Genomic DNA, 62,761 nt, shown 5'->3' with positions numbered 1-62,761 from the left:
CCAGCGCTGCACCCAGGGGTGCTGGTGTGCTCCTAGGCCAAGCACCCGGCTGGTGGCACTGCACGGGGAGAAGCCTCCTTCGTGCCTGCGGCGTCTGATGCTTTGAAAGGGCAGGAGTAGCCTCCAAGGAGCAAAACGTTAATGAGGGAAGCATCCGCTGGCTGCCCAGCAAGGAGGGATGGTGCCCAGGAGCGTTGGGTAGCGGCAGCCCGCGGTGCTCAGCGGTGTCCTGGGTGCCTGGTGGGCTCCCTGCAATTTGGGGAGCTGGATGCGACCCTGGGGCCAGCAGGCTGCATTAACGCCTCCCTTTTAATCAAGGTAATGCTCCCTTGCGCCTCGGCCCAGGCGGTGTCGGGGGGAAGATTAATCGCCGAGCTGCGGTGCTCCAAAACCTGAGCGCAGCGACAGGCTCTGCTCAGACAGCCCCGCCGCCCGCCTGCCCTCAGCACTCCATTTTCCCTGGGGATGCAGCAACCAAAGGGAATTCAAACGGCAGCGCTGAAAATCCCAACTTTTCCATGGGATTTCAGTGCAGGGCTTAGGAGGGTTCGAGCTGCAAGGGTGCAGCAGGGAGAGCTGGTGGGGGCTGCGTCCCTTTGTGGGGTTTTGCTGTGCCGCAGCCACCTCCTGCCCCAGTTCTGCTGGCTCAGCCCTGGGCGGGAGGTTGGTGATGAGGGCTCCACCAAGCCCCAAACCTCGGCTGCTCCATGGAGCCCGCCCTGGCTGCTGCAGGAGCATTTCAGAAGGAGCCAAGAGCAATAATGGGTCTAAAGGTTTTTTTTTATCCAGGGGATCCCATCCTGCACGCAACAACCTCCCATCCCCTAAAGCGCGAAGAAACCCAAAGCCTGCGCCATCAGGGAAGCAGCATCGGCTACCCAGGGGGGATGCAATTAGCTTAATTGCTGAGAGTACTTGTGGGAAGATGGTGAGCTCTGCCCGGCTGGGACTAATGAGAGCAGAAGCACCCTGCTCCCCAGCCTGGTGGGCTGGTGGCTTATAAATAGGGGGAACGGGGTGGGTGGGAGGGATGTTGGGGAGGGCTGTGGAGGGCAGAGCTGGCCTGTGGCTCCTTATGGGGGTGAGTTGTGCCCCTCGGGGGCTGGGGGGGGGGGTCCCAACGTGGTGCTGCGGAGGAGGCGGCGTGGGACAGTCTGTCACCGCAGCGGGGCTGGGCTGGCTCCCAGGCACGCCGGCTCCATCTGCTCCTGCAGCAGAGCCCTCCTGTTCGGCCTCCGAGTCCAGCAAAGGTAGCTCGTACCCCTTGCTCGGGGCTGGCTCTGTGCGAAGCCACGTGCTCAACAGAAAACAAACCGCTCTCCCTGGGGAGAAATCCTCCTATGCTATTGAGACACCTGATATAGGGACAAAATCCCAGGATCCCAATAAAAGGTATGGGATGGACGCTTTTGGAAAGCAGCTCTGATGAGCTCTGAGAAGGCAGGGTTTGTGGGGAGGAAAGGGTTTGTCTGTGGGGCCAGGTGGGCAGGGACCTGCACCGTGCTGCCTGCGCTGTGCTGGGTTAATTAACAGCACCCGTCCCTGAGCCTTCTGCTTCACTCCAGACGTGTCAGCCCTGAAACTTTAATGCCCCTACACTGCTGCTTCAATTATTAACCGCCGTGGTAATGGAGAAGCCAGGCTGGGCTCGGGCTCCGTGCATGGCTCCGGGGGCACGCAGGAGGCAGCAGCATAGCTCTGAGCATCGTAGGGCTGCTTGCTGCAGCTCAGACATTGCTTGGCCCCCAGCCTGCTTTGGTTGCCTCCTCGGTGCTTTGGGGAATTTCCTCCAGCTTGTTCCTGCTCTGCAGGGACCGAGCAGTGTCCCGGTATCTCTTGCTCTCTGCCCGTGCTGTGTTTTCCTTGTTAAATTTGCTAGAAGGGATTGATGTTCTCAAGGGGCTGATGGAGATGTCTGAACCCTCCGAATTAACGTTTGCGATGTTGTCTGCAATCCAGGCAACATCTGTGGCTTTTCCAGGGTCCTGTCCCTATGGTACAAACGGTGCCCAATGGGGCCAGCAGAGAAGTGTGTGCTGGGTGCAGGGATGGGGCTTGTGCCCTGCCACCAGTAGTGCCCAGTCGTGCCGGGGAAGAGCCTCCCTCTAGCTATAAAATGTTTGCCAAAAATGTAAAACTCCTGTGCTAACAGGCTAATGAATTAATTACAGCTCATTAGCAGAATTACAATCCCATTAGTACCTCTGGAAGATGATTGGGAGGGGGAAGCTGATCCTGGGAGGATGTGGGCTGCTGAGCAGCAACGTTTGCACTGGGGAACCTGGGGTGCTTTGGGGCTGGCTTGCAGAAATGGGGTCATGCTCTGGCAGCCCCTCTTGGGAACCCCTAAATGATGGCCCTTAGCATCAATTTCCACATATGCTTTCCTGGAAGCAGCCTTCCCAGAACAGAAGCACTGACGTTTCCCAGCACACTGGGGTGTCAAACCACATTTCATCCTGCCTTTGCCTAGGCCCCTTCTTGGAGCAGGTTCACAAAAATCCCCGTAGGTGTGGATGGACAAGGGGAGCGGGCTGAGTCCATGCAGGACAGGTCCTGGTGTCCTTGCTCTTTGCTCTCTCTGGGAGCAGAGGCTGCCTTCTACCCCACTTCTCCCCTCAATCTTATTAGCACTTCCTTTATTCTCTGTTCTCATTGCTGTCACTCAGTTCTTTGATCCTTTTAATTTATTATTTTTATTTCAAAGGATTTTTTTAAAAGGCTCTGCCGGCAAGGTGAGGTGAGCGTGGACCAGGCTGATTAAATATAGCAGGGAGATGTGCTGATCAAAGCATGCCAGCCTCGGGGTGCATCGCCTGTCCTCCGCACCCTCAGGCCCTTTCCCACCTCCTCCTTCCCCTGCACCCATCCCCGATGGGAACTGGGGGAGTGCTGGGGCCTGCCACCCGCCCAGATAAATGGCTCAAGACCTTAAGCCCCGGCTGGAACAAACACCAAGTTTTCCTTAATTTCTGTTCCCCTAGCCTGATGCTTAGGATCCGGGTGCTTCTGTAATGCAGCAACACACCTCATGAATAAAGATTAAGTTGATTAAAAAGGAAAACCCAGAGCATGGCAGAATAAAAGTGATTTGCAGAGATTAGATGCTCTGGCACATCAGGAGTTCCCTGAAGGGCTGAGCTAACATGTTCAAGCGTTTAAGCCCTCTTCCCTGTTTTGTAACTAATGGCTTTGGGTCAGGATGACTAACTCTCCGAAGTGATAACCATCCCCGCGAGACAGAGGTGAGCTTTCGTGTGCCGAACAGCCAGCCTGGTCCAGGAGGCCTGCGTGCCCTGCCGAAACCTGCTCTGTGCTCTCTGCAGGTCCTGGTGCTCCCCATCGCAGCAGCCAGGTGTAGAGGTGGGGGTACAAGCCTTGCACCCCAGCAGGCACAGCCTCTTCCATCCTCCTGCGTCCTGCAACCCAGGGCATCCCTTGCTCTCAGGTGCCCAAAGAGTAGATTTCCATGAATCGGCCTAGGGGGAGAAAGATCAATGTTTTTCTTCCTGTTTGCAAATGTGAGGCTGGAAATGAGGCTCCTCCAAACGCTGCTCCAGCCGTCAGACCTTGCAAAAAAGCAAAGGTACATCCTTCCCTAACAACTGGAGAAAAAGGAGGAAAAAAAATCCAAACGTTATTTTTCTATCCCCAGGGATCTTCTTCCCAGGAGAACCCCAAGGCTGCTGGCTCTTTGTTGCACCCCTGGGGTGATTGCTCCAGCCAGTGCTGGGAAAAGGGCACGGAGCATTATTTAACGAAGCAGTGGGGAGAGGAATGTGTGTGCAAAACCTAGAAAATCCCTTGGCTGGGATTTACAGGGGTAGATACGAGGGCAGAAAGCAGCCTGCTTCGTTTTCAGTGACGCAACCTCTGTCTTCATCAGAATTTATTATATGCTATCTGGTCGGCAGAAACATCTCTTTTCTGGGTAAGGACCGTGTCTTGTTAAGCCCTGTTTGAACGATCAAGACCATCCCTGTACCCGAGAGATTATAAAATAATTGGCCTTTTAATTCTGGCCTGACAACGCGGTGCTCTCTGTGCCGCAGTTTTTCCTCCGGTTTCGTTCCTCTCTAGAGATGCCGTCACCGAGCCAGCCGGGGGAAGCCAGCCCCGAGGCCGTGCGTGTCCACGTGGGGACCTCTGCGTGTCCCAAAACATGGGGACAGCCACCCTGGGGTGGGCGTGCCGGGAGCAGAGCATCCTCGGCGCTGTCGGAAGGAGGCAGCTGCAGAGCAGGAAGCCGGCGGTGGCGGGGGGGAAGGCAGCAAATTGAGCTAATTTTAAGATTTCCATGATAGATTTCCGAATTGGATTACGCGGCTCGGTTGCTGGCGATGGCAGGGTCTGGAGCCGATGATTCGAGGCCCTCTCTTCCCTCCTGCCTGTCCCTGCGTGACCCAGGAGCTTCGACTCCCGCTGTAGTATTGTTCTGTGCGAGCCAAATTCCATCACGGGTAATTACGGTCCCGTATCTTCAAATTCCCTGGGGGGCAGCGATGCAATTCGCCGTTCCCTTCTCCGCCGAGGCGGGCTCCGGTGCTGCAGCCCGGAGGTGGCCGCATTGCAGGCGCCCGAGCCCCGGCGATGCTCGCGCCGCTTTGCTCAGCATTGCAACATAAAACAAGTGCTTTGCTCCGAGTTCCTGGCTGGTGACGGGAGTGGGGAGGTCTGACGGGTGTGCTCAGACCCAGCACGCTGTCTGTGTGTATCAGGGTGGCTGTGCTTGGGTGCTGGGGGATGCAGCTGTTTTGGGAAGGTGGCAAAAGCTGTGAATCCGACCAGAAATGCAGCTGGCAGAGCAGCGGCTCCCCCCGCTCCTCCCTGCAGTTACAACCATTCATCCTGAGCGGTTGTAGCCAGTGCTGTATTTTGGCAGAAATTACCAGCCCGTCAATCCAGGCAGCTATTTCTTTTCCTTCCGCAGCTTCGGCGGGGAATAAGTACGAAGCAATACAAATATTGAAAGGCTGCACGTGGGGGATTAGTGACTGGGCAATGAAAATATTTGACCTACATCTTGATGAGCACCGGCAAGGTCAGATGGGGCTGTGTTTCTTCCCCAACTTCTGCCCAGAGGAATTTTAGTGTCATGGTTATTTCTTTTTGAATGTGCTGCTTGTTTCCTATGGAGGGGGAAAGGAAAGGCTCAGGGACAGGAGCTGTGGGGCTGTGTGAGGGCTGAGACCCCATCAGTAGTTTTTGGGGTGCTGGGACGCTCAGGTAGACGATCTCATCTGCAGCACAAACACCCCTGAATATTTGCAGGACTCTTTCTGCAAACACAGAAGGGAACAAGCAACTCCTTTTGTTCTGAGCAGAGATTGTACGTGCTGAGAATCCTCGTCTGAACAAACGAACGGGTTTTTCTTCCAACAAACATCACTGATCTTTTTTTTTTTTTTTTTCCCCTCTCCTTTTCACGTGTAGTTCGCTCTGTTCTACAAACAATGTTCTTTTAAGCTCGGGCAGAAAACTGTCTTCAGAGCATGATGCAATGGCAGAGAGCAGCGATGTCTGCTTGGCAATGAGATTAAGCGGAAGTCATTTATAAAGGTCTTCTCATCCCAAAGCGGGGGGGGTGGTAGAACAAAACCGAAAAAAAAAAACCCACCCACAACCCAGAGCACTGTTTGGTTTGGATGGCCAGGCATGCAGCTGGGGTTACAGGGACAGCAGTCCAAGAGCTCATGGACACCCCAGCCCCAGATCTGCTCGCACAAAGCCTCCTTGGTTTCCAGCAGCAGCAGCGAGTGCCTTTTGGTGCTGGAGAATAATTTCATATTCGCTCCCCTGGGCCACAAGGTGCTGGTGGTTTCCCCCAAAATCTGCTCCTGTAGTTCGTAGCCCCCCATGGCCTAAAAGGACATTTGTAGCAAACTGGGCTTTAGTTTGTGCTGTGGCTGGGTCTTGGAGCTCTGGCTGTGGTTCCTGCTCTCGGACAAGTGTCTCTCTTGGGCAGGGCTGCCAAAATATCAGTCTGAAGGGAAACCTGATTTTGGGGGCATTTGGAGCTGCTGCCTCCTGAGGCAGAGTGAGGGAGGCTGTTGGCATCCTCTAGGTAAGTGCAGAGGCAGCTGCAGCCCCTGTTCTCAGGCATCCATGTGCCCTGCATCCATGATTTTGATGATCTTGAAGGCCTTTTCCACCCTAAATGATTTTATAATTGTGTAAAATCCACCCAGCTGGGCAGGCAGGGGGCTGCTGGCAGCTCCAGCACCCCAAAGGCCCTTTCCCTGCCACCAGGCTCCAGGCTCCCTGTCTCAGGGAGCTGAAGCCCAGGCCTTCCTCATTCTTCCCAGTGCTCAAACTGGAGCCCAAGAGCCTGGTGCGAGTCTCTCCTGAGCGGAGATCACAGCTCCTGACAAAGACCTGACCCTAAAGTTTCACCCGTCAGATCCAGGAGCACGAGTGTTTGCCAGGACTCGAGTAGCAGGTTTACCCAAAGGGAATGAAGCTGTACTTTGGCAGAGGAGTTGTTTGGAAAGGGAAGCCAGCAGGCTCCCCAAAACCCCAGGCTCTGTCATCCGGAATGGATGGAAAGTCACCTGCCCACCTCCTCACCCCCACCACTTCTGCTGCTTTCCAGTGGGACAATGCTTCCCAAAAGGCCGCTGTGAGGAATCACAGGTCACTGCTGCAGACTCACCTTCATGAAGTTCATCATCGCTCTGCATTTTTGCTGTCTGCTTGGGTCCTGCTGGGCTGCCGTTGCCTCCCCAGGCTTGCTCCAGGTGGGTTTTGATAGCTCACTTTTGTCGAGTTTCATTGGCCTTGGAGTCCAACAGCAAGCATCTCTTGCGGAGACAGAAATGTCTTCAGGGCTACCAGCTTGCCAGCCAGCAGGGAGCGGGGAATTACTGAGTTTGGGTAAATTTTGCATTACAGAGAAAACAAATTCTACAGGTTCTTCCCAGGGTAATGCACTACTTCGAAAAACCCAGCAGACACAACAGCCTGGCTCAAAAGAAAAAGCACAATTTCCCATTCAGCATTTTCCTGCACCCACTCCCTGATTTTCTTTAGAAAATGAACTTCTGGTTAAACCTATTCAATCTCACAAAGCATTTCAGTTTTGACAGGAGTGCATATTTTGGAGGAACGTAGTTCCATCAGAGTTTCTCCAGCCAGCTCTAATCCCAAATGCCTTGCTGTGACTAAACCTCATTTCTATGTTAAGTACCTTAGCTTGCCTGTAAGGGCCAGGTAAAAACTCAATCAGTCAAGTAGCCTCCCTGCAGCTGTCTTGTTAAGTGTTGGGTTTTTAAAATGTTTTTTTTTCCTCTTTTCTTTAATGGAGCAGAGGTGGAAGATCCCCAGGGAGAGGCACAGTTTGCTCCCTGACAAACAAACCCATGATTTTGCACTGGCAGCTCCCTTACCGTGGCGGAGAGAGGGGTGCACTGTAGGAAACTGCCACTTCTTGGCAAGGATGCTTGGGACACCTGGGTCCCTGGGGGTCAGGCTCTAGGAGACCCTTTGCTGCTTTCTCTTTCATTATCCAACATCCAGAATGGAGGAAAAGAGAGGGAAAAAGTCCAGTTTTGGTGAAGCACCTCTGCTGAGAAGTGTGGAGTGCTGGCTGCAGTCCTTGGAGAGGAACATGCATACTTTGCTCCTCTTGTGTGTGCATCAATATACCTGCTGGCAGCCAAATTACCAGCCCAGCAGGGCTGCATTTAAGGCACAGGCTGCTGTAGCAGAGGCACAGCTTTTCTCTTCTCCTAGGGAGCTTGATTGTACTTCTCCAAGCACTGCACCTCCTCTTTGAGCGCCTTGCTTTTCACCCTTGCTGTCCCCGTGAATGTGCCACCCATGCAGTGCAGGAGGGTATGGCCTGATCCTTCCAGGAGGGATGGATGCCCTGGGAAAAGGGCAATAACCTTCCTCCATCCCTTTATGAACGTCCTGTCCTTTGTTTGTGGGGCTGCTCTGCCCCTACGACCATGACTGCAGCTTGGAGTTGGTGTTTGCTGGCAGCTGCAGGCACTCAGCACCGGTGCTGTGGGTCTGGTGCTGTTCCCAAACTCATGTGGTGTTGGGAAAATGTGTGTGATTGTGCAAAATGGGGGAGTGAATCAAATGAGGAGATCATGATGTTTCACTTTGGCTTTGGAAATAAAGTATTTTGTTTCGAGAACAGCCAGAATGCCCCCTGTGGAGAGTTTTTATTTTTTAATAAAACTGGGAGCTAACCTGCAGCGCAGAGTGGGATCCAAAACTTCTCAGGTGGGGAGAGCTGAGTGCTGGCAGAGGTCTCACGACCCTGTGTGATGTCTCCATCACAGCCAGTGCCTAAGGTCCTGCCAGAAAGCTGTGCTTGGGCTTGCTCCGGAGAGGTGCTGGGCTCTGCAGGCTCTATCTCCAGCTGCTCACCCAGCTATCAAATCCTGGAGGGCAAATAACCAGGAGGTGGAAGTGACTTGTCATTGTGACCCCCCTCTCCTGTCCTCTCTAGCCGCTTGGGATGGATGGCATTTCTCCATACACTGGGGTTTCTCCTGCAGCCTCCTCCAGCAAAGCAGAGGAGATGGGTCCCCAAGAGGTCCTACGGCCACGTAGCAGGTCCCTGCTGGGGACAGGGTGTTGCTGCCTGGCTCCTTGTGCCTCCATGCAGGAGGACATCGCTGTGGCTGAGCTGGCTCTGACCCCGGGTCAGAGATGGTTATATAAAATACTTACTGTGTGCCCCAAGACCGCGTTGGGCGGAAGCCAACGTACTGATTAGGTGACGTCTGCTTGGGACGGGGCGGATTTTGTCCTCGCAGCAGCTGGTGGTCCCCGAGCTGCTGCCCGGAGGCTGTTTACATAAGGAACCGGCTGCAGAGAGCGTTTGGGGGTTATTTTTGGGGGGGGGTTGTTTTTTGGCTGCCTCGCCCCTGGGGTGCCCATCTCCTTGTGATGAGCATCCATAGGTCACCAAAGCTCGCTCTTTCTCCCTCTGTTAAAATAATCTGCCCCATGGGCAAGTGAAAGGAAGCTGAGCACTGGTGGTGGAGCATGGAGAGCAGCAAGGGGATGGGTAGCTTCATCCCGCTGCTCCGAGCAGCTCCTTTGGGAGCATCCCGTGGCACAGAGGCAAAGCCGTGCTTACCCCTGCTTGTCCAGGGCATGAGCCAGCACCGGGCTTATGCACGAGGTCTGGGAAATCACAGCTGCTGCCCCAAATCCTCCCCCCCCAAACACGGCAGGTCACGATAGCAGCAGATGAGCTTCTTGCCTCCTGCTTCGTCCTATATTTGCTGGGCAGGATCCCAGCGGGACACAGTCCCAGGGCAGATCTCGGGGTGGTGGCGTGCTGAGGGTGGATGGTTTTCCCAAACTGGCTCTTTTGCTGCTCCCCAGCTGCGGGCAGGGTCTCCTTGATCGTTTGTCCCACCAACGTGGCCTTGGCCTTTTCGCAGGGACCCTGCTGGAATGAGCTCTGGTGGGTGAGATGAGGCTGAGTACAAGGGAAAATTTCCTGGTGCTGAGACGTGTTGGAGCATCCCGAGGGCAGCAGTGCGATCCCAGCTGCACTCTCCCCATGGCAGCCGTGGGGATGTAGAGGGGGGGACCCTGGTGCCTGGGTCTGCAGGGAGCCTGAGCCCGTGGCACGGGGCCAGCCCCCGGGGGGGACGCCAGCGCTTGCATGCGGTGACGATGCTGCTAACGTCGGCGTTGCAGCTGGGGACAAATCCAGCTGGACGGAGCAATCCTTTATTAGCAAAATCTGCAGAGTTTCACTGGCTGCAAGCAACCCCGTTTGTTGGCTGGCAGGAAGGCCAACGTCTTGTTCCCTGCGCTGGGCGTTTTCAGGGAGGAATGGCTCGTCTGCCCTGTGGCTCCTCATGGGGCAGCGCACTAATGACAGCCCCTGGTGGACTGTTCCTTGGGCAGGATGTGGCCCTTGGCTCTGCCGTGCCAACCCAGAGCAGAAGGCCCAGCTCCATGGCCCTGTTCAGGGCCACATCCTGCACTGGGAGCAGCTCCGAGCGCCGCAGGGCTGCCTATGGAGGATCAGGGCATGTTAATAGCGTGGTAACGGCTGTGTTTAATTCGGGTAGGTGACTCCTCTCGTGCACCCAGGCTGCCTGAGCAGAGCCAGCACCCGTACGGATGAGGACGGTGTTGGAAGGCTGCTTTGGGCCATCAGACTGCCAGCCAGAGCCCCAAAATGGCCTTCCTAGGAGCAGCACCTCACTTTGGGGACATCCCACAGCCCCACGGTGCGCTGGCACGGGGTGAGTTGGAGGAGTCTCAGCCTGGCTCTGGGATGGATCCGGCATCCAGGGGCCTTGGGTCCCCTTCAGCTTGTGTTTGGGAGCCTCCCGGCTGCTGCCCTGTGACCCAGTGCCATGGGTAGGACGGGTGACTTAGCATGTTTCTCGAGCCCTGCTGCCCCCCCCCCCCCAAGCCTCTTCCTCCAGGAGCCCTGACACTAATGCAGTGCAAGCGCGGGATTTATGGGCGGCAGCCCTCCAACCCGCCCATCCGTCTTGATTAAATTAGCCCTAATGGCTCTGTGCTGACTCGCTCGCCTCCCCGCGCAGCCGTGGTGCTGGCGCTCCCGGGCGGTGGGATGGGGCTCCCGGGGGAGAGGGGGCTGCAGGGACCCCCCCCAGAGCACGCTGCATCCCTCCCCTCTCTACCCCTCGCTTTAATAGCTCCAAAGCACGTGGCCAAAGCTGGGCTGGCTGTGGGATCAGGCCAGATCCTGACCCCTGGCCTCATCTCTGGCACCTCTCGTGGTGCTGGGTGCTTGTCGTCCTCCGAGCTGGCCCTGAGGGCTGCAGACCCCCCTGAGCATGCCCTGGGGTTTGGGTTTTCCAGCCAGGGATTTCAAAACGTTGGTAAAAAGTCAGTGTTGTGGGGCTGGTGCAAGCAATAGGGTGAGGCTGGGGCAAGACGGCGCGGAGAAGGGGAAGGAGGCAGCATGGCAAGGTCTGACCTTGCCTCGGAGACGTTCTGGAGCTTGGGGGTGTTGGAGAGAGGCAAAAATGGTGCTGGGAAGCACGGTGCTCCATCGGACACGTCTGGGGAGAGATGGGAGATGGGCAGCGGGGGCGAGGAGAGTCACTGCCCAAGGGAGGAAGGGAGCAGCGATCCCAAACCACGGGGGGGAGATGAAGAAGAGGGTGAGGAATGCACGGGAGGATGTGAGGAAGGGAGGTGGGGAGGCAGCCTCTTAACGTGCTGGGGGGCTGTGTGGGTGTTACGTGACCTGCGGGTGTGCCACCAGTTTTTAGGCTGTGGGATGGCTCAGCTGAGTGGTGCTGAGCATCGCTGCTGAGGCTGGAGATCTGCCGGCTGTCGTTTTTAATGAAGCCTGCAAAGCTCCCCCCAGGAGCAGGAGGCAGCCCTGGGATCTCGTGGGTGCCGGAGAGCAGAGGCAAACACAGCAAATATTACAGCCGGGGGCTGGTTTGTGTCTCCTGCTGGCTGGGAGCCAGCCTGGGTTGGGAGCCCACCGTGGGGGAAGAGGCTGCCGGAGCAGGACTTTGCTTCGACCCTCTCCAAAAAGGCCTCGCTTTTATAAGGACAGGGTGACCTGGAGACACCCAAAGCCTCCCAAAGAGCTTAAAATAATGCTCACCACCAAGAAATAAACTTGGACTCCAACCAACCTTAGAAAAAAAAATAAAAATCCCTGCCCGCAATAAAAAGAAGTGGCTTTGCTTCCCCGCCCTCCCCCTGCCCCCTGCTTCTCTTCCCGCAGACCCTGCCCCTAAAAGAGCCGAAACGGGAGCGAAGCCTGCGGGGTGGCCGTGCCCAGCATCGATTTTTCGTGGAAGGAGCCCAGAAAGGGCGGTGATGGAGCACGGGGCCGCGAGCCCCCGGCCGCAGCAGCCGGCACCGGGGAGCTGAGCTGGAGCTGGGGGGAGCATCGCCGCCGGCCGGGGCTCTGCTCAGCCAGGAAAATCAAAGGGAGGAGGAAAATCGAGGTGGAGGAGAGGAAGCGAGGAAGAAGAAGGGCCGAAGGGCTCGGGCGAAGCAGCCATTAGGAAAGTGCTGATGCAGAGGTTCACTTGTGTCTACGGGCAGAGTTGGAGGAGTTGCTGTTCACGGACAAAGGCGGTAGGAGGGAGTGGAGCTTTGTAGAAGCTGGAGCCTGTCTCGCTGGGTGTCTGCGTTTCATTCCCTGTCAAACGGCTGGGGAAAAGCAGGGAAGCGCCGAGCTGCAGCGCTCGCTCAGGATCAGATAGCAAGGAAACCAATAGCAGAGGGAAAAAAAAAAAAAAAAAAAAGAAAAAAGAAACAACAAACCACCGAGCAAGCAAGCAACCCACCCTCCACGCTGAGACTGAAGCAGGCAGGTCCCTGCCAACTACACAGCACGCATCCAGCAGCGAAGAAGTCTTCCCTCCCCGGGCAGGAGCGGAGTTGAGCCCGAAGGATATTTGATGACACTTTTGCAGCGATGGGGCCCCCAGCATCTTCCAGAGCCCATTTGAGGGTGAAGCCTCTGAAAGCGCAGAGGGAGTTTGAAGCTAAATTCACCTGAGTCTGGATCTCTTGGCCGCTGGGATTTATCTATTTTTTTTTTTTTCTCCAGGGAAACCAAACAAAAAAAACGTGTTTTGTTGTTTTTTTTTTTTTTTGGTTTTGTTTTTTTAAGCTCCCTCTTTTTTTTTTTTTTCTTTTGGAAGAAGATCTTAATTTTTTTTTTTTTTCGTGTGGTTGCAATGGAAGGGTTGGGTCTGTGCCTACGAAGCAGCAGCCGAATGCTGGTCCTAGGAGAAACCGGAGCGGATGCGGGGTCCCTCGCCAGCTAACTCCGCAGGACCCGGGGCCGGGGGGCTCGATGCAGTGAGAGGTAAGTGCCTGCTCCCAGGGCGGCAGCGCCACGGCTCCCCCGCTCCTGTAGCTCTGCCTGATCCCAAGTCGGAGGCAAAAACAGCAGTCTCATAGTGAGTCAATCACTTCCACCTATTGCAGCCCTAACGTAGGAATAATACGGGGAAGTTTCACGGCAGCAGCTTCGCTGGTGAAGTTCCTACCCTCGCCCCCCTCCCCGTGTGTGGCCGTGCCCTAAATGCCAGGGTGGGTTCGACTTTGCCAAAAAAAAAAAAAACACGACCAAACCAATGCCTCGGGCCCCCTCCCTGCCCGGCGGGCGAGGATTCCTGCTGCCTTTCGGGGAGCGCTGGTGCCGTGCTCGCCTTGTCAGCCAAAACTTTTGCACGACGTTTTTTTTCGGAGATGCCCGTGCGGGGTTGTGCCCCCGAGCACGCACATGCCCATGCGCGATGCCCGCTCCCGTGAGCCTGGAGAGGGGCGAGCCAGGAGCTGGGGGTGCTTAAAAGCAAACTGCAAAGCGCAGGGAAAAAGCGAAGCGAGCCGCCGCCGACAGCAGCAGCAGCAGCAGCAGCAGCATAATTGCATCACTGTAATAGTATCGGCGCTGAGCGCGAGCCAGGCGAGTAAAATCGTCCAGAAAATGAGCTGTGCTAAAGTGCCTCCAGTTAGCAGCACCTGCACGCCTTCTCTGGGTGCATGAGGCTGTTTGTATTTTTAGCAGGCTCTCTTAATTATAGAGCAAAGCGTGTTAGAGAGAAAATGGTGTGTGCTTAGCAGGATTCATCCCCGGACGGTTTTGCGGTGAATGTGAGCACAACATCACCAAATCGGGGTGGTTCTCCCCCGTACCCTTGTGGTTCTGAGCCACCTGTTTTGCGGCGGTGTCGGCGGACGAGGTCTGGATTTTTGTATTCCTGTTCTTAGAAAGCGTGCCGATGACTTCGTTTGCTAGCGCTGTTCACCTCTGGTGTCGGGAAAGCTCTGGCAGAAATGGCCCGGGCCAGGAATTTTGGGGATGGCTTTTTCCCAGGGGGTTGAGCTGTCCATGGGCATAGGGCCTGTGGCAAGCACTTAGCAGCATTTTGCTCTCAGAAAGTGACCGTGTCGCTGTCCCATGGCCCCCCTGCACCCCAAATCGGAGCAGCCCCAATCGGCAGCATCTGGGGGATCTTGCTGGGGTGGCCCAATGGGGACAGGGAACTTGTGTGCCTCTGGCAGGCACCGAAGGACGGGGATGTTTTACAGCTTGCTGCAAAAAAAAACAGCAACAACTCATTTTGCTCCTGTAGAGCTCCTTCCCCTCATCCCTCTCTCTGTGCTTGGAAAACTTTCCGTGTCCTTTTGTTCTGAACAGCAGGTGAAATTCCCTTTGTGTGAGCACAAAGCCACGAAGCCAGAAAACAATGAAAACAAGGTTAAAAAAATAAAAATAAAAATCCCTGTCGGCTCCTTCCAGGCCTGGAATAACACTGAGCATTCCCATACGCGCCGAAGGAGCTCTGTAAAACACCGGCTGTGCTCGGGCGGGCACCTTAAAGGCCGCTTTACCTCTTGCCTCTGATTTACGACACGCTTTAAAATCCCTCGTTGTCTCTGCTGGGTCTTTACCTGAAAGAGCTGCTTCACCTATGAATTTAAGGTGGATTTTTTCAGAGCCCTGAGGTGACCCCAGCGGGATGGCGGCGGTCCCCAGGCGGTGGCACGGCGCGGGCGCGCTCGGCGATGCTCGGGGCACGGCCGCAGCTCGACGTGAGCTCCCTCCTGGGGGGCAGCGGGGGGGGGGACCCGGCCCCTCTGCAGAGAAACTTCTCAGGAGCTCTCCAGGCAATGGCACCGTGAGCTTAAAACCGGCGTTTTCTTCCCGGTGGGAGTCGGGATTTGGGGTCTAAACGTGCTTGAGCAGCGGGGGAGCCTCAGCCAAGCTCTGCCGGGTAGGAAATAGGATGGGGAAGGTGCTCCGTGAGGATGCTGCCTCTAGAAGGGCCAGGAGGGCTGTCACCGAGGGGGGAGACGGGTCTGGCCCCCTCCCCGCTGTGCTGGGGTGCATGGCACGCAGACACCTTATGTAAGCACCATCCTGCTCCAGCACCGCCGGTGCTGTGCGGCCTCGGGCACCTCCCGTAGCCCCGCTGCTGGTGCTGCCAAGCCTCCTTTTTTGGTGGGGGGGGGGTCCCGTTGGGTGTGGGTGCTGCTGCGTCACCGTGAGGGTAGCAAAAAGTCCCCAGAATTGGTCGGGGGTGGGGTGGGAGCAAGGGCACCAGCAGCAATGGGCATGGGGCTCTGCTGTGATTTCTGCAGGGTTGGTGTGTGCAGCTTTGCCTGGCAGGGGCACAGGGGCTGCAGCCCATTTCTAGTCTCTTCTGCGCCTCTCGGCTTGCGCCCAGCCCATTTTGGGTTCAACACCCAATGGCCATGGCCAGGGCGAGGGCTGGCACTGATGGGGAAGGGAGAAAACGGCCCGGTTTGTGCCTATTCCCTGTGCTGCCGACCCGCTGCGGGAGCTGGGGTTTGTCCCCCGAGCGTGGGGACACCAGCTGGCAAAGGACCTGTGTCCCTGTCCTGGATCACGAGCCCGTCCATCCATCCGCCCCGCGGGCACGCAGCATGCAAACGCGTCCTGCTGCCTGCTGAGAGCACGGGGAGCTGGCCTCGGCCCCGCTGCAGCATCTCAGCTGGGGTGGGAGGGAGAAGGGTGGGATTTGGGGGCTGTAGGGCGCTCGGGGGTCCTGGTGCTGCCCCCACAGCTCTGGCTGGCCGTGTGCCTGTCACCTCGTGGGGACGTGACCCTCTGTCACCGTTCCTCTCGTGCTCCCGGCCCCATCCCCGGTTCCCAGCTCCCTCCCTCGCTCCCAGCTTGCAGCGAGGCAGGGCTGCCGGTGGGCGACGGTTTTTTTTGCAGAGCTCTTTCAGATTCCCCCGTTGGACTTTTGAAGCATCTGGTATCACTATCTCGGCGTCATTATGAATTAATTAACATTAATTCCCTGTTCTGGTATCTCCTATTGCCAGGAGCCTTAGCCTGGGATTATTTTTTTTCCCTCCCCCCAAATGGAAACGGCCAGGTCCAGGCTATGCCTGGTGGAAAGCTGGGGGAAGACACGCGGCTGGGGGACCATGGGGTCCCTTGTCCCTGTCCCCTTCCTTCAGGGCAGGTGGCTTTGGGGCAGGGGAAGGATTTCCTCGTTAGCTCTGGAAAGGCCTGATCCTGCCTCCCTAGCTTGTGCTGGGGGCACCAGGGATGCTGCTCCCTGGGATGCTAATGCCAAGGGTCCTGTCCCCAGGGATGCTGTCCCCAGGGAGGCTATCTGGGGGGTGCTGTCCCCAGGGGTGCTGTCCCCAGGGGCGCAGACTCCAGGTATTCTGTCCCTATGGATGCTGACCCAGGGATGTTAATGCCGAGGAGGCTGACCCCGGGAGGCTGACCCTCTGCAGTTTCAGGGACGGGGACGTACCCATAGCGGGTGGAAGCAGGCTGGGAGTGAGGCCGGGATCCTGTGCCCCCCCAGCTGGTGTTCATCCTGCTCCCTGAGTCACCTGGAGGGTGACAGCACCCAGGAGCCCCAGCCTGGCCACCGGGCTCTGTTCCCATGCTTTCAGCTGCGAGGTCATGGCCAAGGAACACGGGGGGGGGCTCAGTGGGGTGTGGGCGCAGCGCCCACCACCTCCCACCCCACAGCACCACCACCCTTGTGCCCCCCACACATCCCCCTACTGCTGCCCCCTGCCACCACCTTCCACAGGGCCACGGCGACCCCAGGGCCACCCCGAGCCCCCCGCACCCCTCGCAGCACAGGCTGAGGGGCTGGGGATCCCCACGGTGCTCCGCGAGCCTCGGGGACCGAGGTGGGGTGGGGGGGGACACCCCCAGGTGGGCCGGGGGACAGCCCCGGTGTCCTATATCCCCAGAGCCAGCTCGGGCTTACATAACGGCCGTGCTGCAGTCTGCTCTGCTCAGCCGCCACTGCCACCGGCAGAGCTGCGGCGCCGAGCCCATGTCCCCATGTCCCCGTGTCCCCGTGTCCCCGGGGGTTTGCATTTTGGGGACAAGGAGGGGATGCTCCGGGGGCAGATGAGCCCTGGAGGGTGGGCGGCAGCTGGCGGGGGGGTGGTTGGCAGGGCTGCTTTGGGTAGTTTCCTTCCGCCACCCTGGGAACCGAAATCCCTCTGGGGTGGCAGCACCCTGGGGATGGAGGGGATGGGGAGGGGGGCAGAGGAGAGGGTCCTGCCCCGGTCTTAGGTGCAGGGTGTCCGGGTGGGGAGGGTGCACAGGGACCCCACCGACATCTGCGCTCACTTCTCTGCCCTTCTCAGAGAGAAATCCCCCGCTGTGCAAACGGGGAAACTGAGGCAGGGTGCGAGCACAGCCGGGCAGAGCGATGGGACTCCCATGGCAAGGAGGAGCAGGAAGCGGGGTCCTCCTCCGGGTGGGGACACGGGACATCGCCAGCCCCTTGTGCTGGCACCGTGCTGGGCAGCATCTGTGCAGCGAGGTGCAGCTCTGGAGCTTGCCACACGTGCTGTGACCCAGTGGCGTGGGGACAGGAGGCTGGGCAGGGATCACACGCTGGCCACGGCACCCTTCCTGCCCCCAGCTGGCGTCCCCGGGGCCACACGGGGCTCAGGGCACCCGGAGGAAAGGCCTCGGTGCCAGGTCGGGCTGAGCCGTGGTCTGGCCGGGGGCCAGCGCATCATTGGGACTGATGGCAGAGAAATGCACACCTGGGAGCTGCCCTGGGGACAGGAGCCGCAGGTGGCCCCGGTGCTCGTGGTGGCACTCACCCAGTGTCCCCCTCCAGCTCTGTTCCAGCACAACCTGTGGGAGGCAGGAGCAGGATTTGGGCACGCAGGAGGCGTGCAGGGCCTCCCCAGCTCTGTCCTGATGGTGCGGGGTCACCCAGCGCTGCGGGGTCCCTGTCCCACCCCCATGGTTGGGCAGGATGCCACCTCCCATGGCTGACACCCTTGGGGACACCCGGCAGGGCAGCGCAGGGCGTCCCTCTGGGCTGGAAAACCCGAATGTGGCACCAATGCAAAAAATGTGGTGTCACCCAGCAGTGTGCCCCAAGCACCCCGGTGGCCCCTGAGGCCACTGGGGATGCCCCTTGGTGACCGAGCCTGCGTGGTGACCGTCCCCTGCCCCCTTCCCATGCTGAGGCTCAGCCCGTGCCAGCATTTTTTGGGCGGGAGGTGCCCAGGCACCCTCCGGAGCCACCCACCCACCCCGCTGTCCCCTCCCGGCCGCATGGCACAGGGACCCCGCGCCCCGAAGCAGGGGGAACAAGGGCTTCTGTGATCGAATCCCTCCCGCCTGGGCCGGGAAAATCATGGCTTTGTCCTCGCTGCAAAAGGCTCAAAGGCCTTTGGTTCCCTTTTAGGACACGTCTGGAAGTGAGCCACTGAAAGAAATGCCAGGAAAAATAAGCCTTTGGTAGCAGCTACTCTTTTCGTGCCAGTTTTGGCCTTCCCAAATGGAGGTCTCTCATCCTGGGGGGGGCCCCAAAGGGCCCCCCTGGTGCTCAGCGTGCCGGGCTGAGAACGCCCTCCAACTCATCACACCCGGGGGCCAGCTAATCTCCATCTGACAGCGAGTCATCCTTCCCACCGCGCTGCAGGCTGTAATGACAACGTGCTTAAAGGGGCTGATGAATTAAGTGCATCTTATAAATGCATCAAATTCCCGTATAATTACAGCGCGATGGATTATGTGTGGTGCTGAAGGGGAAGCAATTCAGCGAGGCGAAGGAATTACAGTTCAGCGAGGAGAGGCCCCGAAGCGGAGTTGCGCGCAGCTCCGCTCTCGTGGTGCTGTACGGCCAGGGCTGGCGTGGAGCTGCCGTGGAGCGGTGCTGAGCGAGTGCTGGCACCGAGGGCTTGTCCCAGCTGCTGCTAAAGGGTTAAGGGAGGCAGGCTGGCCCCAGCGGGCTCTGGAGGGGGCTGGAGGGGATCATGCTGGGCTGGGCTCAGTCCCCTCTTCTCCTCTTCTCCCCAGGAGGAGAAGACCCTGCTGCCCGCGGGCTGGCAAGGGTCAGCAAGGGCCTGGGGGCTTTGTCTGCTTCTTGTCGTGACACCCTGCTGCTCTGTGCACACACACGGGTGCTCCTGTGTGGTACAGGAGTCAGCAGCTAGTGCTTGGGCACCTGAAAGGTGAGAGACTGATTCTCCTTTCCTTTCCTTTCCTTTCCTTTCCTTCCTTTCCTTTCCTTTCCTTTCCTTTCCTTTCCTTTCCCTTCCCTTCCTTTTCCTTTCCTTTCCTTTCCTTTCCATTCCTTTCCTTTCCTTTCCTTTCCTTTCCTTTCCTTTCCTTTCCTTTCCTTTCCTTTCCTTTCCTTTCCTTTCCTTTCCTTTCCTTTTCCTTTCCTTTTCCTTTCCTTTCCTTTCCTTTTCTCCTTTCCTTTCCTCTTTCCTTTCCTTTCCTTTCCTTTCCTTTCCTTTCCTTTCCTTTCCTTTCCTTTCCTTTCCTTTCCTTTCCTTTCCTTTCCTTTCCTTTCCTTTCCTTTCCTTTCCACACCCCAATTGCCAGAGATTTTCCTCCCCAGGGTGCCCTTTGCAGGGCAGCACCCCCACCCCAGGGGACAGAAAGCACAGGGAGCCACCACCGTGTCACCGACACCCCAAAATACAGAGGCGCAGACCCATAAGAAGCTGAAATGACTTCAGAGGTGACAACCCCTTCATGGGACACGGGGGCACAGATGGGGATTAAGGGGAACCAGGGACCGCTGGTGCCCCACAGAGGGTCATCCACGAGCCCCAAAAACCTATCGCTCCCCAAAACCTCCTGTCCCCAGAGGGTCCCATCCTCTGGATGGCTCATGCATGGGGGGGCACGAGCCCCGTGCCCCCTGCCCCCTTCTCCCCCTCGCTGCGGCTGGAGCAAAGGCTTTTGTGCAACGAGCTGTCGTCTTTCTCCTCGTTAATTGCATGGAGCGGTGCCACCACCGGACAAGCAGGCAGTGTTGTCCCGGGCTCTAATAAGGGCCGGGAGAAAGCCAGGCGCTGGACGCGGCGCGGCGGCATGCATGCGGGAAGGAGAGGGGACGTGTCGGGGCAGGGGGGGGTGCTCCACGCACCCACGTTGAGGCACCCGTGCGTGGACACCCTTCACAACCCCCCCTAAAACCCCGCGAGCATCGCTGACCATCCCACCACCACCCTCCTCCTCCTCCTCGCCGGCAGGGCCGTGGGACTCCTGCCTTCGCTCTTGCAATTGCGCCTCTTCGCTAATTAGCACAATCTGGCAAGGCGCACCGCTCTCCCAGTCATTAATTATTATTAATTATTTGTTATGCAAATAAAGTTGAAGAGCGCGGCGCTGGAGGCAGCACAAATGAAAACAGCCCCGGCTCTGGTTTATGTAACCGCTGCTGGGTGGGCACCGCGAGGCCCCCCCCCCGGGATTTGGGGACACGTCGGTGGCATCGGCGGCGATGGGCGCTGCTGGGCCGGTGCTGGAGGGGATGGCAGGGGTGCCTTGTGCAGGCTGCAACGGGGAAATTGGTGATTTTTGGGGGTCTGGGGGCGAGGGGAGATGGGGCACCCAAAGGTCGAGGGTGAAATGTGTCAGCTGAGACGGGTGCTGCAGGCGGAGGGGGACAAGGTGACGGCTGGGGTGGGCTTTGTGGCACCCAAAGGGTCCTGTCCCAGCCCTGCGGTCTGTCCTTGAGGACACTGTTTGGGGAAAAAAAACGGATGTTTTTAGCAAATTGTGTCCTGTCCCAGCTGGGGGGTGGCCGCGCTGCCTGGCCACCTGAGCCCCAGGGTGTCATTTTGGGGCTGCCACTGCCACATCCCAGTGTCACAGAGCGACACCGCGGGTGGCCTCGGGGCACTGTGCCGCAGGGACACGGGCTGGCGGTGACGGGGCCCCCACCCAACGCCTGCCTGAGCAATTGCAAAGGGAACCAAGAAAAATTGGAAATTAAAGAGAGGAAAGAATTAATAAGGATCCTGGCTCAACCACAATGGCTTTGTTTCAGGAGAGCTGATACCACACGCTCTCTAATGCCAGTCCTCAGAGGCCTTCGGAAAGAAGTGGGGTTTGGGCGATGCTCAGGAGCGTTTTTGGTGGATGTGAGTGCGTTTTAGAGCTCTGCTTGGTTTCTGCCCCAGCCGGTGCCATCCCCTGCACCCGGCTCTGCAGGTTCCAGCCAGGCTCTGCCGCGCCACAGCGCATCAGACACCGCCGTAACGCAGCAGCCCAGCGGAGCGGAGATTTTGGGGGGATAAATGCATTTCTGCACAGCCATTCCCCTCCCGCTGGGCGCTGCTTTGGCAATAGGGCCGTGCCTGAAATGCTGGGGGCTGCTCTGTCTCTGTTTAGTTAGGAGATGACCATATAGTGGCTGTAAAGTACCCCGACACGCTGAGCCCGACCTACGTGCTTATAAAACTGATAGAAAGCTGTCTTGTGCCATACATGCAGTGTCCGTGTGGGTTGCCTTTATGTCCCTCCCCAGCCCCCCATGTTGTTTGCTTTTTCACACTTACTAGATCCCCAGGAATCACCCCATAAGCCTTGTTGATAGAAATTCTGTATTTCCTCCATCCTGGGCTGCTTGTCCTGGATATTTCCTTAGGGGGGGATTCAAAGCAGGGCAGGGAGAGGCTTTGCCCAAGCTCTGCTCTGCACCGTGACCAACATCCCAGCAGTGCTGGGGGCTTGCAGAGGTTCCCTGCCTGCCGTGGCAGCTGTCCTGGCACTCGTGCGTGCTCCAGCACAGCTCCGCACGGCCGCATCCTGCGCCCGGCCCGGCGGCCGCGCGGGGCTGGAGCCAGCTGCTTGTTTCTAATAAAACACATCTCCTGCCGTGAGCCATGCTCATCCTCGCCTGCTCCAGATGATGGTGGTGAGGCTGCTGCCGCGGGACACCTCGCCGGGCAGACCTCCTGCCGGAGGCAGAAAGCGGCTGAAGGTGAAAGGACCAAGCTGCAGCTCTGCGCACGCTGAGCATCACCAGAGCAATGGGACTGCAAAGGGTGCCCAGGGCCCCGTGGCTGTGCCTCACCAGGGCTGCCGAAACACCTCGTGCTCCGGTGAAACGAGGATGCTCTTTGCCTCGAGCCAAAAGCTCGTGCCCGTGAGCGGGGCCGGGGGCTAGGACGCGGCAGCGGAGCACAGCAGGAAGGAAGCGCTCGGCGAGGACACAGCCAGCACTGCATGCACGTACTTACATATGTGCTATTTTCAGCTTGACGGGGAGCAGGCCAAGTTCTCCAACAGATTGAGTTTGGATCTGAAATCCTCCTCTCCTCCTCCCCCCTGCCCAGCACCCACTGCTTGCAGGCACGGGGAGTCCAAGTGCGTGCCGGGCACCCCGCTACGGGCCATTTGCTCATTGTTCCTGCCAGGAGCTCTCCTAGTGCTGCTGCTGCCCAAGCCCCACGTTGCAGCAAGAATGATGGATCTGACTCTGTTGGGAGCAGCAGCTCCTGCTTGCCCCCTTCCCACCTCGGGCTGGTCCAGGCGGCAGCACCAGCATCCCCCCAGACATGTCCCTGCTCCAACAGGGACATGCGTCTCCACTTGTCTTTGCCTTTGCACATTCGTGCACGCTGCCACCTGCTTGCTCCTTGCCTTTTCCCAAGCAGAAAACATCCCTCCTTCCTCCTCTCCCCAAATCCCCCCTTCTGCCACCCCCTCTCTCCCCTGGTACTGCGACCCCTCCAGAAGTGCAGCTGTTTTCGCAGCCGTGTCCTTGCCCTGCTTGAAATGCAGGAAGAAATCCATGTGCAACTTACTGTCTCGGCACCCTGTAATCATTTTGTCAGCCGAAAAGCACTTTTGTCAAACCCCCACAGGCAAACCGGGAGGGGACGGGCTGGGGAGAGGCACCTGACACCAGCCTGTGCTTCTCTTCCCCATTTTTAATCCTGGGTTTTGCTTTACGGGTGGGACAAGAACTGGGTTTTCCTCTCCTTTCCCTTCCTGGGTGCTTCGGCAACTGTCCGGGTGGAGGCAAAAGAATAAGGCAAACGTGGCAGAATAGCAGCGAGGCTGGAGAAAATGCGTCGCCGTCGGCTGGGTTCGCTTGACAAAGTGCAATTACACAACGGGAGGAGAAAGCTGTCCGGCTCAGCGGAGACTTTGGGGAGTTTCCAGCAGGGACTAATGGAGCCCCAGGCTCAGCCACCTGGAATGGCCCCAAAGTGTCCCCATCCCCTGTTGGATGCTGTGGGGCATGAAACGTCCCCTCTCCGTCCCCCCCGTGAGCTGTTCTGGGGGCTCTTTTCAGCAGCAGGTCCATGGGATCCTTCTGCTCCATCCCAAAAACACACAAACCAGACGGCAGCAGGGGCCTGGGGATGGTGTGCTTTAAGGGCTTCTCCGGGGGCTGCATCCTGCCCCCGGCCCCAAGCGCCCGGAGAACATACCTGCCATCAGCAGCCAGGCTCTCTGCGCTTATTTTATTTTATTTTATTTTATTTTGGCTGGTGCTTGCCTGAGCATCTGCAGGGGCTGCCCTTGCCAGCCTGCATCATGTGAGCCCCATGGGGAGCTTGCAGAGAGCCGCTCCTTTCTCCCCAACCTTTCCGCTAACGAGGAAGCGAGCGCCTGGGCTGGCTGCGGCGCTGGGAGCTCAGAGCTGCCCGCACCGTGGTTGCATCCTGCTCACGTCCTTCCCCTGCCCTTAGTGGTGCTGAGGGGGGCAAGGAGGCAGGGCAGGGCGCTGTGTCCTGCGGGGAGCAAGGTGCTGCCTGGAAATCTTGTGCCCGGGTGGGGAGCTTCGGCTGGAAGATCGATCAGCCATAACGCAAAGCAGTCGTTGACTAACAAACCAGCAATCGATAGCTCAGGGTGGCCAGCACACAGCACCTGCCCCAGTGTTTGCATTTCACCGCCTTGTTTTCCTCTGGCTTTAGCATTTTTTCGGGTTACAGCCCCACCACACTCCGAGGCAGGATTTGTTACGGGCTCGAGCACCGCTGCTCACATAAAGCAGGGCTCGGATGCAGAAAGACACCCAGAAGCCCACTTGCAAATCCTGCTCGCCTAATTAGGGTACCAGGAAAGACTCATCCATCCTTGCGTGTCCAGCTTGTCCTCATCTGCCCACGTGAAATTTGGGCCATCAACCACTCACAGGCAGCGTCGCAGCACGGCGCTCCCGTCCGGAGACAGGTCTTTAAATCATCTGCAAGCACCGGGGAAATTGCAGACAGCTCGAGAGGAGAAAATGAAAAGGCGAAACATCGTTCCTGGAGTTTTCGCCCTGAATTATTTGCTCAGCTTTAATAATAAGTTACACACAAGCAAAGCTGAGGCGGCTCTCGCTGACTTGCTGGAGGAAAACCTGCCAAGGGGATGCTGCGGAGCAGCACCCAGCTCCGCTAGAGAGCCTTTGGGGATGGGGACCGATGTGCTCCGGGGAGGATGGGCTGGGGTGAGAGGAGGAAATAAATCCTCTTCAACGTGTTTTGGTTGCTCAGCTGCGGTAACCTGAAACGGGGAGGATGCAGGAGCTGGGGTTGAAGCTTTTCATTCATTTTTCTGGAGGTGGAGGGGAAAAAGCGGCTGCGGGGCCGGTCCCACTCGCTCTGCTCTCTGCTGGCCCCGGTGCTTGGGGCAGCAGCAGGGAAAGCTCTGGGCTGCCTCTCCTGCGCTATTCCAGGCTGGTTTGACTAAATCAAGCTTGTTTAGGATGAATCACTCCAGCACTGCCGGTTGTGACCTGCTGGCCACTCTGCTTGCTGAGCGTCTGCAATTCCCCGTTTATTGGGAAAAATGAGAAGTTGCTTTTTCTGCCTTTTTCTCCAGGACTGCAGATTGCAAATAATGATAGCCTTAAACACGGGCTATTTCACAGCCTGCTGGTACTTTGGGTTGGGATCGCTGTGTGTTTGGGGCCGGTGACACCATGAGCCAGGCCAGCCCTGCGTTGGCACGGTCCATCGGGCGCATTAATTTAACTCTTCCCGTTCCCTTTGCCTTTTTAACGAAGCGGAGTGGCTGAGGTTTTGCCGTGCACCACACGTTACATGCTGCCCACCCTGCCCAGGGCTCTGGGTCTGTGCTGCTCACAGGAAGGCGATGGCTGGGCTGGATTCTGCTTACTTGCACTGTGAAGGATCCCATTTTTTTCATGTCCTGGTGTCTGTTTGCTGTTTTTCCTCCCGGTTCCTTGCCACGGGGTTATTTATGGCTTTTGCTCCCTGTCCTCCTCTCCCTCCAGCCTCCCCAGGAGCCTCCTCCCTGTGCTTTGGGGAGGCAGGTAGCTCGCTCCCAGCAAAGGAGGCTGTCAGCACTTTGCCCGAGGGTGTTCGAACCTCCCCGGCACAGGTAGAAAACTTCCTGAAGGAACAGCTTGCCGTGGATATATTGCTGAGCTGGACGAATTGGTTGGTTTTGGGGGAGCAACAGTGACAGCACCGTGATGATCTGCCCCGCTTGCTTCCAGATGCTTGAGCAACTCAAAAATGATTCACGAGGAGAACCTAAACTGCTGATTCTTTATTCTCTGGACTGGATTGGGACCTGATTTTGGAGTTTCTGGCAGTAGCCAAGTATCATTTTCCACCAGCTCCTTCCCCAGATGACTGATGAGAGCCCCCGAGGGTCTGGGCGCATGGTGCATGAAGCCAGGGAGGTGTCCGGGAGCCTGGAGCACGGCTTTGCATCTGCTTGGCTGCTGGCAGGACTGAGCAACCTTTCCCCCAAAACTGGAAGCGTGTTTTTAAAGAAAGAAAGTAAAAACAACAACAAAAGTCAGTAGCTGCGATGCCATCTGTGTCTGCAGCATCGCACGGCGGGGGGAGCAGCCCGAGCAGGCTGCCGTGCTCACAGCCCTCCGAGCACCTAGGCGGAGTGCTAAAATGGGTGCCACGAGCCTTCCTCCCCCCTTCCTCATCCTCGGGGAGGAACGTCCTGCTTCTCCTGGGAACGGTGTATCTTCTGGGCATCTCTTTCTTTGGAAGCTTTGATTTCTTTTCCAACTGTGGCTCTCCAGCCCTAGCAGCATGTCTTGGATATTTTTCTCCCCGCGGTCCCCCTCCCGCTGGTCCCGGTGGGGAGAGGCTGGTCGGAAATCTGTCCCGCAGCCCTGGCCGGAGGGGACGGAGGGCTGGGGGCAGCAGGTTGCCAGTTCATTTGTTTTCCTTGGTGGGGTTTCAAAAAGCGATGGGCCGATGGGTTTTGAGTCTCAGGGGGGCAATTTCCCTGGCAGCATCCAAGTTGTGTCACCTCTCCGCTTGGCTCTGTGACGACAGTGTTGATTTGAATTCTTCCAACTTAAGACTGATTTAAATGATGGTGAAGTTGGGGGGTGGCATGTGGGAGTAGAGCACTGAGCGCTATTCTTTTTCGGTTGTCATATGCCTCCATAAAGACTTCTGCCTTGGGGATTTGCATAGATCCGTGGTCCAGATTGCGCTGCAAAACCCACCGGTGGTCGGCAAAGCTATGGCAACGGCTCTGCGGTGGCTCCTGAATCGTGCCGAGCCGCGAAGTTGGAGGGTGTTTGCAAGTCTCGTGCCATGGCTGTTTCTCTTTTGTCGGAGGTTTGGGGGGCAGCCGGGAGCCCGCTCCCCGGTTTTGGCCCACAGCATCCCCTGCACCCCTCGCTCTGCATCCCTGTCCCCTTGGAGAAAGCCTGGCGCTTGAGGCCGCTCGGCTGTGACAGAGAGGCGGTGAGGTCAGGGAGAAGCCAATTCTCCCAGCTTTTGTGAAAAATCAGTGTTTGGGTGATGACCTCATGGAGAGGAGGCTGCAGAGCGAGCCGCTCTGCTAGCAGCGAAACCGCAGGAGGCAGCGGGGGGAGATCTTGCAAATGTCCCAGCCACGAGCAAAGCTTAATTCGGTGGTTGTAATTGCTGAGGACACGCACATCTGTAGGAAAGCAGGCTCCCTTCCTTGCAGTGCTCCCAGAAGGGCTTGTTTGTTTAATTTTATCTCGCAGAGAAAATTATAAAAGGAAAAAAAAAAAAAAAAAAAAAAACAACCAACCAGCCACCCTGTGGTTTTGCTCAGCTGCAGCACGAAACGCCCCAGCGGATCCTGGAGAGCGGCGGGGACCGAGGCCCTCGCCTGACGCAGGTATTTCTGTCGGGGAACGGGGTGCCCGGTGTGCCAGCAGCACGGGGTGCACCCGGTGCGGGATGTCCCCGCTCCTGCTGGGACCCGCTGCCCGCCCGCAGGGTGCTGGGTGCCGAGGAGCTGCCCGTGGCCGTCCTCAAACCTGCAGAAATCCCGACGTCACACTCGTCCCCCCGCTCTGAAGGCACCGTGGGGCATCCCCTGTCCCCCTGTGCTGCTCCAAACCCACTGCCCGGAGCACTGCAGCTGTGTAAGAGGGACATCTGCACCCTGTGGGGGTCTGGAGCAGGATGGGGGTCTCACCAGCCTGATGGGTGCCAGCAATGTGCTTTCTGGTGGAGAGTGAGTGGGCAAGGTGGCATTTTGGGGCAGAACGTGGAGATATTTCTGATGGTTGGTGCTTTGCAAGCTGTCATTTAAACCCTGCCACGGTCCTGGCTGGGCAGTGCTGGCGTGGCTGGGTAACGTGGGAACGCCTGTGCTCTGGTTTCAACTCATTTTCTTTGCTGTCATTAGCTTGAATTTTCAAGGGAGCTTGCGCTCGGCATCAGATGATGACATCCTTTAATTTAGCAAATGCAAAAATGGGACCTTTTCCAACTGGCATGATTAGAAGAGTCCTGCTCCTCTCCCACCCACGGTGCACGGTGCCGGCTGCGCAGCGCCCCGCTCCCCTTGCCGGCGCTGGGGCTGAGACCTGCCCCACTCATCACACCCATGTGCCACCCGTCCTCACCGCCCCTGCCCGCTCTCCTGGCTGATAAACAGCACAGGGGGGGGCTGGATATGGGATGGGAGCTCACCGGGGGGGTGAGAGGGCCGGGTCCCCCACCACTACCTCCCGGCACCCTCCACAATCCCATCCCCAGCCCTAACGCCCCTTTGCCCTGCCAAGGGCCTTCTCCGCCAGCGGGTTTGCGTAGAACGGTGCGTGTCCCCCCTAAGCTGCTTAATGAGGGTTAAGAGGCTAACGAGCTTATTACCAGCAATTATTTTCATAGCCCTGCAGGTGTCCCTGAGAACAGCAGGGCCCCACGGCCGCAGCATCCTGCTGCCATCGCCGCCAGCCGGCCCGGGGTGCTGCGAGCTTTTCGGAGCTCAGCCGGCCGCCGGAGATGAAGCGGTGGAAATATGACCTTTTAATACATTTTTTTTTTTTTTTTTAACAAAAGTCCAGGCCGTAGCTTTGATAGGAGGGTGGAAGCGGGGTGCAGCCCCGTGGAAACCTCCCCCGCCCCGGTCCCTCTTGCTGTGCCTTCGGAGCAGCTCTGCAGCATCCCTGCGCTCGGGCGGTCGCCTGGAGACAGCGCGGCGGGTTGCCACAGCGACGGAGCCTTTGCTCAGCATCCCTCCGACTCCGCCGGCTTGGCCCAAGTTGGGCGAGAGAAAAACACCCCGGGGAGGGGACCCCGCCAGCAGCGGGGCTGGGGAAACTGAGGCACGGCCGGTGGAGGCAGCGAGGTGACCGAGGACGTTTTGGAAGCTGCCAGGGGCTGAAATGAGGGAAGAAACGGTGGAAAAGGGGATGGTGGAGGGCTGGGGGTACCCACAGGTGTTGGGGGGGGGGGGGTAGAACCTTTTTGGGACACATGCTGGTGCAGCATCTCTGCCTGAGTCCTCCAAGCAGCAGCATTCAAGTCACCGTGGCAATGTCAGCTGTGCTCGGGCTGTCACCAGCCCCGATACCCAACGTGTTCTGGGATGGGACGGACGGGGTGTGTGCACCCCAGCAGCTGTGCACACGCAGGATTTGGCCAACCTGATCCCAGCTGAAAATCTGGGTTCCCCCACTCCAAACCAACCAGAATGCCATGAGCACTGGGGGACCAGTGGGGTCACAGTGGCGGCACAACTCTGGGGACCTCCTGCGGCGAGGGAGAGGAGGATGAAGGCTTTTGGGGCAACACCAGTCCCAGTACCCATGCCAGAGGTCCCCCCACCCCACCAAGCCTCTAATTATAAACGACAGAAGTGGAGGGCGAGTTGGGGTTACGTAACTTCGGCGTTTGGAAAATTCTTTCTGCTCCCTTATCGGCTTTATAAATACCTCCAGCTCGGCCCGGCCAGGCTGGGGGGAGGTGGTGACACGGGCTGCAGCCAGTCCCAGGCCGTGCCTCAGTTTCCCCTTCCCTATGGACAAGAGCATCCCTGCTCCACCCTGCTGCTCTGCTAGCAGAGGGCTCCTTGTTGTCGGTGTGAGCACTGGGGGGGAGCGTTTTTTTCTCACCCCCAGCAGCAAAGCAGGCTGATTTTTCTTCCATCCCTGGGGAAAGGCTTGAAGATGCTTTTTGGGCCATGCCCATCATCAGACCGCAGGCTCAGAGAACCAAGGTCCTGCCTGCGGCCACCACCTGCCTTGCCCCTGTCTGGTGCCACATCCCCCGGATCTGAATTTGTTGCACCCTCCAGGCTGCTCCTTCACATCCCCCAACCCCTTGGGCTGGGTCCACGCTATGCATTAACCGGTATTGGCTCAGCACCCCCATGTCCTGCCCCCCCCCAACCCCCTGGCACGGCCCAACCAGGGCAGGCTGAGCCCCGAATATCACTGGCACCCACCGCGGGAGTTCGGGGCCCCGCGCTCACGTGCGCCTGCATTTAGGCTGCTCACAAAGTTACCTCCCCGGGGGCTGTTGGAGGGCGGCTGGGGCCGCGTCGATACGAGCCCATGCACGCAGCACAGGGCAGTGTTGTGTAACTGCACGTGGCTGCTCGCCGGGGGCACCTCTCCCCATCCCACCGGGCTGCCCCCTGCCCCAGCGCCAGGCTCCTGCCCTCCGTGCCCACCCGATGCCACTGTGGCCACCCCGCCGTGCTGGGGTGCTGTGCGACATCCAGGTCTGCATCTCCAAAAGGTGTTGGGAAGCATGACCAGGGCCTCAGGGTTAGGTAGCCAGGAGCGTGCTGTTGTCTTTGCCCCACAGATCTTCCCGTTCTGGTTTTTGGTTGCTGGGGGAATGATGCCTTGCGTCTCACAGAGCCGTGCATGCACGCACAGTGGTGTGTGGGCTCACAACACCGAGCTTTGCACTTGCCCTGTTTGTTGTGGGGTCGCCCAGGAGCACACATGGAAGTTGTTTTTATAGGGCTGGCCAAAAAGAAAGTATTCCTGGCTTCTACTTCAGCGCTTTTCTGATCCTGCAGAGTGCACCTGTGCGAGCCACCCGAATACTGACCTGGGCTGTGCAAACGGGCAGAGGAGCAAAGCAGCTGGGTGTGCGCCGAGCCTCGCTGGCTTAAAAATGACATTTTAAATGCCCCAGTCTCTCTGCTCGCCCTGTCTGCAGCTGCAGGCCCCTTAACCAAGCGATGCACGGGAGCGCCCGAGGCTGGGGCACAGAAATAATGAGAATGGAGTTATTTTAGGGACTTCTACATCTGCCTTTGTAGCGATCCCCGTTTGAGCAGGGCTTCCCAAACGAGGCGGGTGCCTGAGCTTGCGTGGTCCCAGCCTGGCAGATGCCAAAATTGGGCAGGGATTTGATGTCTTGCTGCCGGGCCCCTGGGGCTGGTACCCACAGGCAGGGAACGAGGGGGATTAATGGAGCTGCTGATCCCTGATGGTGCGGGGGGCCGGGGAGCAGCGAGCCCCCCTGGCATTACACAACTCCTGCACTAAATCTTCCCTGCATCAGATAAAGATGTTGTCTTGTGCCCCAGATACGCTGTCCAGTTGGATATTGGGGTTTTGGGGTTGTTTCTGCAGTCTGGGGGTGCTTGGCTGCCCAGTGATGGAACAGTGGGCTGGGGAGTCCAGAAACCCAGCGCTCCCCAGCCCAGCATCTTGCCAGGTATCCCCAGGAAGGAAACTCCTCCGATGGGGAATGGCACCCTTATAGGGAGCCCTGGGAGGATGTGAAGGGCAGGGAAACTCTTGGAGTGGGCAGAGCCCTGAGCCGGGGGAAGGATGGGAGCAGCAAAGCTGTGCAAAGGCCCCTTTCGTCTTGGAGATGCCAGGCAATACTGTGCATGCTTATCAGCCCCAACAGAAAAGGAAGGTGGCTTTTCTTCTTCCCCTGGGAAAGGCTTGAAGATGTCTTTTGGATCATGGCTGACATTAAATTGCAAGTTCAAAGAACCAAAGTCCTGCCTTGGGCCACCGCTTGCCTTGCCCCTGCCTGGTGTCCGATCCCCCGTGTTCGAATTTGTTGCATCCTCCAGGCTGCTCCTTCGCCTCCTGAAAACCTCTGCAATCCCTTTCAAGCTGCTCCTCTTCCATTCCCCTGAGACCAGCCATATCCTGAGCACGTTCCCGCTGAAGTATCTCAGCCTTTCCACCGCCAAAGGCTCTCCCTTCTCCACGACCGCCGCTTCGCTCCCTACCATTAGCAATCGCACCGAGGGCGAGCGTCCCCCCTCGCTGCCGCTGGCTCCCCACGGCCGCAGCCAAGGTGCCAGATCCTGGACATGTAGGGAAAAGGAGTGGCTGAAATCTGAGCCTGCAGCAATTAGCCGGGAGCGAGGCGAAGTCCCCGCCGGCCGCAGCGTCGGGCTCAGCATCTGCCTCGTCCCCGGCTCGGCCACTCGCGCTGCCTCCAATGTGGGGTAAGTAGGGCTCAGAGGGCGGCTCTGCCCGAGCGTGGCTTGTCTGTCCCCTGTCCCCATCCTCCTGGGCTCGAGGACTGTGGTTTGGGCTCTGCTGACAACGCGATGCCAAGGGGAAGTGGAAACGCAGCTGCTTCTGGGGTGGAAGTTGCAGTTCTGTCCTGGCATGGCGAAGGAGCTGGGAAATGATTTGGGAGAGTGAGGATGGACTGTGCTTCTAACCAAGAGCTGAGGAATTGCTGGAGCTTGGCTGGAGCGTGAATGGTTGGGTTTGTAAAGCTCAAAAAAACCAGGATGCTTACACGAGAGTGGCGGTGCCTGCTCCGTGGTGGTTCATGGTGCAGCCTTGCTCGCGTCCTCTGCCCCCTTGCTGGAGGGACCCGAATGTCCCCAGCTGTCTCTCGCGTTCATCCTGCTCTTCTCCAGCATGGAAAGGTGCAGATTTCCCAACGGGAAGCTGGTGCTGAGCAGCTCAGCATTGCTCCCTTTGGGGTGATAGCAGCTCCACCTGCTCCAGCTGGCAGCCCCATTGCGCCCAGCCTGGCACCGTGGCAGCTTCCCATGGCACCTTCCCGTGTCACCTTCCCCGGTGCTCCCTGCTCAGGATAAACATTTCCTGGGCGCCGGCTCTGCCCACACATGAGATTTCCCTTGAGCTGGAGACACGGCTCCTGGGGAGGTTTACGTTGGGTGAGAGCATGGGAAAACCCACTTTGGGCTTCCCCTTAATGGGATTTGGGAACGAGACCTCGATGGGAGCCTGGGCTGGGTGAGCCAGGTCCAGGAGGAGGCAGGGTGGGTGAAGGTGGTGGGAGGTGCAGGTCAGTCCTGCTGCAATCTGGGGCTGAAGGGGCTCCAGATCAGTCCCCCTCTGCCTCTAACCCCAAGGTACAGGCAGCATCACTCCGTGTGATGGCTTTTAAAATAGTTCGTGCCCATGGTAACCCGGGTTGATAGTGCCAGAGGCTCCTGCGCCACCCTGGGATGCTGCAGAGCACTGGCCGGGCTCTTCCCGCGGTGCAGGAGCCACCAGCACTGCAGCCTATCTCCTGCTCGGTGATAAAATCCGCTGGAAGACATTTGCCCTTTTGGTCCTGCTTTTCCCTGTCTTCCCACGGTGCTTTTTAGCAGCCGAGCCATCCCCCCCCTGAGCCGGGGCAGGGCCGGGGTCACTGCCGTCCCCCTGAGCCCCTTGGCATGGGCTGGATGGGAACACGCCAACCCCTGACGGAACCCACGTCACCGTCGTGTCCCCAGGCAGTGACAGGAACGTGGCCGGATGATTTCATCTCCGCCACCATCTGCCCCCAGTCCCAGCGCCCTTGGTTTGGGGCAGGGGCTGGCTCACACGGGGCCGTGGCAAGGAGCCGGGCACGTATCGGGGTTTGGGGACAGGGGCACGCGCTGGGCACGTGGGAGGGACTGGGGCCACGTGGCGGAGGGGAGCGGATGGGGCGGGCGCAGGGACACCCCAAGGTCACCCATCCGAAAACACCCTCTGGTGTCCAGGGATGGGGCTTTTTGGGAAGCTGGAACCCGGCGTGCTTGGGGACCTGCACATCCCTCCAGGCCCCCGAGCACCCCGGCATGGCTTGGCTGGATGCTAACGCATTTCAAAGCCCCAGGCTTCTTCCATCCATGAATCCCTCCAAAGGGGCTCCTATCTTCCCCCCAAAACCCTACTGAACCCGTAACCAGCTGCCTTCCTCCGCCACCACCATCCCAGCCCCGGGGGCTCTGGGGACACCCCTAGAGTGCTACCACTGCAGGACATGGGGACAGGGAACAGGACACATGGCCCCGCCTGGCTCCTCGCTGCCTGGATCAGATGTCTGACACGGCTGAGCCCATTTTGCAGGACAAATCCTACGGGATATGGGAGCGGAGTGGGACGGGGGGCTCGGCGGTCATGAGCAGGCTGGGAAACCTCCCCTCCCCCTGGCTAAATCCCTTCCCCAGCACAGGACAGTAGGTTACGGGACTCGAGCAGAGGTTGGATTTAAGGAGATTACAACTTCTCCCCCAGGATAATCTAGAAATTCAATTAAAACTCTCTGTCTCTCTCCCGGGCTGCAGCAGGGCCACGGGGCACCCTGCACCCCGCAGCCATGGCCGGGGAGCGCTGGGGAGACCCCCCCGGGCTCGAGCCAGGTAAGGGCTGACCCTCACCCCATGGCGTGGTCGTGCCCCCCTGCCCATGGCTCTGCCCCTCCCTGGGGGATTTGCTGTGGGGATTAACCCCAGGGTTTGGGGGCTGAGGGCTGTGGGACCCCAGGGATTTGGGTGCAGGTTCTGCAGGATTAAGGGCTGGCTGGCTGCATCCCATGGGGTTTTGGGTGTCCCTTAGTGCTGACTGACCCTGCCAAAGCCTTCGGGCCCCCCCTTGCCCTCATCCTCACCCCCCCGCCGTGTCCCTCCCCGTCCAGCTGTGCGGATGTGAGCAGACAGACAAACAGCCGGAATATCCCAGGTGATGGGATTCCAGACCCAGCGGGGTGGCTGCAAGCTGAGGGGGGACCACGGGTGCTGTGGTGCTTCCTGACCCCCCTGTGCTGCAGTGGGGCAGAGGGAACATCCCTAGGAACAACAGGGGGGGCAAAGGGGTGGAAGTGCACCCCCAGGGCCCCACACTATAGGTATCGGTGCTGCCAGCACTGGGGCCAAGGTGGCTGAATGGGGATGCTTGGTGCCCCCATCACATGGTGGAGGTGGGGAGACCTTCCCCAGGGTCCCCACTAACCCAGAGCACATTTAGCAGGACTTTGAGGGTGCTTAATTGCAAACCCGTCCCCTGCAGAGGCCACCCGGCTCCTGCACTCTGCGTGTCCCCTTTTCTCCTCCGTGCCTGCGGTGGCATCGCGCACAGACCAGGCTGGTCGGGGATGAGCTAGAGCCTCTCTGCTCTGAATCCACCTGTCCCCGTGCCTCAGTTTCCCTCCTGTGTGCACCACCGATGCTCACAGACAGCGACGTCTCGGCTGCTCACTGTCACTAGTGGGGTGTGCGGGAGCCGTGTGGCGAGGTGCCTGCCCGTGGTGCTTTTTCACCCGCGTGTCCCTGCTAAAATCAAGCAGTTTTTTTCTCATTATGAATGCACTGTCGTGGGAGACCCGCCCGTCCTCCCTGACAGCGGGGAGGAAGTGGAGGGCCATTTATCTTCCGGATTTTGTCAGGGCCTGGCCTGCCTCGTGCCGGCCCTTAATTGACTGGAAGTGCGCAGAGACGGGGCGGCGACGGCGGCGTGAATGCTTCAGGCAAAATAATTCTGCTGCTCCCCCCCCCCAGACCCTGTGGGAGAGCCCCCCAGCTCTGTCACCCCCCTCCCCAGTTTTGTGGGTGCCGATTTCTGCCCGGGGCTGGGTCCCTCTCCATCGGGACGGGGTTTGGGCACAGCCCCCCTGCCGGAGCTGCGCTCCCCGCTCAGCGCTGACATTGCCGTCCCGCTGCCGGGGCATGAAGGGCATCGCTGCGGGAGATAGGGACCTTATCTCCTGCTGCAGGGCTGCCCGGCGTGACCTCCTCGTGCCGTCCCCTCTCAGATTGTCACCTCTCCTGTGCCAAGGGGACCCGCGTGCCCCGGCTCCTCTCCTCGGGGGTAAGGTGTGATGCTAAATCACGTCGGTGTGCCCAGCCGCCTGTAACTAACGCCCTCCCCTGCGCTTGACGAGCTCTTCCCGGCGCGTTTGCTGTTCCGAATATTGTCGTAACATTTAAGCCCCTTTAAAAAAAATAAATAAAATTAGCAGAGCAGTCAGCAGATTGCTTGAGACGCTCGGGTTCTCAGTGGGAAGCTGCTCTGCGGCTGCTGCAGTTTAGGGGCAGGCGTCGTTGCCTCTGAAGGCAGCCACGAGCTGGCCTCGGCCGGGGCGTCGCGGTGCTTGGACCCCCGCGGGAGCTGGGGGCTGCCCCTTTCTTGCTGTCACTGCTGTGGCCCTGTTTGGGTTCCTCTGCGCTAATGCTGTTAAGCTGTGTAATGAGCAGCACGTGCCGGGGATGGCGATGGGGTTGGTGGGCACCGGTTGTGTTAAGTTTTTGTGGTTGGTCTGGAGCTGGGATGCTCCAAGTCTGGATTTCGGTGCGGTCGCACCAGCCCTCTCCCGGCCCGAGCCTCCCGTGGCGGCAGCGTGGGACTCCAGCGCTCAAATTAAAACCAAACTCAGCTTTCAGCGAATTTAAGAAACTGTGTTTCAAAACAAAGCTGTGCTAAATAAAGTGCGAGCTGCAGGCGGGCGCGTGCTCCGGCACAGCCCCACCGCGCTCCTTTATTCAGCTGCGGTCTCCCAGGGCTGCCGCTGCTGTCCCCGGCTGGAGCTGCTCCCAACAGCGGGTTTTGTGCCTCCCAGGGGTCTGATCTCCATCCACACTGAATGTGGGTCCTGGGGGGAGAAGGGGGTAGGAGCAGGGCCCCAAAACAGACAGATGTAATGGCATCGCCTGCAGCAGGGGGATCCCCATCACCTCGGTGGGGTGAAACCCTGCGGACCTGGTGGGGTGGAGGAGAGGGAAGGAAGGGAGGAAGGGTGGGGAGAGAGAGAAAGGGAGAAAGAAAGGGAGAAAGGGAGAAAGAAAGGGAGAAAGGGAGAAAGAGAGAGAGAAAGAGAGGGAGAAAGAGAGGAGAAGGAAGGAGGGAAGGAAGGAAGGAAGGATGATGAAAAAGGAAAGAAAAAAGAAAGAAAAGAAAAAAGAGAAAAGGAAAGAAAAGAGCAAACGGGAAAGTAAGAAAAAGAGAAATAAATAGAGAACTAGAAAGAAAGAAAGAAAAAGGAAAAGTGAGGACAGGAAGGAAGGCTGAAGGGAAGGAACAGCAAGAGGAAGCGAGAAAGGGGAAAGGCGGAAGGCTGAGGGGTGGTGGCAGTGACGGGGAGCCCCAGGGTCCCCTGAGCGTCACTGGGGCGAGGGCAGTGCCACTGCCCCTGCAGCCACCTGGGCACATCTCCCTCCCAGCACCACTAATCCAGCCTCAGCTAATCCTCCCACAGGTCACTGGGAGCTCACTGCGTTTCGTCCACTTCTCAAAATGCATCTAGAATTAATTAAAAAACAGCAACAGTGAATTCGTCCCATGGCAAAAGCATGTGGTGTGTTCCTTTGGGTGCTCCTATGGGGCTGCGGGGCAGGCCAGAGGGCGTGATGGAGGGACAGGCAGCTTATTGTGTCTCCAAATGCTCATCTTTCATTAAAAAGGAGGAGAGAAAGCCTGAACGGATGTAGGCAGTGTGGTGGGGAGGAGGACACGGACTGGGTGACCAGGCTGGGTTTGGCTGGCTGAGCCTGCAGCCAGCCCAAAACATCAGCTCTGTGAGCAACCTGCTGGGTCCCTTAGGCTTACAGTGAGCACGAGGTGGTAAATATTAACTGTCGGTAGTAATTTTTAGTAGTAACCTCACTAGTAACTGTCAGTGCCTATTTTGCTCTTCCCTTGGCTGTAAGGAAGGAGAGCATCTCCAGCAGCAGTCATGCTGAGTGCCCCCAGAAGCAATTTCTCGGTGTGCTGACACCCCAAAGAGTGACTGCGGTGCTTGAAAAATCAGCTTTGGGGATAAAAATGCTTGCGTCTGGATAGCAGCAGGTGGAAATACGGGATTTGGTGCATAAGATGGTGGCACATGTAGGTCTTCTTCCAGTACCTGGGAGGTTTGGGCAGTTTCTTAGTGCTCCTGCTTGCAGTGCAGGGCTTCTGCAGGGATCCCCAAGTCCCAGGCTGGATTTGGGGAGAATTTATGTAAAAGGAAATCTGGCAGATTGCTGCGAGTGGGGATGTTGCAGCCTGAGGCAGGCAGTGCCTGGCAATGCTCCCCAGTGCTGGCGACGATGCTGGGCCGGCCGCCCAGCCTGGGCTGCGTGCAATGGAAAGGGTGTGCTTGTCCCTGCGTGTCCCCAGGGCTCGCGCTGATTGCAGGGATCGAGCACATCGATCGGCACAGCGGGTACAGAGCAGGGTGTGCAGCCATGGGCCGGGCACCTCTGGGCTGGGGGGGACAGGGGCGTCGGGGTGTACCGCTGCCAGCAAGGTGGCTTCATCCCCTGAGAGACATCCCACATTGCTAAAAAAAAAGGGTGAGCTGTGGCAGAGGGGTTAGGGATCGCAATCTGTTCGGGGTGCTTGGGATGTACTCTTTCCATAATCCCTTCTGCAGCCTGGTGTGCTGGGGAGGGGGCAGCAGGATGTGGCTGGGTGCCCCCATCATGGGATGAGTTGGGCCAAACAGATGGGATCAAAACAGCCCCCCCCTTCCCCAGCAGCACTTGTCCCTTCCTAAGACTTGGCCACCGTAACCCACCCGTGACCGTAGATGGCTCCGTGTCCCAGTGGACCTGTTGGGAACGTTGCTCCTCAGGACATCTGCCCAGAGTGAGTGCCTTCCCGGGGTCGTCTCCAACCAGCTGCACGTTGGCCGTGTCCTCTCCCACCCCCGGGCAAGGGAAGGGAGGCTAAATCCACATCTCCCTGTGGTTTCCCTCGACCCCAAAAGAGTTGGTGCTCAGGAGGTCGGGTGACCGCTGCTGGGCAGCCGTCCATCTGGCACGGGTAATGTGAACTGCTGGAGCTGCTTTCAAGCGTACCTTTATTAATATCTCTCCATGAGGAAGGAGAGCAGCCTGGCCTCTCTGCTCTCTCCTCCAGCAACCTGACCCTGCTCCAACAGGAGAGCTCATGAGGAATGTGAAGCTGAGACGTCTTAAGAGACTCCAGTGCAATCCAAGGTTTCTCATCCGCTGGTTTCTTTGGGGTTCCCAGAAATGCCGAGTCTCCCCAGCAAGGTTTGCAGCATGAAAGAACAAATTTTAAGACCTCTTCCTTCCTCCTGTGTGGTTTTTTGGGAACAGCCTTGCCACAGAGGCAAGAGAAAGGGGATCAGGGAGGTCTTGCAGCCAGCACTCTAGGGGTGCCCTCCAGTCCGTTTGCCCAGGGAGGTAACGGCCGTGTCTTTGTTTTCTCATTGCAGAGCCTCTCACGGGATCCGCGTGGTGACGTGGCCGCCAAGACGTGGAAGCTTGGGACTCTCTTCCACCACAACAGAATTTGGGGGGTGGGCAGGGGTGGGCCAGGGGGACGCCAGGAGTCGTGAGACCCTTCATCTTCACTGTGGGCTTGGCTCAGGGATGACTGCAGGCAGAGTCAACCCCTACAGCATTGTGTCCTCCGAGGAAGACGGGCTGAGGTTGACCACCATGCCAGGAATCAACGGCTTTGGCAATGGGAAAATCCACACCAGGAGGAAATGTAGGAACAGGTTTGTAAAGAAGAACGGTCAGTGCAATGTGGAGTTCACCAACATGGATGACAAGCCGCAGAGGTACATCGCAGATATGTTCACCACCTGCGTTGACATCCGTTGGAGGTATATGCTCTTGCTCTTCTCCCTGGCGTTTCTGGTGTCCTGGTTATTGTTTGGGCTGATTTTCTGGCTAATTGCACTCATTCATGGAGATTTAGAAAACCCAGGTGGAGACGATACCTTCAAGCCTTGCGTTCTGCAGGTCAATGGCTTTGTGGCTGCTTTTCTGTTCTCCATTGAGACCCAAACGACTATTGGTTACGGCTTCCGCTGCGTGACAGAGGAGTGCCCGCTTGCTGTCTTCATGGTGGTTGTTCAGTCCATCGTGGGGTGTATAATAGACTCTTTCATGATTGGTGCAATAATGGCAAAGATGGCCAGGCCCAAAAAACGGGCCCAGACATTACTTTTCAGCCATAACGCGGTAGTGGCAATGAGAGATGGGAAACTCTGCCTGATGTGGAGAGTTGGGAACCTCCGGAAAAGCCACATAGTAGAAGCCCACGTACGAGCTCAGTTAATTAAGCCCAGAATCACAGAAGAAGGGGAGTACATACCACTTGACCAAATAGACATCGACGTGGGGTTTGATAAAGGCTTGGACCGTATCTTCTTGGTGTCCCCCATCACCATTCTCCATGAGATCAATGAAGACAGCCCGCTGTTCGGGATCAGCCGCCAGGACTTAGAGACGGATGACTTTGAGATCGTCGTCATCCTCGAAGGCATGGTGGAAGCCACTGCGATGACGACGCAAGCTCGGAGCTCCTACCTGGCTAGCGAGATCCTGTGGGGCCACCGCTTCGAGCCCGTCTTGTTCGAGGAGAAAAACCAGTACAAAGTAGACTATTCCCACTTCCACAAAACCTACGAGGTCCCGTCCACCCCCCGCTGCAGCGCCAAGGACTTGGTGGAGAACAAATTCCTCCTGCCGAGCACCAACTCCTTCTGCTACGAGAACGAGCTGGCCTTCATGAGCCGCGACGAGGATGAGGAGGACGATGACAGCAGGGGTTTGGATGACCTGAGCCCGGACAACAGGCACGAGTTCGACCGGCTTCAAGCGACGATAGCGTTGGATCAGAGGTCGTACCGGAGGGAGTCGGAAATATGACTCTTGGTCCTCTCTCTGACTTTTCCAAGGGTATTTTTTTCCTCCTCTAATCTCTTCCCCTACAACCCGCTCAAATTATGCAGAACAATGCAAGTGCCATAGGAATGCTTGAGAAATTAGTATTGTTCCTAGTTTTCAGTTTCATCGCAATAACCACTGAGCGGTCTGCAGGAGGAGACGGGGCAGGCACGGGCACTCCCCGCACCCTGGGGACGTGGAGGGGCCCCGGGCGTGTGCGTGCCCCGCACCAGCTGCAGGGCTGGGCTCTCCCCGCGGGGAAAGCGCGAGCGTTTTCTTGGAGCCGAGATCCAAAAAGAGGAAATATCAGGAAACAAATCTTTCTCTCTTTCTTTTCCTTTTCCTTTTTTTTTTTTTTTTTTTTAAACTGAGCAGCAACAACAAAAAAATTGCTCCTTCCAGCAGGCAGTATGATTCAGTTGCACAAGATCAACACTTGAAATAACATGCAATGTTAACGTACTTCTTTTTAATTTGGGGAAAAAAGGGAGGGGAGGGAGGTGAGAGGGTTTTTAATTTTTTCAACATAACATTTGGGAGACTGTTTACCAAAATAATAATGACAATAACAATAATAATAATAATAATAATAAACCTGAAAGGAGTGATTCGGTATTTTTTAAAAGTGAGCAAGGGAATGAATAAGTCACCAAGGTCCTTTGAGGGGTGACTTGCTGGGCAGATGCAAGAGCTTGAAGCCAAGACGGCATCCGATTTTCGGGTGTGTTTTTTTTCCACTGGCATGGCTTCATAGGCAGAAAATAGACGTAAGTGGCTGCAGGTCCGTGGCAGCAAAAGCGAGTAGCATAATTACTGGCAAAGTAGCTAATAGGGAAAAGCCAGACTGCTATAGAAAGAATCTTTGTAAACACAATAATTAGCCAATTTCTGGAAATATTGATCTTCAGGGTGGAAATTGGGTCTGGGGCATCAGCTGCTGAAGTGCTGTGTCTCTGGTGGGGAATTCATAACTTTCACCATAACTAGGATGAAATAATGAAAAGCACAAAGGGCAGACTAGAAAGCTCTCAAATTCAGGTATTTCCCCACTTCACAAAAAAAATTTATATTCTCCTTAGAAAACTCATTTGAAATGTGGAAATCCAGGTGAAATTTGCCTTGCTGGGTTGCATTTCTTCTAGCCCAGAAGCAGGATGAGAACTCTGCCCTGTCCGGGCACAGCAGTGCCTGTGCTGCCTCTGCTGGGCTGGGATTTATGAATTCCCCATTCACTGGAGAGTCCTGGTTCGGAGCCAGACGCTTTCCCAAAACCTAGAGATGTCAGTCAGGAAACCCACCGTGTCCTGCGCATCACCCTGTCCCCACGCCCCAGCCTCGAGGTGGATCGTGCCTTAGAGATGCAAACTCATCCCGCGCCCATCCTGCCCCGACCCCATCGCTCTGCCCCGCGGCTGCACCCCCATCCCACGGTCTGCTGCGTTTTGGGCTGCTCTTGACTGCTCGCTGGTTTGGTTTGCCATTTGCTATGCCACGAGGCGAACCACGCCGTGCATGGGAAGCCTCTGCTCCCTTTGCACAGAGGGAGGTTGGGCAGCTGCAGCCTTCTGCTCCCTATGTCCCAGTGCTGGTGCTCATCGGTGCTCCCCGTGCTGCAGGAAAGGCTGGGGCACCCGCCGGCATCCTGCACCCAACTCGGGTGGGTGCAGAAGGGCTGGGAGCAGGGTCCTCAGCAGCGTTTAGGCTCCATGGGCTTGTGGCTCTTTTCTCCCCCCAGCCCACAACGGGGAAGCCGTGTCCAGGGGTTGTAACTCGGCGACAGATGTCCAAATATCAGCAGCGCAGGCAGGGTCTGTCCTCTGCCACCATCTCCAGCTTTTTGTCAAAGAGGAGCCGCTGCCCCCTGCCCACCCCTGCCGCACAGCCTCTCTCCATCCAGATGGGGTCGGGGGCTTGGTCCCCACAACATTCCCTCCCCTCTCTGCTCCCACCTCCTATCCCACAGCTTCACCCCCGCAGCCCCACACTGCCCACCCAGGGGCTGGGGTATTTTTGGCTTCCCCTAACAAACATCCGCGGGGAAAAACCATCCCCTCCTCGGGCACCACTGGGAAATAGCCCGCCGGTTTGGCGCCGAGTACCCCAAATGGGCTGACCCCAAATCTGGGGACGTGCCATCAGGTGCTGGCAACAACGTTTGTGTTTCCAAGGCAGCGACCGTGGGCACCATCCCATTGCTGGTCCCTTTGCCCCTGGGGGGGATGGTTTTCGCCACCCGCTTTTTGCCCCACAGCATCTGGGGGGGGGGGGGGGGGGATGGGCAGGGCAACGGGGGGGGCAGAGAGATTTTGTGTGCGCACTACTTATTTATTTTTTTAAGAAAAATGCTTTTAAGTGGTTTTAGGTTCTTTTGAATAAATAATAACTGTGTAAAAAGGTGCACATCTTGCTGCTGTAGGATTCTCAGAGGGTTAATTTCTTTATAAATATATATATATCTCACAGTAAATATTTGTACAAAAATGAAAGAGAAATAGAGATGTCTTTAAGTAAATTATTGCTTTTAAAGAAACTTATATGATTGTACAGTGTTACCTGGGAGAATAGAATAATATATACAGATGTATTTTTAAACTATCGCATACGGGGCCATGGGGGGGCTGGGAAGAGCCCAGAGAGGCCATTTTGGGACCCTCCCCAGCTCCCGTTCACGTGCCCCCTCCCCAAACCCCGCTAGTGAGGCTCTAGCTCTGGCGAGTCGTCGTATCTGCACTGTATAGTCCTCGTCCCGGCCATGGGCGTGCTGGCACATAGTGTATAAATATTATTTTTGCCTACCCATGAGTGCTCGGAGCTCTTGGGCGTTTTACTGCCATCAGGGAGCACGGTGAAGGCTGCCCAGGAGGCTTCCTTCTGGCGGCTCCTTGGTGGTTTTATCACACGCATCGTCAAAGAGCGGGGGGGGGGGGGGGGGGGGGAAGCAAAAAGAAGCCCCAAAGTGGTGGATGTTCCTGGGAGGGGGCTGAAAATGCACGGGGATGCTCTCAGGGTGCAGGTTTTGGTGTCTGTGTGGAGCAGGGACAGAGCAGGACCTGCGAGGTGGGTGCTCAGAGCCAACCTTGGGGGGCTCGTCCCCCAAAACCGCCCCCAGCCCAGGCTGCTCCTTCCACGGAGCCCCCGTTGGCGTTAGGCTCGATCCTTGCAGGACAACGGCGGCGACCCCGCTAATCCTCTTGGCCAGCATCCCGCACAGCTCGCCCCTCGCCTCCGAAGAGCACCCGCTGCCTCCAGAAGATGCTTGCCCCGAGCCTCCCCCCGCGGCCCCGCGCCATGGCACGAGGAGTCCCCGCTCCCGGGGGTCCCCGGGGCCTGGAGCCGTCGGGACGAGCCTTAGCTTCTCATCACCGAATTTAGTGCACTTAGTCTTTAGGGCTGGGACAATCACTTTAGCGCTTAACCTTTCGCGACGCGGTGCCTGCTTGACCTTCAAACCTTTTGTAGGAAATGAATTCAGAGCCACCTTTTCTATCTTTAATAAGGCAGAACAAATACGTTTATTTTTAAACCCTCCTGCTCTTTCCTTTCCTCTTGTGCTGACAACCAAAAGAGCCCCCCCACCCCCACCCCCCACCCCGTCCTTCTCCATTTCTTGCACGCCGAAACGCAGCGCTGCTCCAGCGCGCGGCCGGATCCTGCTCTGCCCCCAGCCCCAATTCAGGGATGCTGCCACAGGGGGTTGGCGCAGGGCCGGATCCGGACGCCCGCCAGCTGTGCACATCTGTCCCGCTGTCCCCTCCCGGGTGGGCGCCGCCTCCGCCACCTCGGAAAAAGCCCCATCTTTTCCTCCCCCCACCCCAAAAACGCACTTCGGGGCTCCCCCAGGCTCAGCCCCACGTGGTTTGGGGACCGAGGCAGGCCACCGGTTCGCACGGGCAGGTTGGCAACTGGGAGCACTGATTTCCCAGGGGGTAAAAGGCAGAGCCCGTTCGCTGGGGCTGTGGTGACGTGCAGCGGTAGCGAAGCTGATGGATGCAATGGAAGTCTCTGTACCTTCTCCACCTCCGGTGTTTCTCTGTCTCATTGCACATATATTTGAGATATATGTGACAATGTATATATATATTTGTAAAATGTATTTCAAATGACAAAACTGGCCAATTTTATGTTATTTTAAATATATTATATATATTATATATAAGTCTCCAAAAGATATAAATAGACTAGAGAAAATAATATAAATATGTAATAAATGTATTTTGATCTATTTAAAATATCTCGCGTCATGCTGTATATTTTAAAGATCGCAGGGAATTGTCTGGCTGTAGCATACCTGAAGTGGGATTTATAGGCTGCCAGTTGTCACATATATATTTTATATGTGCAGCAAACTTTGAGCAAGCCTTAGGGTTGGTGGGACAGTGCTGCCCAGGAGCTGGCTAGGACAAAAATGGGTGGGTTTTAGGAGTTTTCAAGTAAATTCCTGTCCTGCTGTTTCTAGGTAGGAGCAGAAATCCCAAGTTGAATCTCAGCCCTTCCCAAGGAGAGCTGATGCCTGGGAACGTGATGGGATTGTGGGGTGTGCAGGGCACCAGCCTACCGGGACGGAAAGGATGCTGAGGACGCATCAGCGAGATGCACCAGCGAGCTCGTGCAACCCCAAATCAGCTGCTGAGGTAGCGCAGGGACCGGATCGGAGCGGCTCAGCCATGCAGGGAGCCCGGAGATGGGAAAACCATGGCTGGCGGCCGGGCAGAAAGAGCCCAGTCATCCGAGGCTGGCCCAACAAATCTTCCCTGAGCAGCCTTGGCCGCCCTTGAGCTGCACGAGAATCTGCTTCCTAAGGGCACTGCCTCCTCCAGGGACGCTGTGCCGTGTCCAAGTGCCAGCTTAAATGTCTTTAGCGGTACGTCACGGGCGAAGGAAGGCAGAGGGAGCATGAGGGACATAGTGTGCGGGGAGGTTAATTGCCTGGTGGACGGGGAGCCTCCTGGATTAGCCATCCTGGAACTCCCTCCTCGCTTTGCTTCTGCAGGGAATGGTGCTTGTGTACCGAGGTCATCACGGAGGAGTTATTCATCATAATTTCTCCAGCTGGTCACTAAATGAGGCTGGGCAACCGATGACCGACAGCTTCCAGCTGCCGATGCTGGGCTGGGTCCGGCCAGCTCCATCCCTTCCCCCACTGGGAGATTTCTGGTTATAAAAATAAAAAATAAAAAATTATCTCTGCCAGCCACTCGCTCTAATCACCAAAGGTAGGGCCTGGGCTAAGCATGATTTAATAGCGCAGCCTGTTTAATTTATCAGGGGGGAGACTGAGAGGTGACTTGATTACAACATTTGTCATGGGGAGAAAACACTGGTACAAAGAGGTAACTTAATCTACCAGGGAAAGGCATAATAACAACCTCTTCCTGGAAGCCCAAGCCAGACAGATCTATCTTAGAAATAAGGAGCGATCTTTTAATAATGATTAGCTATTAGAACAAGCTACCGATCTCTGTCTCTTAATGCCTTTAAATCTGCACCAGATGCTTTTCTGGAAGCTTTGCTCTTGCTGAGGAGCAGAGCAGGGCTAGTTGGGAAAGGTAATGGGCTGTTACAGACACACAGGAGGTGAGACGGAAACCTCCCTGCTCTCCTCGAAAACACGGGCTGGATCTTGGGGGGCAAAAGTGCCCCGGGGAGGGCAATGGGGGGTCCTGCAGGCTGGTCCTGGGGATGAGCCCCAGCCTTGCCAAGCTCCTGTGCCTCTGCTCCCAGGGTTTGCTCTCCCCTGTTTCAGCGGCTCCTCACGCACTACAAAAGCCATTGCTTCGTTTGTGGAAGCATTTAATGATTCGGGAGCCAGCAGCTCCCTGGGGACGGTTCGCACTGCCTCGATAATTCCTCCCTCGGTGGCTGCTTGTAGCAGAAATCCCTGGGGAGCCAAGCTGATGCTGGCACCGCAGGAAATTGGCTACCGGGATGCTTGGTCCTTGCTTTACTTCTACTCCGACCACCCTCATCTTCAGGGCAGGCATGGGCAGGGTGTTTTTTGGCAGGGATGCTAGCGAATACCCCAGGGATCGCTGATGGGCTGCAGAAGGGAGGCTGTGCAGCTGCCAGAGGCATTGGGGCTGTTTCTTAGATGACAACCTCTGCTTTCAATAATCAAGATGTCTTTAATTGCTAAAACCCTCTCTTCTCTCACCAATGTAGCAGCCCAAGCTGACCGCCCTCCTGCCTCTTTCCCTTTGGCTTCAGAGGACCAGGGCAACTCCCCAGATTCCTTCAGATCCCCAGGGCAGATTCCTGGTGTTTTCATCCCCTTGGATGGGCTCGGCTCAAATATTCCTCCACTGAAAGCTGGGTGCGACGATCCCTTGGCCAGGCAGGGAGCAGGCAGGAGGGTCTGTGAGCCTCTGCTAGCTCTGGATTCCCACCAGGATGGGGCTGGTGAGGGGCTGTGTGCTGTGTGTTGTGTGTTGTGTGCTGTGTGCTGCAGCAGGGCTGGGTCGAGCACGATCGCCCCCACGGCTGCGGCTCCTTCTCCCAGGCAGGGATCAGTCGGATGGGCCCTGCCATCCAGCATCGGCATTACTGTGGGTGTCCGGCTCCTTTGGGTTGGATCAGTGCCAGGCAGAAGCTCTCCGAGCCAAATCCCTCATTTTGGAAAGGTGGAGGCAGGAACTTCACCCTGACCCTGTGGCAGTGCAGCTCCTGCACGCATCCTGGGTGCGTCCTCCCTCCTGGCCACGTCGCGAGGCTCAGACCCTACAAACCTCTCCTCCTTTGCTCCTTTGCCCACTCAGATTGCCCCTGCACCAGCCCAGGCACCCGGGAGCAGCTCGGGTACCGCGGGGCGATACCCAAGGATGCTCGCTTGTCGCTGGGGGTAGCCATGGCAACGGAGCAGCATCCCTGCTCTCCTGCCAGCAATTTGCTTTTTCATCCTGCATTAAGGTGGACCCTCTCCGGCTCCTTTCTCCCAAGCCGAGAGCTCTCCCACTGAGGGTTTCGCTCTCCAGCTCTTCGTGTCCCATCTCACCCCGTCCCACGCTGGTTTATCCCCGCTCCGTAACGGGGTGCCGATGGGGAGCCGTCCCCTGCAGCCTGCGGGGTGGCTGGGAGCACGGCGCCTGGAGTTTCTCCTTAACACACGTTTATGAGTGTCAGTGGGACAAAATTAAGGGTTTTCCTTATAGTTGTTGCTAAAAGGTCGCTGTCAAGGTTAAAATCTTGAATACTATTTTTTTTTAATTGTAAAAGGCCTCTGTTAGTAATAACACACTGGCTTATTAATGTGGATTGAATTTTTCAGTACTGAATGTAATTATCACCCTTTAAGTACTTTGTTCACCTTTCACATTTCTCTCCGCTTGGGGAAGGCAAACACATGAGTCAGCGTCCCTTTTTCTGTCGGTTTTAGGCAGTTTCTGTGACAAGCCGTCGTGAATCAGCACAACGCTGCCAAGTTCAGGTCGCAAACGCCCGCCACGACGCTGCTCCTGGAGAACACGGCGCTTTAACGCAGGCGAAGGAGAGACCCCTCCTGGTCCCGGGCTTCAGGGAAAACCCCTAAACCAACAGATTTTGGAGTCAAATCAGGCATGGTGATGCTGCTTTAAGGGAAGACAAGCAGGAGGGTTTCTGATCGGATATCAGGGCTGCGGATGGGGAGGGAAGAGGAGATATGTCCGGGCTGGCAGAGCAGAGCCCTTTCCCCAGACATTCAATGCTTCCCCTCCTCTTCCCCTCCAGCTGGCACGTTCATTTTGGCAATACCCTGTCAGCGTGTAATTAACCCTCTCCTCTTTGCTGCCTGATTGCCTGATGACCCCAAGCAACTCGCCCGTCCCGCAGGCTGGGGCGTTTCTTGCTGTCCCCTTCCAAAATAGGGTCCCTGCTCGCAGGGCTGCAGCACCCACGTGGGGTCTGGGGTGGGGATGCCGGGCATTTGGGGACATCATTAGGGTGCTGAGAGGGGGGTGACCCCGTGGGGCTGGCCCTGGCAGCCCGTTCTCTGGGGGATGGCACCCCTGCCTCGTGGGCTTGCTGTCCGTTTGGGTTCGTGGCTGACTCAGCCCCAGATGGTTGCTGCGAGCGCTTATATAACGGCATGTTTTGGTGGGGGCCGGGACGCAGTGAGCGGCGAGGAGGTGGGCGCGGGGGCGAGGGAGGGAACAGAGCTAAAGATAAGCCTGGCAGCTCTGGCACTGCTTCGCCAGGCCCCCGGGAGCCGGCAGGGGAAAGGCGCTGGGGATCGGGCGCTGAGCTCTCAGCCACGGCCCCGCTCGCTGAGACGGAGCGCAGCATCCCGCTGCCAGCGCCGTTCCCCTCACTGGTGCCCGCCGGGCACCTTTGCAGGGCTACGTTCCCCAAATTGCTCTCCAACAGCACAGAAATCACCCCCATTCCTTAAAACTTTTTTATTTTATTATTTTTTCCCCATGTTTCCTCACCTGGGAGCGGCAGGGAAGTGGCTTTGCCCCGTCCCGGGGCTGCACCAAGCTGCACAGGGCCCCCCGCAGCCTTCATCCCCACCGCTCTCCTCCTCCCACACCCTCCGCTTTGCTCTACCTGCCGACCAGCACCGAAGCGCGCGATTGTACCAGAAAACTGATGTTTATTCCTCTTAAAGGGATGTTTTGGGTGACCTTTGACCTCTGTAGAAGTCTTCCTCTTTTGCCCAGTTTACAACTTCAATGTAAACACAGAGATGACCCCTTGTTTTTTGGGAATTTTATTTTAATGCTCTGGAGATTTGCTAAATAAAAATGATTCTAACGTGAAGGACACGCTGGGTGACGGCCTTTCTCATGCGGATGCCTGCGGGGGCTTGGGCTGGGCCGTGAATAACTACAGCCCCTGCTCCGTGCCCGGGCAGGCACTGCACGACCCTCAGCATCGGGGCTAACCCCAAAACCCCAGGGGTGGCTTTTATTTGGCTGGAGCTTCCTCTGGAGGAGAATTCTCCAACGCCAAGGGGCTGGGGCTGGATTTGACCCCCAAATACCCTCTCTGCCCTTCAGCAGGTGTTTGAGTTTGGCCAAGAACATGTGTATGGAAGCAACATAAAGAAGTTTTGGAGGCTGCTGGCAAGCGTTGGAGCAAGGCGAACCCAGAGGGCGAACCCTGCCCTCTCTGGGCAGGGGGGCCACCAGGAGCAGCCCCCGGCCGTGTCCCACCAGCTCGACGTCGCCGGCCGAGGGCTCCATACGGCAGCACGGCGATGATGCTGTGCGGGGGCGACGGCAAGAACAGGCGCTCGGTGTCGGCAGGAGGCAGGAGGAGCGCTGCGGGCTGGTGGCAGCGCTCAGATGGTAGGGGGAAGTCCGCAGCTCCTGATAATTAGGAGAAAGACTAAATAAATCGCTTTGAAAAGACAATGTCGGAGGGTGGGGTGGGGGGGGAGAAGCTCAGGCCTGGGCTCCTGCCAGCCGTGGATTTGCAGCGTGCTCCCTCCCACGCTGGATGGGAGGAGAGGGGCTTCGTCCCCCGGACAGGTTGGGGTGGCCACGCTGCAAGGGCTGCGGTGACAGCCGGCACGCGGGGGGCTGGCGGTGGCATCGCTGGCTGTGCCAGGGCCGTGGGGACGGGTGGGGGGTGTCTGGGTGCCCCCTGCCATGCAGGTCCCCGCATCGCCCCCCCAGGACACGTCTCCGTCCCGCAGCCCCTGATGTGGAGAGGACTGGCCTTACGGGGAGTGGGGATCTGGGGATTACGCTGCCAGAGTCTGACCAGCCAAAAATTGTTAAAAATCAGAATATCCGTAGCTCAAATCCAGCTTAAGAGTCAAACCAATCATCCAAACCATCTGCCTCGCCATTGAAGATAATACTACTTTTATTGTTTCCGTAAGCTGCTAAGCAGCTTTTCAACAACAAAAAAAAAAACCAACCAACCAACCAAACAAAAAACTCTCTGCTGGGACATTTGCTGCAGTGGGACAGCACCGGGGTCCTGCTGGCATGGAGAGGCAGGGCACGGCGCGGTGACAAGGGGGATGTGGTGCACGGGGGACAGCAGGGATGGTGCTAGGGTACGTGGCATTGCTCCCACACCACGGGGGAACGGCTGATGCCCAGCTGCCTCCCCAGCAAAGCGGCTGCTGGAGGAGGGGTCGCAGAACCAGCTCCCCTCCAAGACATCCCCAAAGGTCTCCGGAGGCTCTGGCAGCCGGGGGTGATGCGTGACAGCCTGTAATCGGAGCCGCCCTCGCCGCTGCCCACCTGACCTTCTCCCAGGGGTATTCTTAGCCCGCCGAGAGCAGCCGGGCAGAGCCGAGAGCTTTCCATCTGCAAGGCGGCCCCGGCTGCGGGCCAGGCGCCGGGCAGGGGAGAGGATCTGTGCCTGCTCCCAGCCCCAGGGAGAGGGGCTGTGCTGAAGGCTTCGGGCCGCCCTCCAAACCCATCCTCTGACCCCTGTGCTGCCCCTCGCAGCCTGTGCTGTCCCGTGGGGGCACCTGCCCCAGGTTCCCCTCTCCAAACCCCTCTCCTCCAGCAGCCTCTCGGGGAAGACGAGCTGCAGGCCCTAGTCCCATCTCTGGCTGCTCCACTTTACGAAAGCATCACCTATTTTCCCTTAATGGCATCCTTCCTGACAAATAATTAACAGCCCTGCAGCCCATGGATTTCAAAGCAGGACATTGATGGTGACAGAAATGTCCAAGTCCTGTTGTTTGCCCCATCCTGAAGGAGCAGGACACGTGTCTGGGTTGAGGACATGGCTGGGGTGAAAATTCTTTGCTGCCCATGAGTCTGCATTGGTGCCACCCGTGCGGTGAGAGCAGGAGGGCTTCGTAGAGAAACCAGCCCAAGGCACTCAGGTTATATATCCGTGCTGGCGTCTGGCTGCTCCTCCTGGCTCTGCTTGGGATGAGCTTGCTTGGAGAGATTATTGCGCAGCGGAAGACACACCTGAACCAAAATCAAGTTGCCCTCACGTGGAAATAAGGAAGGAGAAAGAACTGAGGGAAGAGGAGAAAGCCAACAGGAAATTGTGCCTCCAAAGGCTTCCGAGCTCTGATTTTCAGTGCCTGGCCCTTCTCTTCCCCAGGAGAGGCGTGGTGCTGCCAGCTCCCTGGGTCTGCCAGCAGCCCTGTGTTTCCAGCCGGGGGGGCTCTGGTCTCCGTGTCACTCCTGGACACTGTGTCCTCCTGGACACTCGGCTCCTTTGTGTGGTCCCCAGGGCCGGCCCCATCCCTCCCCACTGCCCGGGGCTCGCCCGGGGGACCTGGCTTGCAGCCGGCAGCCACACCACCGCCTCCTAATTAGGGAGAGCTGCGATTAGTGGCACACCAGCACAGTGAGAGAAGCCCTGACCTGTCAGTCTTGTCCGCCTCGCAGTGTTAACCTACAAGGTCCCTGACACTTCCCCTAACGAGCCCTGAAAGGCGCAGTGCTTGGAGCAGGGCGCACATCTCGCTCCCAGAACCGATCCCACCTTGCGTGCATGCAGTCAGCTCCTGTGGGTCGGCTCAGCACTAAATATCTGCAGAATTTCATCCCGAAGAGCAGCAGGGTCATTTCATACATGGGGAGACTGATGGGTGGTACCCACAAATGTCATTTTGTGTGTGCCTCTGTGTGCTTTCTCCATGCAGTAGTGCAATGGTCGTGCCGAGGAGGGCAGCACTTTGTGCCTGTACCCCTTCTGCTGCATGTTTCCAGCCCTGTGCATGAACACAGCCCCTTTCATCTCGACATCAGAGATCTCCAAAACCACGATCCAGGGAAACGCGGCTGAAAGGCACTGGCAGGGTCAGTCCCTTGGCGCTGTGTTAGGATCGATGCAAGCACTGCCGGAGGGGTCTATAGATTTCCATATGCCACAAGCCATAAAGCAGCCCCCAAAGCCCCTGCGTCAACACAAATCATCTGCTGTATACATGACAGCAGGCCACAGAAACCATGCAGAGCAGCAGGCAAGGCCAGGATTTGCTCCACATCCCTGCTAGACAAGGAAATGCAGTCATGGGCTCCCTGCTCAGCGAGGCTGGGGCCAGCATCACCCCACGGACTGCGAGAGAGAGCTGCTCCCACGTCTTCCACCTTCATCCTCCTGCCACAAGCGGTATTTGCTGCTCCGAGCTGCTCCGAGCAGGTCCTCGGCTGCTGGTGCGGTGCCTGGGCACCCCAATGCCATTTCTGAGATGCTGGCAAGCACCCCTCAGGAGGAAAGCAGCGCAGCCAAGCCTGGAATGGCCTGCTGGGGCAGAGGAGGCTCCTTCCACACGTGCATCACGTGCTGGGATTTATATAAAAGGGTATTCTTCGCAGGCTCACAGCCCACAGCTTGAATCCCCCAGGCTTAGGGAGAGCCCCAGCCGCTGCCACGGGGCACTTGGCTCCCTTTGGGGTCAGGCTGGACCCATGCAGCAGGTGACACGGCAGGGCTCGTGGTCACTCGTGTGCGCCAAGTGATGCTGCACGTGCCTCTAGCACTGCCTGCACCCCCAGCAGCAGCACAGTGCCCTGGTCCCTCTCCTGATCCCAAGCTTGGAAAATTCAGGTTTTGTTCCTCGTGTTCCCATGGCGCCACTCGGCAAACAAACCCCCAGCCCCATGCATGCCCCACCTCCCCATACCCCAGTGCAGCTCTGCTTCCCCGGGAGCTTCCTTCAGCCGTGGCCACTGCTGTGCGCTCCCCAGGCTTTGATTAACTCCAGGCTCCGCTCTCTCCGCAGCCCCCTGGGAAATGAAAGCCTCTGGTGATGCACATCGAGCCTGAGGTTGGCTCCTGGCTATTGCCAGCTTCACCTGCTCCTTTTGGGGGTTGAGGGAGCAGGAGGCTCCAAAAATCCCTGCTCAGGACCAAGGCCAGTCCAAGCACCTCATCTGAGCACCCCTCAGGCAGGGCAGGAACATGGACCCGGCTCCCGCGCCAGGCCCCTGTGTCCTTGTGCTTTTTGGAGTCAGCAAGAAGCTCAAGTTTCCCTGATGTGTCCCGGGGACCCTAAACATTTATTGCTACGTCCAAGCCTGCTGAGATTTGGCCTCCTTGATAAACTAGCTAACTCAGACGTTATCTCATCTGCCAGGCCAGTGGCTCTACTGGGATGGGATGGGGCTCTCGGTCACTGCCCAAACCCAACCCGGGATGGAAACCACAGGGAAAGGAGGAGGCAAGCTCGGTGATGGAGACTGCACAGGTCATTGGGAAACGGGGCTTCCCCTGCCGCCACCCTTGTATGTCACCTTGGTCACCTCCCTCAATGCCCATGATTTAATTTCACCAAAACCTGGATTCTGGGCGCTAAATCCAGCGTCAAAGCAAAGCCACTGGTGTTGACTCCCCAGGCCGAGCTGCAGAGCCCTGTGCCGCCCTCCCCGCTCCGCGGTGCCAAGCGCTCCTCGGGCGCCGTCACCTGATCTCCGCATCCCGCTCCAAGCCCGGACAAAAATAAATCCGGGAGCGCTCTGGCAAGGCGGGCGCGAGCTGAGCCCATTGTTCCAGCGATAATGCTGGTTCCCAGTGAGTGATCGAGCAGAAATGCAGATATTCCCCGCGCCTCGCCAGCCTCCAAACCGCGGCTCAGCCTCCAGGAGTGGCTGGAGGCGTTTGCTGCCCTGCAGCCCTCAGCCAAGCAGGAAAGGATGCGTTGTTTTTTTCCCCCCTGTGTGAAATATCTCGTTGATGGAAAGTTCCTTCCTTGTGGGCAAGGCCGAAGTTTCCACATGGATTGTTATTTTTTTTTTCCTTGGAAGTTTATTTAACTGGAAGGGGAAAAATGCCCTCACTTTGAATGTTGGGAAGGAGAAGTCCGAACCTCCAGGCCCCGTCTCGGCTGGGGACATCACCCTGGCAGGGCAGCATCCTTAAAACTCAGCTACAGGGAACTGGCACCTCCTCGCAGCCACCACGTCACTTCCAAGCATATAGAGCCCATGGAAGGTCACACCGAGGCCTGCCAACTCATTTCAGTTGTGACCCAAGGCAGCGCTTGGTGCCGAGGGGACACCACAGAGTCTCCATGCAATGGGGAGGACCAGCAATTTGGGGTCTTCTTCAGCAGTCATCCAGGACACCTGCCACAAGCCAGCCCTGCAGCAGGGAGTCACTGATTCCCTGGTACGTGCTATGTTTCCATGTGTCCTTGGGGGTTTGCAAAGTTTCCCTCGCATCCCCAGTTCCTCTGGTGATGCTGAATGGCTGCAGAGGCTCTGCTCAAAAGGATCCTCTCCTGCCACTGCCGCAGGCACAGAGCTGGCCAAGCTCAGCCCCTTCCTAGACCCTGCACGAAAAGCCCTGTGAAGGCTTTGCCACAGGAGCCTCCTGCCAGCAGAGCTGAGACGTGGGCTTCAGCTGCACCTCCTGGTGCTCCAGGTGGCCAAGCGCCTTCCAAGGCCCCTGCCCGGAGCTGGAGACATCAAAGTCCCCCCCGACACACTCCTTCCAAACAGCCCAGCGTGCTCATGGCCTGGCGTGGTGATAAAGCAGGAGAAAAAGCCAGATCTGAGCAGCGAGCTGAGAGAGAAGGCTGCAAAAACAGAGCCATGGAGAAAGCAGGAGCACAGCCCCTTGGCATCCCTTCCCTGCTGCTCCCCTTGCTTTGCAGTGTGCCTCAAGCTCCGCATGCCTTGGCCTTACAAAGGGACGGTCCCCTGGAGTCTGCTGGGCCCCATCCTGACCACGTGCATGGCGGTTTGGACTTCGGTGCACCCACCGAGGAGCCTCCCGTTCCCACTGTGACATGCTGGGGACAGCACGAGGCACCAGGGGAAGCGGCTCCCCTTTCCCAGCACGGCCACGGGATGAAAGTCCTGCCTGTCCCCACCCCGTGCTGGCTTTTACACCCCGCTCCCCCAGGCCTGAGTTCCCTCACCCCCTCCCCAGGCCATACCTGCTGCTTCTTCTGAAGGCGTCATGACTTCACTGCCTATTTTTATCCAGCCCACTGCTAAGTAAAAGCAGAGTTGACACTGGCTTTTGTAGAGAAAAAAAAAAAAAGAAAAAAAAAAGTCATTTTTCTTATTGTGTGGGAAAAGATCCATGGGTTGGGTTTTCTTTTTCTTCCCCCTTAACTTGGAGATCTCCCAAAGCAAACAAGTGCGGTTAACTGGAAAATAGGATGATTCACCAGTCCCCTGGGCAGATGGTACCCGGGTCCTCTATTCTCCAGCTCCTGGCAAGGGAAAATGCCCCCTGTAAAACTTAAAATAGACGATCCTGTATTCATCACGGGATCTGTTTTGCAAAGCCGGCGTGTCTCGAGTGACCTCCTCCACGCACCCACACCACTTGGCTCGCTCTGCCTTGGTGCACCAGAGGGGCACTTTGGGGTGTGCGGGGACAGATCGGGGGCATGGGAGGTTTCCGAAGGCTGCAGCCTGCCTGGGGATGCTCAAAGCAGAGCTCTGGGTGACATCCCCAAAGGGATGGAGCAGCCTTGAGCTGCCCCAGGAGGTGCAGCAAAGCTGTGGCTGTGCGACGTGGTGTCTCGTCCTTGTGGAGCATCTGCTGTGTGATGCCCTTGCTCCGGGGTGCCGAGAAGGTGCTGATACATGGAAAAGCTGGTCGGGAGGTCCCCGTGGGTGACCAGAGCAATGGAGCAACATTTGTCTTCCCTGCAGCCTCTGCTACATGCCACGTGGAGATGGTTTCTCCACGGTGTGACCCAAGCCCCATCTGGGCAGTGCAGTGCTGCCCTTCGCGGAGAGGCAAGGCCTGTTCCTATCTGCCCCCTCCTGTGGGCAATGGGGCCGATCAGGCTCGTTGCATCTTATTGTTTTCCCCTTAAGGACACACGAATTTTGGCCTCACCAGCAGCAGGGCTGCCACTGCAAGGTGGCCTCATCTCGGGGGCATCCTGAGCCAGCGACGGGCTTTTGAGGGGCGTTGGGCATCGCAGCCCCAGAAGCACATCCCGTGGGGAGGTGTTGGACATCGCCAGTGCCCTGCTGAGAACTGGGAGGTGGAAGAGGCTGGGGAGAAAGAGGGAGCTGAGCAGATCTCAGGGTGACAAGACTGAGCTGCTGGATCCCCATCGGGAGAGGGGCTGTGCTCAGGCTCTGCTTTTCCCTGCCCGGGTATTACAACACACAGGAGCCTGATGCACAGCCCGAGAGGCCAAATTCCCAGCACTTTAAAACTCCCCCTTGGAAGATTTTTGGCTTCTCGAGGCCCAGGCTATTTCTGGCGGCACTCGGCAGGGTGTTTTTCTCTTGCTTGGTAGCGAGGCAGGGCTGAACAAAGCGCTGAGCTCTGCCTCCTCAGGGACAGCCCCGCGGCCTCTCAGCCTGGCCAGGGCTGGCAGTGCCACCACGAGCCCGGGCCCCCTGCCTGCTCTCCAGGCCAGGGACGAGCTCCCCAAGGTCTTGAACCGCTCATTGCATGAGCCAGAAACACAGAAAGTTTCTTCCTGCCTCTGGCCCTTAAAGCAGGACTTTTCAGACCCAAAAAAGCCACAGCCCCTGCTCCTCGCAGCGGGTCTCGTGCTGCGCCCTGCGCTTTCTCCTGCCTCGCTGCTGGAGGAAGATCAGAGCCTGCTGGGCTGCACAAGTACTTCAGCTCCTAAGAGGGCCCTTGGGACAGGAAGAATGAGTTTTTTTATTTAAAGCCAGCCAGAGCTGATAAGCCTCAAAACAAGTGGCAGCCGATAGCAGTGTCACCTCATCCACATTGCCACAGCTGCTCTGGGCATTTTTATCAGCTTTGCCCTCCTCCTGCTGCCTCAGTCTTTTATTCAGATGCACCCACTCACCCCCCTCATCCCTTGGGGTAGGCAGCAACCTGCTGCTCTGCTGCCCACTCCTCCTCCTCTGCCCACATAGGAGGCTGTGACAGCCGCTGGGTCACCCCTGGGCACGCCCGGAGAGGGATTAAGGGGAGGAATCCCATTTGTGATGCCAAATCAAATACCTTGAGTAAATCATGCTGTTTTAAGAAAAGCAGCAAAAAATATAAAAAATAAAATAAAAAAAAATGAAAAGAAAAGAAAAGAAAAGAAAAGAAAAGAAAAGAAAAGAAAAGAAAAGAAAAGAAAAGAAAAGAAAAGAAAAGAAAAGAAAAGAGAAAAGCAAGCACGACCCAGGTGTTCTGGTTTGGCAGAGTTGGGGGCACCCTGGGAGCAGGAGGTGCTCTGTGGGGCGGGGGTGAGGGATGGTTTTAGGGCTGCGATTGCTCCTCTGAACCCCCTGCTCCCTGTGAGTGGCTGGGACATGTTGGCTCTGCAGAAGGCTCGGATTTTGCACAGATGTTCAACAGAGCCAGGATGTTGAACATCTTTCCTCCCCAGCTCGGCGTCGTAGCCCCTGCTCTGCACCAGAGGTGGGTGGTCTCTGCTCCGCACCGCGTGCCTGGAAAGGGACGAGATGTCCGCTGTGAGCATCCCTGCGTGGGGAGCTGGCAGAGGTGCAAGCATCCCGGGGCTGGGATTTGGGACTGCTAGGAGCCATGCTGGCCACGGACTTTTTCTGGTCTGGCTGCAGATCAGAGCACAGGGATCTGGCACTCGGGATCCCAAACTGCCCCACGTCCTCACATCGCACCCCGAACTCACCCCCAGGGGACTCCTTGCTTGGATGCAGTCCCCAGCTGAGCCACAGCGGCCTGGCGGCCACCAGTTCATGTCTCTCTGGAGGGGTGAAGGCAGCGGGGGGGCCCCTTTGCTCAGACCCCAGGCTGGGAGTGGTGGCAGGTACCATGGAGAGTGGGAACAGGGAGCCTCTGCGACAGCAGTGCTGGGGTGTGGAGGATGCAAATCCAGTGCAGGAGGATCAGCAAGGCCTCAGGACCCCCAGGCACCCACACACCACTCTGATCACCCCATGGGAGCTGCTGCTTTCACCCTTCCTCCCCCTGACTTAATTCAGAGGGGTCCCCGTGCAGACCCCAGCAGATTTTGCTGCCACAAGGCATGGGCATACACGAATCTCCCCCTCCCCCAAAAAAGTGTCACCCCACCGCACCTCCCGCCTCTCCCCTCGTCTGCCGTTCTCCATGGAAATTTGCTGTTTTTTCCCCCGAGAACAAACCCTGCCCAGCACCGGGTCTAGCTGGAGCTGCCCCGCAGCCCTTCAGCCCCCCGGCACCAATCCATCTCTGGGCTCAGTGTCACAAGTGCATCATGGAAAACGGTATCGATCCCGCGAGGTGGTGACTTAATTTGAGGGCTCTAATGAGGCAGTGATTTAACCTTATTACGCAAAGGTAAGCGGAGCTCTGGGTGCCCCGTGCTGGGGGGAACCTGGTTGTGCTGTTGCCCAACTCTTCATGCAGGAAGGTGCCTCCAAGGACACGTCGGTCTTAGGGAAGGGCTGGGGCTGCTGTGGAGCCGAGCCAGCACCTCGTTGTTCCTGAGGCTGGAGAGTCCAGGCTCTTGGCCACGCTCACAGTCAGAGGGGAGTTGAGATCCAGCACAGCCCCGTGAGAGCTGCATGAAAATTTGCTCTCTGTGTGCTTCCTTCCAGCTCCTGGCTTCTTCATCCCCACCTGCTTCTAAGAAGGCACTTAGCGTGGAGTTAATGCACTGCCTGAAAGCAGCACATCCTGCTTCACCATAGGGCAGAAAACCCAGGGGAGGGTGCCCATTAGCCAGACTGAGAGTCTCCACCAACTCCCTTTACATCCCTGGTCAAGCCATTTAATTCGATTTCCCCATTAATGCACCGTGCTATCGGGCTCACCCCCCAGACCAGAGGTATTTGCCCTCCCTGTCCCCAGACCAAGCAGCTTCGCTCTGAACACCCCCTTTGGACCTCTGGGGCTCTTGGGATGCAGCCAGGGCAGAGCTGGGGCTCCCCAGGATGAAAGCACCGCTGTGGGGTGGAACTAGAAGCCCCAGCTTTGTCCAAAAGCAGCTGGGGGGGGAGATGGGGGCAGCCGAGCACCAGCTGAGGGGCTCCTCACTTAGGAGGGGGGGATCAGCCTGCACTGTCTGTGGGCTGGGGAACGCATCCCCTGCAGCCTGAGGCGGCTCACGCCTCCCAGGGCTTCCCCCAGCAGCTCAGCTGTACAAACCACCAGGACGATGACTGCCTCTGAGTCCTCTCCTGCTGATGGCCATGATTTTCCAGCCACCCCAACCAGAAAATCACAGTGTCAGGCTCTGCCATGCTGAGCCCAGCAGAGCCCTAGTCTTTCCCAGACCCCTGAGACACCACCACCGCACTCTCCCCCCCTCCAGAACCATTTCCTCTCCTCAGCTGGAAGCAGGTGCAGGTTCCTGATATCCCTCCTTTCTGTCCACAACGGAAACGGGGCGTGAGAACAATCCTGTACACGCGCAGGGCAACAGCCCCGTTCCCACTGATCCGCACCGAGACCAGTGGATGATTCTTCCCTGCTCTCTGCCAGGCCTGGGAAAGCAAGACAGGAAAACAAACGCTTACATCTCCCTAAGCCAATGATCCCACCGATGCCTCAGCACAACCTAAGCGAGGATTCCCTCCTCCTCACAGCTGCCACAACTGTTCCAGCCCCCAGGACTGTCATTGCCAGCTAAAAGGGGGTCTCAGCACGTGCAGAGTAGGATATTGCTCTTGCCAGTGGTGGCAGGTGCTGGTACATCTGGGACGTCACAGGGCTACGTTGTCCTATGAGTTCTTGGTGTAACCAGCCTCAGCATTGTGTGCAGGTACGGCCTTACTAGGTGCAGGTGGCTGAAAGCAGCATCCCGAGGTTTGTGCACTCTTCCCAGACAGGTGTGGGCATTGTCCTGGCTTTCCTGCTCCAGGAGGTGTGGGCAGCGAGTGTGGATCCTCAAGGAGAAGAGTAGCACAGAGCAGGTAGCCACATATGAAGGAAAAAAAAACAAAAACAAAACAAAAAAAAACCTCCTGGAAACTAGGAAAGAATTGCAGAGTAAAGGGAAGGAGAGAAAAAACTCTCTGCCTTCTAGTCGTTCAGGCAGGTACCACCTATAGTGGTCCTGCTGTCCTACAAAACCTGGGCAATTTTTCTGTGCACACATATGAGACGGGACGAAACGGACCCCACAAGGGGGGCAGGGAGGGATTGCTGCCTCCACTCCTTCCTCCCACCCGTCCCCAGCTGGCACGCACAGGGAGCGGGGCTGGTGGCCTTTCTCTAGCAGGGACTGGAGTCACCATGCCAGCAGCAGCTGGGTAACCGCCGATCCCGATCCCGTTGTCTCTGCACGTTCAGCAAACAGTGACTGCCTCCGACACGTTCTCCCAAGCAGCCTCCCCTCACCGCCTCCTGCGTGCGGGCTCCAACGTCACCGCGCGTGGAAGAGAAGCGGTGGGCTGGGGACCGAACTTTGGTCTGCGTGGGAAGCTCCCTGCACGCAGCAGGAGGGGTGAAGTTTAACGAGGATGATCACCGGGATCCAGCAGCTCAAGACATCCCGGGATCTCTCCCGTGAGGAGATGACTGGCTGCTTTAACGAAGCGGTAACTCATTAATGGCAGAGCAATGCCAAAAGGAAAGCTTGGGGGAAGCAGGGAGGGGGGGAGAGGGGAAAGAAAGAGGCTGGAGAGCTGTCCCCTGCCCTTTCCCACTCTTTGACATGCAAATTACATTTCCCTTTCAAGGAGCAATGAAAAACCTCTCCATCTTGCCAGGGCTTGGAGGGAGCAGGCTAAGTCAGACCCATGGAGTAACTGCCCCCTGCAGCCAGCCCAAAATCGTACCCCACAGACTATCACATACTCCTGCCTCCGTCCCCAGCAACCCCCATTTTAAACTCAGTCAGCACTGGCATTTCTTCACAGCCATAGGAATTGCAAATAGGTTGCCGGGAGAGATGGATGCCAGGGGAGAAAGGTTAAACAGGCTTTGCACTCCGAGGTAAAAAAAAGGAAGGATCCAATTCAGCTTTGCAGTTTCTAAAATGGTCTCATTAGATCCTGACTGAAGTGCACGCAAGCAGTTTTGGCAAGGAAAAACAAAAGTCCTGAGAGGAGCGAGAGGAAGGATGAAGGAACAAGAGACAGGAAAACTGCACAGGTTTTCAGTCCCTGACGTTCACTTGTCTCTCTTTTAATGCCCAAGCACTTTTCTTCACAAGGCACCTTTGGGAAAAGTAGGAGATGGGGGTGGGAGATTTACTACTACCGGATTTCTCAACAGATCCCATTAAATAAAAAGAATGGGAGCAAGGAGAAATTCCCAAGGCGAGAAAAAATCCATCACTAATTGCCGGGCCCCCGGGGGGCTGGAGCGGAGATGTTGGGCTGAATTCAATTACAGAGCCGGTCAGAATCGGGCAGGAAGATGTGGCTTCTTTCACCGTGTCAATTAAAGGAGTGACTGGGAGCGATGGGCTCTGCGCAGCCTCTGACCCGTGAGTCCAAGCGTGCTTCCATCCGGCGCTGCCTGATGGCTCCGCGGATCCCGCTGGGAACATATGGGCTCACGGACAGCGCATGGATGCCAGGAGGCGTCTTCGCAGGCTGGGCTCTCGCTAAAACCAAGCCTTATGCCCTCTGCAGAAATTGCTGTGCTCTGCAGGAAGGCGGCATCGTTGACGGTAATTAATTTGCAGCCACCGTTCTTCTCCCTCGTGTTACCTGAGCAGAAGGGAGTGCACGGCCCAGCTGCATTACTGAGTTTAATGCAGTCCCACAGCCTGCTCCTGAGGTCTGGGTATATAATTGCTCAGGTACCTGCTTAGCATTTCCCTCAGGGAACTAGGGAATGGCTGGCCATGCTCTCCTACAGCTCTGTGAAACGCAATGGAGAAGTTTTCCTGAGGTGCCTGGGGACTGCAGATGTGCAGACCTGCCTGGCGGATGGGAGCAGGAACAGCCCCAGTTGCTCCAGCTGGGCGCTGCCCTGCTTGTACCAGGAATTGAGAGCTGGAGGGAACAAGAGCAAAATGCAGGTACCAGGGAATATCACGTCCCTTCCCTTCCCTCTGTCCTCCACCTCAGGCTAGGTTTGGGTAGCCCCAGCTTTCAGCCTTCCATCGTTTCCCTTGCAAGACCATCACACAGCCTAAGAGCTCCCAGCCCCGCAGACCTGTCCTGGCTGACCCATTTACCTTCTCTTCCTTCCTCCCGTGCCTTGCTCCTGTCCCTGTGGTTCACCTTTAGCATCTGGAGAACAGGCATTGATAAAACCAAACCCAGCAGCTAGGATGAGCCCGGGAACAGGGAGAAAGAATCTGCTAGGTGATGCCTTCAATGCAGAGCAGTGCACATGTGTCAGGGCAAATAAACAGGAGAAGCCATGAAAACTAGAGAAGAGCAGTAAGGGAATCCCAGGCTCATACAGGCAGGACTCAGAGCATGGCCCCAGAGCACCTGTGCTGAGCACTGACAAAGCAGGGCAGAGGTGGGAGTGTGGCTGCTTCTGCTTCTGATTCCTACTGGATTCAGGTGAACAGGAGTGTGTCCTTTATTTTTGATTTTTTTTAGGACCAGAGCACATCAAAGAACCTCCACTGCATTGCCATCTCCTGCTATCTGGGGTAACCTGCAAGTCCTCCCACTTCCAGCTCACTGCTCTGATCAAAGCAGTAACGGTGCTCTGTTCCTACTGACGCCTTTTCACACTTTAAAAGGATCTCTCTTTCTCCGGATTTCCCTTCAAGGACTGAAAACATCCTTTCTTCTGCTTGTTCCTGCTACATTCCTTTTACTTTGAAAACGTTTATGTTATTGAGCTGCCACCATTGCAACAGCTACAGCTTATTTCTTACCATCCTGGATACACCACGCCTGACCGGGTCACAAGATACCACGCGCTGTTTCAGAGACATCTTGGTGTCATTAAAAATTCCCCCAAGAAAAAAAAAAAAAAGCAAGAAAAGTGAAGCCCAGAGGTCGGATTCCCCTCCGTCAGCATGGCCTAGAGTGCAGGAATCCCAGCAGCAAGAAGGCTGCAGCTGGCCCTGCGCTCTCCACGGACTAGCTGAAAGCACCATAAATTCAGCAGGAACAAAGCCTCTCTTTATGGGCATGCATCTATACACACAGACACGTGTGTATGGCTCGAGTGCTCCTTTCTTGTTGGTGCTAAAGTGGAGTTGCATCTCCCTGGGAAGGAGAGCCTCAAGAGACGGGCTAATTGATGGTTCGTGGCTAGTTAATGGATAACTGCTAATTGGTGGAAGAGCCTGAGCAGGGTGGGGGGTTGCTGGAA

At 57.3% G+C, this 62,761-nt stretch overlaps 1 protein-coding gene and 1 long non-coding RNA gene across 4 annotated transcripts; one reads left to right on the top strand and one right to left on the bottom strand.

Annotated features, from left to right (window-relative positions):
• Positions 1–11,748: 11,748 nt before the first annotated feature.
• LOC121078555 (ATP-sensitive inward rectifier potassium channel 12) lies at positions 11,749–47,265 on the top strand. Of its 2 annotated transcripts, XM_040574856.1 has the most exons (3): positions 11,749–12,799; positions 38,305–39,781; positions 47,139–47,265. In XM_040574856.1, the coding sequence occupies exon 2, from the start codon at positions 38,462–38,464 to the stop codon at positions 39,749–39,751; it is 1,290 nt and encodes a 429-aa protein (XP_040430790.1). In that variant the 5' UTR covers positions 11,749–12,799; positions 38,305–38,461; the 3' UTR covers positions 39,752–39,781; positions 47,139–47,265. The 2 variants fall into 2 exon arrangements, with proteins under 2 accessions (XP_040430790.1, XP_040430789.1); XM_040574855.1 differs by lacking the exon at positions 47,139–47,265 and having other exon boundaries at positions 38,305–41,990.
• Positions 12,794–16,371, bottom strand: LOC121078556. 2 transcript variants are annotated; one of them, XR_005824635.1, is made up of 3 exons: positions 16,236–16,371; positions 14,332–14,409; positions 12,794–12,923 (listed from the first exon to the last, which is right to left on the bottom strand). It is a non-coding gene; the product is annotated as an uncharacterized LOC121078556 (long non-coding RNA). The 2 variants fall into 2 exon arrangements; XR_005824634.1 differs by lacking the exon at positions 14,332–14,409 and adding an exon at positions 13,746–14,032.
• Positions 47,266–62,761: the final 15,496 nt, after the last annotated feature.

The sequence above is a fragment of the Cygnus olor genome, chromosome 15 (genome assembly GCF_009769625.2).
Source record: "Cygnus olor isolate bCygOlo1 chromosome 15, bCygOlo1.pri.v2, whole genome shotgun sequence".
NCBI classification, from domain to species: Eukaryota; Metazoa; Chordata; class Aves; order Anseriformes; family Anatidae; genus Cygnus; species Cygnus olor.
The sequence above is the reverse complement of the archived record's forward strand: the minus strand, read 5'-3'. Positions and strand labels throughout refer to the sequence as shown.

What these genes read in the sequence shown, in the direction of transcription:
- LOC121078555 (XM_040574856.1), top strand. Translation starts at nt 38,462, where the DNA reads ATGACTGCAGGCAGAGTCAACCCCTACAGCATTGTGTCCTCCGAGGAA.